Raw genomic sequence first — 72,089 nt, 5'->3', positions numbered from 1 at the left:
AATCCGGCGAGAAAGCATTGTGTGTGATTTGCAACGAAACCGTGGCTGTGATGAAAGAATACAACCTGCGCCGTCATCATCAAAGCAAACATCAGGAGAAATATGCACAGTTGGAGGGTAAAGTCCGTGCCGAAAAATTTTCTAAATTACAAAATCAACTCACATCTCAGAGGACATTGTTCAGTAAATCCTCAAATGAAAATGAATCCTTAACTAAGGCCAGTTATAAAGTTGCCTACGTCCTGGCTAAAAGTGGCAAACCGTTTACAGATGGTGAAGTAGTGAAGGAATGTTTGTTGGAGGTGGTTGAGGAACTTTGCCCAGAAAAGTCAAAACAATTTGAAAGTGTAGCTTGGGTGCAAATAAGATTGCCCGCCGTGTTGCAGACATGGGTGAAAACACTGTGACTCAAATAGCGAAAAATGCAAGCAAGTTTCGCCATTTTTCAATTGCAATGGATGAATCGCTGGACAGCTGTTCCACCTCTCAACTGCTTGTGTTCATTAGAGGTGTAGATGAAGACATGAACATAACACAAGAGCTGGCTTCCCTACACAGCATGTATGGCACTGTTACCGGAGAGGATATATTCAATGAGTTGAAAAAAACATTTGCTGATTATAACTTGGACTAGACTAACCTCATTTGCCTAACTGTTGATGGAGGAAAGAACATGAGTGGCATAAAGAAAGGCTTGGTTGGACAAGTGAAGCAGATGTGTAATGAGAAAAACATTCTACAACCAATGTTCCTGCACTGTATTATTCACCAGCAAGCTTTGTGTGCTAAATATGTGGACATTAGCAGTGTATTGAATCCTGTGGTGAAGATGGTGAATTTAATAAGGTCACATGGGCTCAACCACAGACAGTTCAGAGACATGTTGAAAGATACAGACACAGAATCGCAAGATTTACCATATTACACAGCAGTAAGATGGCTAAGTTGTGAGAAAGTTCTGAGCAGAGTATTTAAGTTAAGAAAGGAAATAGGTGACTTCCTGGAAAGTAAAGGCAAGCCACAGCCATTACTGTCTGATGAAGAGTGGGTATGGAAATTGGCCTTTGCTGCAGACATAACTAGTCATTTAAATTTTCTGAACCTAAAACTACAAGGTGTTCATGTGTAGTGTATCAATGTGTTATTAAATAATAACTGAATAAAATAATATTAAATAAATAATTAAAAACAACATCCATGTTTTGATTCTTTTTTATTTGGACCTCGAGTGTGTAGTCGGCCCCCGAAATGCTGTTTGATAGTTAATGCGGCCCTCGGGCTGAAAAGTTTGGAGACCCCTGCTTTAAACTATTCATTTGTTCTCCATACCCAACAATATTTGTCAAGCATCTGATCTATAATTATTTCGGCCTTGCGCTTAGCAAAACAAGTGACCAAACGTAAATGTTCTGGCAATCTCCGAAACATGACTGTCTGTCTCTTGACTTTTTCTTCCGTAATTTGTATTTGTTTTTCCTTCTTCTTCTGGCTTAAAGACATCTCCACTGATTGCTCGTATTTTATATCTTTCAAAAGGCTAGAATTACTTCTCTCTAGCTGTTGATTTCAAGAGTATTGTCACTGCATACAAGATGACGTTCACCGTGTTGGCTCGAGCTTCTGCAAATCGAAGTTCCACACGAAGTTGCCCTGATTTCATAGGATGGAAATCTCCTTCGGCGCTACCTTGGTCTGGAATGAAATCAAAGGACCACAAATCATATCCTGCTGCATAATCGTCGTATGAAATACCGTGGCTAGTGTTGGTACCAAACTGTTCCATGGCTTCATGTAGGGACAAATAACATCTCAAGTAATTTTTCTGGTCAAGGTTAGGTTCAAAAGGGTCTGTTACACACGTTCTGGTCATCTCGACTGAATTTTATCTTGTACATTTTGTAGTGATTGAACTCGAAAGGATTTTGATCGTTGGCTCCGATGACGGCTGAATTTGCTGACGATGCCATTGAGGAAATGTTTGAGTTACTGTCCATGGAAAAGATGATCTTCGATCTTTGATCGGAGTCCAGCGGCAATAGTGAAACTTTCACTCGTCGTATCGGATACTTGGTTGTCTTTCTGCTTCAAGTGTGACTGATGTCGTTTCCCACCTTGGGTCAAACGTTCACAAGGGGTGCGTAGAATCGAGTTTCTTCGACGATGGTTTTGAACTTGTTAGCATTGCCCATCAAATGCAAATAGGTACTGCTTCCATTCAGTATCAGGCAGACATCCGCTCCGTTGAACAATTGCTTGTCTTGCAACCACATGTCGAAATGCAGACTTTCCACTAAATATAAACTGCACCCTTGTTTGATTTTGTTTCGACAGTCGTTAAATCCCACATTGTGAGGTTCATCAGCTTTTGTAAAGGCTGTGTCGTTGAAAACCTCCGTGGTGTCAGGTTTCACTATACCAATGAAGCTTCCAGTTGAGTGTTCTTGTCTTCTTTTTTCGTGCGTCAAAAGATTTTTTAGGTGCGCCGGTCAGGGTAAGTATCCACGCTGCTGCTGACCAGTTTGTTATTCACGTACAAATCCACCTCGCTGAAAAACGAATTCATGAAATTCTTCTCAGGAACTACTCTGTTTTCGACGCTTGTTTTGCTGTTGTCCAAGTTGAGAACTTTGATTTTGAAATACAGTTAACTGTTATTCAGATCGATGTAATCTTCGGTCTGTCCTTTGATTTCAAATTCTTTAGGGGATCAGGTAGTCAAAGAAGACCCTGGATGAAATTCTACCCATTGTGATTCTTCCATCTTCATCATGGTCGGTGTCATGGCAGACAGATCCACTTCTGATATGTAACATTCGGAAGAATCCCGATGCTTTGTTTTCTATAGTACTCAAACACGTCTAATTCTCTGTCTGTTCTGCTTTTAGTCTTTCTCGGAAAGTGTTCATGAGCTCTGAAGGGGTGTAGACATATCATTATGCCTTGTCTTTGCTGTGTCGGGGAAGAGGAAGCAAAGCCTTGACCAGTAACGTGCAGTGCACTTATCGAGACTTTTCGGCAAGCCAAACGATCTTTTCCTGTTGGATGCAACACCTTTTTGCCTGCTCTATTGATGGTTTCTTTGGAGTTTTGTTTGTGGATGATGACATTTTGGATAAATGCTTTTCTCTGCATCAAAACGATATCTTGCAATGAGTACAGTCCTCGTGTCATAATCGGGTTTAAGACTGGTTCCACCGTACGAAAAGCAGATGAGAGCATATCTCCTAAACCATGTATTCGTTTTCGAGCGACTCCTTGGTACACAGGATACATGGGTTACAATTCCATGGACACACGTTTTCCAAAATGTGGTTTCACGGCGACTTGTCCTTTCGTCAATGTAGTATTTTGTCCCAGATCACCTTTTATACCAATGGTGACTCTGTCGAAATACGACTTACCGACGATTAAGTAGCGAGGATATGCAAATTCACGCTGAACGTGACAACGTGTTTCTGCCCACGTCTTAATCAGCCATGGCAGAATTAACTTTGAAAAGAATGACTCTCCGTAAACAAGCTGCTGTGTTTACCACAACGTTGTACTCCACCACATTGGAGTACACAAATATCAAATTCAACCCATCGTTCAATTCCACAGGTCCCGAAATTGCTTGCAAAATCGGTCGTTGTTAGTTGACTATTTTGGTGTGCCCATCCAGAATACAGGGAGAAACAGCGATATAATACGTTTGGGCATCCGACAAAGTTATCTCGAGGGTGACATGTCTTTCTTTCAGGATCAAAAACACTGAAGCGAATTGCCTGCCACGCTTAATTTTTTATACTGACATTCGTCTTCAGTGATTGTAAGTTCGTTGTATCAATTCATGATAGGCATCACTCGACGCTGAGGTGTTTACAGCGGATTAAATCATGACAGTTTTCTTAAAGTTTGAAACACGTCTGTTCTTTCTTAAATCTTGGCCTTGGGGAGGGCACCTTTTAGCGTCCGCAGTTGCTGTTAGAGAATAAGACGAAGTGTTCGTCGCCGAAGGAGAAGTTTCTTTAGAAATGTGTTTCCATTTTTTCATCGAATTTGTAAAGACGCGTGTTAAATCGGGTTTAGCCGGCATAATGGCCAATGACAAAGTCCAAGAGATTCTAGACACAGTCACCGAGAGACGTGGTTTGGAGGAGTACTGTTGTGTCTAATCAGAAATGACCATTGTTTTGGTAGAAAGTGTTTTCTTCTTGGAACTCTTTTTTTGGTCCTTCATTTTTCTTTGTGTGTGTCTTGGTTGTTGCAGCAAATCTCTTCGACTTAGATGTCTTTGGGGAGAGGCCTTTTTCTGGGTGTAAGTTTGGGCATTATGATCCCATTTTAAGATGGAACGAATGATGACACAACCTAGAGAGTTCCTGCCTCCGGTTTCAGAATAACTGTTTTTTGTTGTTGTTTGAGTATCGATTCTTGGATCAGCCATTTGTGACAAAGCCACTTTATGTTTGTTAAAAATAACTCTGTGTTTGATGAGGGGTCTGAATGATGCCTTGAAATAATTGACGTAGTGTGATCGAAAACCATCAAAAGACTTATATGAGACTGGTTTCAAACTCATGGGCACGCATTTGTGGATTTTATTTTCTCGAGTTATGCCGTGCAGGGTACGAATCAGTTTGGCTGGAAGATGATGCAGAAAGGAAGTCATTTTGACGACTGTTGAACAGAAAAGAAGTATCTGAGTCTTTTTATAGATCTTTTCATTTCGATGGGAAAGTGTAAATGACGTGCCCTTCTTCTTAGCAGCGGTCGTGAAACAGTTGGGTACGAAATCGCAAATAATCGGGTGTGGTGGGTTTTAAATCGACGAGTAAATAAGCATGAGATGTTTGAGTGGCATTCTCGTGCCCATAAGTCAGTTCAGGAGTTCCTAACTGTTTGGCTAACACTTGCACTTGAGATTTATCTCAGCACATTTAAACAAGACCACGTGATGGGCATTAAGATTTGTGGTAAGATGAACTTTACTTTGTTGAAACAAATTTTGGGTAATGTAAATGATACTGGAATACGTGTAAACTAAAGTTGTTTATTAGATGACCAGATGTATTTGACTCGTATCAGATACGATCCCGTCGTCAACGTGAGGAATGCCTTCAACAAAGACAATGGATTCTCCATGACTTTCTTGAAGGAAAGTGTAAGCTGACTGCCACTATGCGTAACACGACACGGTGCGCTGGGATGGATGATCCTTCAGATGGGTTTTGTGTTCGATCACGCGTTTGACAAATTCGGTTTTGCCTAAATCACTCAGTTCAGCAAGCAACGTGTTAAAGTGATGGCGAAGATACAGTGCCTCCCAACTTGAACAATCTCACTTTTCGTCAATAACTTTGATAGCAGAGGTAGCCATAGCAGATATGTTCAGAGTTCAAAAATAACATTTTCCACACAAGGGATTTTATACTTTGAGGACACGTTTTACTGAGTATTCAAAGAAAGTGACACATATTAAACTACAACAAAAAAACAAAAAACAAACCAGTAGGCAAATGACTATTTGTGTCGATAAGATACAAATCAAAATAGAAAACGCGGTATACAAATAAGTCAATGGTAAACATTTTTTCTCACAAAGTGTTCCCCAGGATTTCTAGAAACTGGCTCAAATGTTCTTTGAGTCTCTACATCATTGATAGTCTCTAATTTTTCATCCAAGAATGGTCTTTCATTCGTGTCGATGTGGACGACGGTACTATCCTGATGTTGGTTTTCCTCTGTGTAGGGTTCTTCTGCACTGTTTCCGACATGGGCATGACTGTTATGTTGACTATGGGTTTTAAGTCAATTATAAATGTCCTTGGCATAGTCAGCCACTTTTTTCGTCCAAGCATTGTAAGTCAAAACGTTTCCATTCACATACAACTTTCCGATGTTCGTATAACCAACAAGCTACATACACATTTTTGACAGCATTAAAGAGTCACGAATCTATTCTTCACATAGAGGTAGAAAAGTACCAATATGAACGAGCAACGCTTTTAACAAAATGAGTCTCTCGTGCATATTTAAAGGTGCATTGGCCATGATGTCTATCGAAACTGTTCGTAAATATTCCACAGTGAATCTGCTGGTAAACAAAATCCCAGAATCGTAGTCGCTAACATGCACACTACATGACGTCTCCAATTCAATGGAAACAATTGTTGTAAAGAAAGTTTGGTAATCCTCAAAGATATGAATACAGTCATTGACTTATTTCCACGGAATTTGTTTGAACACTACTGATAAAAATCGTCGCATGGTGGTAAGCTTTTATATTCTCTTTTATATCTGAAATAGAAAAGTGTCCTACAATAATCATTCTTCTTATACTCTGCAAGTGTCTGAATGAACTGTTTTAGTCACTAACTCATACACAGCACGTCTTAAAGAAGTTTCGTCTTGAGGCGATACTAGTTCTTGTAAAAGTTTTGTAATCCTCTAAGTCTTCCTTTGGAATTCTCAATAGAATTGTCACCTTGTTAGACAGTGTAACATAGGTTGCAATGAGAACATTTCCAAACTCGTCGGGAAGTAAAACTCCTCATCTTCGTAATTGACTGAGATCAAATCTTCTTCAGCGACTTTCACGTGTTTATTTATTTGTAATTGTCGTCCGTCCATTCAAAGTAACGATAGGGATCTGATAAGTACCCCGGCTTCGGTGAGCACAGTTATTGTGCTATTTTTTCCAACAAGCAAAATTCAGCATTACTTTGACAAACGAGTGTCTTCCTTCGTTCCTTTCTACATGGTATAAAATGATGCTTTCGATCAAACGGTACTGTTATTTGAATTCGTTGTTCTACGGGAGACTGGCACCAGTAGGGATAAATGATGGCTATTTGTTAAAGTTTTAGAAATTGGTCCACGTGGCCGGAGAAAATGTCTTTCTGGGAGTCTTCGTCTTTTGGGTTCTCTGTTTGGAAAATGGTAAAATTCACAGACTTTTAACAAGCGTTATCCAGATCCAGAGCATAAAACAATTTCACGCTGACCCACGTTCCTGTCAAGAAAGCGTTCTACCTCAGTTGACACTTCTGTTTTCGTTGATAAAGCTATGGAAAACGAGATAGTACAAATCAGTAAGAATTAAGATTTTGCATTTGATCATGCTTTCGTATTGACGAATGTGTTCCACGTCGATGTGTTCTGTTTACATTTGGGGATGTCCTTCTGGAAGGCGACAATATTTGCATGCTTAAGGATACAGCGAACACACATTGATGCTTTTTATTTCTTTTCCTTGAGAATCGTCAACGTCGTACAGCAAACGTGTAGCATTCGTTCGTCCTGCAAATAAACTGTCGCGGAGGTCTAGAGATTCCACGTCCACCACGTCGTAACTTTCCATAATGTGTCCGAAATCGTGATCAGTTTTGAAACATCGATTGTAGTCATGCTCCCACATTTCTACCACTAGGTATACTTGTTGATCTAACTTGAAGCGTCGTTAGTAGGTTTTCTGGTACAATTCTTCTTAGGTGAAGTCTGAGAATTAACTTTTCGCATGCCGATGAGGGTAACAGATAAGACATAAACATGCATGAAATTTGTAGACGATCTTGTGGTCTTCTAAATCTCAGCCATCCACCGAAAGATTTCCAATTTTCTTTTCGCCCCATCCCTTCCTGGTATGTTGGCTTCATTTGACTCCAGTGACGCACACAGTAATGTAACCAACATAGTATCAAAGGCTGATGGACGAAGTTTGAGAGCTTATGACGGCTAGTGTGTTCTCGGGCATTAATTTGTTGCAGTACAAAAGGAGCACGCTTGACGATGATAAAGGCTTCTTGCAAAGGATTGATCCCTCCGTGCTCGAGAAACAATCGTCGAAATTTTCCACAGAAATAGCGTAAAATGTCCACATAGGATCGACAATACTTTAACATTTCTTCCCGGAAATCAAAAGGGTTGGAAGCCTGAGAGTGGTACCAATCGTAAAAGGTTTCTTGTTGTTTAGTGCGTATACTGTCGGGATCGTAAATGAGTGTCGGGGAGACAAATCGTTGACTGGTTTTGGTATTGAAAAAGTGCGGAAAATGCCCATTGTCCATTTCTGTCATTCCAAACGTTTTAAGCGTTTGACTCAAAGCCATAGCCAAATAACTCAAGGAATCTGTTAAGTGTACTTTTCCCAACTGCATGTTGATGACCTTGGCTCCGTTGATCGTGGCTGAGTAGCATTTGTTACCTTGTTCTGGATAGTATTTCATAAAACCTGACACGAGATATTTTGAACCATCACCGTGGGAAAGCGACGGCAGCCTCTGTAACGCTGAATGTCCACTTGGTTCCAGGTTTCGTTGATATGGTCTACGATCCATTGGGCAATATCGGGAAGAGCGCTATATTCTCGGAAGTGCATTTAGCGTACTCCTGGAATCTTGCTACAGTGGGAACAATTATAAAGATTGGTTCTTATATGTACTTCTTGCAATCCCGATGAGCGACGAAAAATTAGGAATGAGAATACCGGTCTCTTGTATATGTTCAAAATAAAAAAGATGAAATCCACTTGCATCTTTTCTTCTTTTCATCCTCCTCATTGTTTCTTCCCTTTACAAGCTTGTGCCCTGGGGATGTTGTGCGAATGAAATATCCACAGATAGAGCTTAATCTCAGTAATTGGCAAGCACTTTTCTGCCATCTAACAAGCGTCATGCGATATTGTTCGTAGCACTAGGTTCGCTGGCAAGAGGAGCAATGAATTCGTTCTTTTCCTCCGGGAATGCAGTGTTTAGACGTTAGACATCAGCATCTTTCTCGCAATAAACGTATTGATCGAGAAATCGAGGTCGCATTACTCACAATAATAAATGTATCTGAGAAATCCATTGATACTGGTTGTGGTGTCCAAATGTTCTTGTTTGGTTCTATCCGATTTTTGAATCTTCTTCCAATTTCTTTTCAAATCTGCGGTTTTGTTCATGTCGGCATAAGTCTGAGCCATCACAATGGGTAGGGCTAAACAAAACATGTGGTCTTGGTAGTTGTTTATCTGGACGATGCTGTGTTTGGTGCGAATGTTGTCCACCAATAACAGTTTACTGCGTTAGCTCCCTTTCGGAGGGAAACGTAGGTCATCCAAAGTGGGGTCATTTCGTCGGTAATGTGAAACTCATCATTGGATTGCTGGCCATGTTGAATTTTCTATCACTTTGGACAGCGTCAGTTATGTTGGGGTTCTCAATTCGAATTTGGTAATACGTTTGGGGAACTACTGACTAACTTTAGTTAAGATTCTCTTGGTCTTGGGGAAGACGTACAGGTCTCGATTCAGTCTCGCTCACACCGTCTTCGAAATCGCTGGTATGGATTTGAGCCAACACTTCGTCTCTTATTTGAGACTCGATGTCGCGTCGTTGCCTCTTACTATCTTCTCTTTTTCTCACTGAAAAGGTGCGATTATTTTTATATTGATTGCAAAATTTCTTTTGACTAGGTTCTATGTGCAACGGGCTCCTATGCTACTGCTTTGCCCTAAAAGTATTCTTTCAGCTCTCAAACAGTCAAGATGGAAGAGTCAACACAGCTTACCCTTTTGGTCTGCGAATTGGCACAACAGAACTCCGAAAGTTAGAGAAAGTCATTCAAAGGTTTACTTCAGAGAAGACGAAGGACTACTCTTCATAAGATTAAAGTCAAGATACTTGCTATATCTGTCAGGACAAATGCCATTGGTCTCCAGAATGTCCACACCGTCAAATCAAAGTAACGATGGGAGAAAAGAGAGATATAGGTCAAGATACCTGTTATCATTGTTCAGAGAAAAGACATTGGTCTTTAGAATGTCCTAAAAAAAACGAGAACAAACAAAAGAAAAGACAGGAGGAAAAGAATAGGCCTTCATAAGATGAAAAAACCAGTCCAGTCAAGAAATCTAGATCACGAGAAGAAACAGAAGTAATCAAGCCATTGAAGGAATTCAAAAGGAGTGATAAGCAGTGAAAGAAGAAAATTAACTTTTGTGATGTGCTATGAAATGTTCATTGTGCTTAGAAAAGTAAGAGTCTTTTTGTCTTCATTTTTAAACATTGAATAAACACTCACACACTGCAACAAACACAGCAATGGACCATGGAATAAAGGGATTTTGGATAGTTTATATCGATTGTTGGATGGTATAGATGGTGTGATTAATGACGTTTTTGTTAGTCTACATGTAGTTTGTCTGAACCTTTACCTGTTTAATCTGATAGTTGGTGTGTGGAGACTGCACAAGGCGTTTGAGACAGTGTGTATAGGGTGTTGGATGATAGTGGTGCTGTGACGAAAAATATGTTTATGAGATTTCATCTCTTTCTTCTAAATTCTACGCTTAGAAAAAGGTGTTTTGGATAGTATTAATATGTTGCATTAGGAAGATACACTTCTCTTTTGAAATAAGTCACTCACCGAATTTCAAACACAAATATACTTATATAAATAGCCGATATGTCTTTAAAGATATAATTAGTTCATCACAGAATCGAGTGAACAATCGAAGTCATTGCCTTGTGCAACTTCATAACCTGCTTATTTCCGGTTCACTCCAACTTCACCGTGGCTGTTTATCTCGGTCCTTTCGTTTTTTCTTCTCTAAACTCTCTATTGTCTCGCCTCTTTCGCCCTCAGTCTTTGTGTGGGTAGGTGGATACGTAGGTACGTAGATACTTGGATAATTGGGAAGATATATATATGTCAGTGGAGCTATTCCCCCTTTCAAAGTGAACAGAGAAGCAACCTAAATCTTCTGTCAGATATTATACAGGGAATAGATCTTTACTCCCCTCTCGTTATGTCAGATATTGTCCTATCGGAATTCAAACATATGCCAAAGGCTATCTGGTTAAGCCAAAGATGGCAGACCATAAACAAGCCTAGTTTCATAAGATTAATGCACTTCCTAACGGCTATTTCATCACTGACTCATATTAACATCACACGAGACATAACATTTCTGTTATCGTCTCAATTGCACAAATGAATGAATGAAATTCATTAAATGGATTAACTAGGTTATTGTCAGCGAATACACACATTCAAGTCTTTAGCATACATGAAATCTCTTATTCATGGCTTACAACATTAATTTCAGTCAATATGCACTCAAGTCTTTATCATACGTGAAATCATCTAAGATCAGAGAATCCACACGGATTCTCGTAACTCATATCAACTAAAGTAATGCATGAAATTCTTAGAATACCCTGATTCATTACAAAAATTAAAATGACAAATGCAAACAATTCGTCAAACTTATATAAAGAAGATCATTATACCAATTCAGATAGATGAACTCAAACACAGTTATACACATATCAAGAAAACTGATCTACGGATTTAAACAAATAAATTCATGCAAATATAAGCAAATACATTCAAGCAAATCATTTTATTGGTATCAACGAATTACATGACATTGATGCAAATACATTGTGCTTTCAAACTTTGTTCGCTTCTACGGCCAGAATTGTGTCCGTCAACTTTCCAGACATCCGGTCCCTCGGATAAATGTTTTACGAGAGAATTCCTTCTAAATAAATAGAGAAGAAACCTAATTCTTCTAAATCTCTTTTTTTTTTCCTCTTGCAGGAAAATGTAGACTGGCTACACTTTTGCGATGGGGCATATTAAAACCAAAACATTCGTGTTGAAAACACGCTCCTCATATAGCTTAACCAATCAGGATTAAATATATCGACCGTCTTTTATAACTAGCTACCAAAATTGCGGTCAGTCTGACTTCTAGATTTCCAAATAACTGATTCTGGGCAATTTCAACTCTGACATGTTCGATAGAAAGATCGAATTTAACATTTTTTCTTCCAATCTGTCTGACGGTTAAATAAACGAAGGCTTAATTAGGAATCACTTCCTCTCACGACACAGACATTAAAAATCATTGCAGTATAGCGACGTAACACGCACCTGTCCCCATAAATCTAATTAATTGTTCTCTTGCCCAAATGAATGTGCTCTTTATAGATCGACAGAAACTTGCACCCTTACATTATCAAATTGCCTTTGATCAACATATGAAAACTATTTTGATACCACAATGTGATCTGATTAAACGTAATCATCCACTTCCCTATTGTCTAAGGAAACGAAAAATACATAAATTATTTTGCTTCCGCTAACTGTTTGCTAACTATCAACTTTGTGTAATTTTGTTTAGGATCTCACTGTTATTCTATTATCTGCATTGGTTCAAATGGGTTTGCTGGCCTCACTGATGCTGGCCAATGAACGCCAAACTGTCCATTTTTCGACAAATTCCCACGTTCCTTGCCTGTATAATCCAGTGCGTTTTCATAAAGTCTTTGCCAGCGGTTAGTTTTTATTCCTGAAGATAAATATATTTTAAATACTTGATTCACTCTATATTTCATCGAAATTCTACTTCTGTATTTTCCAAAATAAACAAGCCTTGTTCTATTGGATTTGCCGCTTTTAATAACTTCACTTTTTATAATATAAACCACACGTATTTTGCATTAAGTACATTAATGTTATATTGCTCCAAGCGACTGTTATTTTTTTTCTTCTTCAGCACAATAAATATTGGCAAATTCATTTAATATGTCCTCTGTTTGAATTACTGGATGATCATCATCAAAGCTTGCTGTTATGTCCTTTTTCAGATATTGTTTCAGCGTCATGCTTTTGATGTGATGTATTATCTTCTGTTTTAACATCTGTATTTTGTAGATTTAAATAAAACATAAAAGTATAAAGCTTAAAAAGGAACTTGAATTTGACTATATGTGTGTGTGATTTGGATTTTTAACGTAGGTTTAACAATTTTTCAGTCATATCGCTACGATGTCTGCATTGTGGCAGTTTATAGTGATGTCTATCACTGGGGCATCATGTCGCAGACATGTAGCATGATGTCCCACCCAGTCATATCCTGACACCAGGCAGACCAATCCTAACACTAACCTCAAACTGCGGAGCGCTAAGTCTTTGGTATGACTCGGCCGGGGATCGAACCCACGACCTCCCGCATCCGAGGCAGACGCTCTAACCACTAGGCCACCGGAGCGGTCGAATTTGGTAAAATATACAACACATAATTTGATGAACATCTGTAAAAATAAAGACAATAGTAAACAATTGTCTTATGTGCTGAGATTGGAAAAATGTAATAAATTTCTGCCAAGAACAATTGGTTGGAATTTCCGTGGGTTTGCTGGCATACCATTGGCTTTAAGCCAGTCGGTATGTGTCTTGCGCTCATTTTGTTATACAGAGTTTAGACTATCTGGTTATTTACAGATGTAAGGTATGGCGTTTTTATCCTTAAGCTGTTCTCTCTTCTTTCACTCCGTATGTTGTAGAGTTTAACGCCATTTTCAGCAGAAGATAGGCTATACATGGGGGCCATTATAACTGGTGGAGGAAGAACCCGGGAAAAAACCCGGAAAGAACCACCGACCCGCGAGAATCTACGGGCAAGCTTTCTCACAAACCCACATTGGCCGAACCCGAGACTCGAACCCACGCAGACAGAAGCGAGATGGCAGTGATCCGTAGCGGTGAATGCTTTAGACCACTCAGCCACTCGGGGCCCCTTATGTGATACTGTATAACATGTTTGAGTGTATAGTGTGTATATTTCTACCCTGTTTTTCTCATTGCACTTCCCTGTTAGGTTATAGGGACGTTATAGACAGCATAGAAGTAGGCATCACTCTGCATTTGTAAGGACAAATATTAATCCTTTCGTCACAAGCACTAAAACTCCGTGTATTACGCCAGTGGTGTCACTCGGGTTGGTGTCACCCAGTGCGGTAGCTCATGGTGTCACCCCCATGGTCCTCCTTCCGTAACAGACCATACAGAATCCTTAGTAATGTCATTTTGGTGTCACCCCCTCTGATGGTGTCACCCGGTGCAGTCCGCACCCCCCGCATCCCCCAGCGACGCCACTGCTGTGCCTGCTAGTCATGTATTTAACTATGATCGGTTATCCGCTTATGAAATCCGACTAGACCGAGCAATGTGTGCTCTGTAAAATTAGCAATTTTTCATTTTGGTGTCACCCCTCTGAGATGGTGTCACCCGGTGCGGTTCGCACCCCCCGCACCACCCTAGCGACGCCACTGTATTACGCACAACTTCAATGTAATAAACGTTTCCCGTTTTGAAACTTTAACAACAGTTAGTTAAAACTTGAACGGAAATGTCGTTACTTTGCAGTAAACCCCTAGCTTCGAGCCAAATTCAGATAGTTAGCCTGACCGTATGGCTAATTTAATTATGGTCTCAACAGGTCCAAGGTCACATTTCATTTGACATAAACAAAAAACAAAGAAACAATCCTAAACAACAACGACAACAATATTTATAATTTTAAAAAAAGTGTGTGCAGTGTTAATGTAGTACTGGTCGAATTTTTTTTACAGACTTTAGAACTTCACCATGAAGTCTGTTTGCACTCAACAATGTCAGTTTTAAAAAAGTTAACCCTCTGCAGCAATTTTGTCGAGCGGATAGGCGTATCTTCACAGTTAACTGCAAATTGAATTTAATACTGGATAAAATATACTAGCAATGAAAATTGATCGGTGCACCGTTGTACCACAACACAGCTTCTTACCGCAAACTGCAGACGACAAATTTCTTCTTGTGTGCTATTAAAATCAGATGCAGTACAGAGCCTTTATTGATGTTCCTCAGTAGTATTAATCAATTATTATTGAGCACCACGATAATTTTCAACATTCCAGAGAAGACTGTTTGCATTTCTAAGTTGGGGCCTAGTCCAACAATGTAAGAGACAGCACGTTAATTTTGTTTTAGTGCTATGTAAGACCCTGACGCCCAAAACATAAATATCAGCGTCGAGATCTTATATGTATTACTAAAGTAGGGGCCTAGTGTCTAGAGATGAAAGTGTGATTTTCCGTTCTTCACAGTTGAAAAATTACATGTCCACAACACGGGGGCTCGTATCGTTTCTTACAATCGACCTGTCATACATGTACTGTATCATAATATATAATACATGTATGACAGGTCAGTTTTAAGCAACGATACAAGCTCTGTGGCCGACAATGGACGGATGCAGAAGAGGGTTGGAAGCAATTCAACTTAATCCCCGCCCAACCCCATTTGCTTTTTCTAGCTAAAATCATCGTGTATACAGTACTCAAACACTTTATTATCTCTGGGTTTTATATTTTGGCCAGCAGGATTTTCCGATTAATTTGGGACATGCGATGTCTGCAGTTGTTTACAGATGTAAACCTGTAGCCAGTAATGACGCATTTATTTTACAGCACAACTTACTCTAAAATGTCAACATTTTTTAAAATAAGTTTATATTGAAAAAGAAGGAACATCACATTTTGGTAAAGTGCATGCAACTCTGTTGATCATCATATACAAAAATCCAGTCAAACTTGTTATACCTGCATTGGTTTTGATTACAAAATATACTTACTGTATCATCTGATATTTGATGATTATATGTCATATACCAATGGTGACTTAGATGTCCATACAAGGTTAAGCTTGGAATTTCATTCCATGGTAGCCAATACGGACAAAAATTGACAAAATATTGCTTATGATAATACTTCTTGTTCATAAATAATCATTAAATAACGGTTAAGCTTTCTTGAAATCAGTAATATTTAAATAATAATAATAAAATTAATAATATTTATTTATATATTTATATTTCTTTGCCCACATCTCATTTAAAATTCATATAAAGTTAAATAATAATTGCTTTTGTTTGATTTTTTTTTTAATGTTATTGTTAATAGATTTCCATTTTAATTTCATTTGTGTGTCTGATTGTATCATTGGATCCTTTCATTTTTTGTGTGAAAAAATTCTACCAGTGAAAGCATGGATTTCTCTTACGTAAGTTGCAATTTATGTTTATTATAATATGTGCATGCTACTATACCCAAGTTAGAGAAATACAGAGATAATATAGAGTTGTTCCTCCATGGTACGTTAATCACGGTGAGCCACCATAAACTGTTTTATTTACATTTACACGCGTTGATTGACAGATTTTTTATAGGAATAGAAAGAAGGAAAGTCATTGAAACTTCACAAATTTTAATTAAGAAGCAAGTAGCAAGACAGTTTTAATATGTACCGATAAGAACATTAAGTACCACGATAATACATATTTCTGGGCTACCATTCACAGTCACAGTTAAAAAGAAAAAATGTTTGCCTTTTGAAGTAAAATGAACTATTCCATTGAGTCATCATGAAAGATTGCAGTTTAATGTATTATTCCTCAAGAATTCACATACATTCTGTAGAATTTCAAAATTTGTTGTAGGATTCTAGGTAATAGTATTCACCCACCTACCCACCCAGCAGTTTGTACCCCTCCCCCTACAGATTTTAAAAACTAAAGGCATTGAGGTTATATAAAATATGCACAAAACTTAATTCATTAATCATTATAAAATTTATAACCTGACTATTGCCATAGGATCCATAACACTAGCATCTTGTTTGCATTCCAAACCAGGCAGGAGTTTCTATTCTGAAACATTCTGCATATTTACATGAATGAGTGAATTTTGTTCAGGCAACAGATGTAATGTAGTTTGCAATTTTCGATAACCTCTGAATAATTCTGTAAATTTGGTAAAGTTACATCCCTTTGAACACATATAAGAATTACATCGTTGTATTTTCTTCAGTTTTAGAACAAAAAATAGAAATAGTAAAAATGGACATTGCAAATATTGAATGCAGACAACACAGTTTTTGCTGAAAATACATGGACAGTTTCTATTTGGTTTGAAACTCGAACAAAATGACAATGTTAGGGGGCTCCCTAGTGACAGTTAGGTTAGAAATTATAAATTGATAAATGAAATGGTTATGATTTGTGCACTTTTTATATCTTTGTTGTTTTCAGTTTTTATTATTGCTAGTGGGGTACAAACTACTTGGAGTGGAGGTAAATCCAATAGAACCATGATGGCTGGGTGATCCAGAGGCTGCAATAGGCTGGCTAAAAATGTCCAACATGGACATGAGCTTGGGGCTAAGCCAAAGGGGAAACTTTGGACCAAATAACCCATTAGTTTCATGCACATGAGGTCATTCCATGTCCTTGCTCTTTAATATTGCAATGAGTCCTTTTGCATATAAACATATTTGGATGCTAGTTTGGTGCAGTTGGAACTCCTTATTGTTTTCAGAGTACACTGATCTGTTGATGAAGTATTCTGGGTTTTGCTGACACTTATCTTAGCCATTTGCATTCCGCTATTATCTGGAAGAATGATGGTCTGTATGGTAATAGGTATGAAACATCATAGTGCATGCATTTACTTCAAGTAGTGTTTGAGTCTCAATTTTGATTTGCTCAGCATAATCAAAATGTCAGTATGTTTTCTTATAATAATTGAAAAGTCTGTATATTTAATTATATATTTTATCTTTTTTCAACAAGGAGTCCAGCTATTGAGACACGATGATTTAAAAAAAAAAGATAAATAACTGAAATGGTGAAGTATCTTGGGATAGATTATTTGCAAACAGTGAGTATAATTATGTAAGTTTATAAATTATTTTTTGTTCAGGTGAAGTGAAAACATTTTGAATTTATTAATAAAAGTGATAGCAAAATTAAATACATATGCTAAGAAATACTGCTGCAATTATTCATCTTGGCAAATACAAATGAAAACTTTATTGCACATGCATTTATGCTTGTATGTTACAGCTCATGTTTAAAAATTGTTCTGCATCTTAAAATTGTATAAATAAATGTTACTTAGTAATTAAAGTTAGGGATCTTTAGATGGTACAGGTTTTATCAGGAACATGGAAGTGTTGTTGTTGTTGGCTTAATGACATTATTCTGCATGTAACAGGCTATACATGGCAGCAAGTATAACTGGTGATGACGAACCTGTCAAGCTTTCGCACATACAGTGTGACCTCGCTATAACAGGGTAGTTGGGAGCCATTGAACCTGACCACATTATAGACCGAACCGTGTTATAAGCAACCAGGTCAGTTAGCTGAAGAAAATGTACACAAAAAAAATTGTGGGGGGTGTAGGTAATAAATGCAGGCAGCAAAATATGTGCTTCATCGACACAGTTACCGTCTTAAATTGATGCATATTAAATGAGAAATACACCTGTAGTGAAAACACAGAAGACATATACAATAGTTTACTTTATTTAGAGAACCATGAATTGGTTCATATACGTGAATCCTGTTTATATATATAAATGTCTAATGGATGGCATGAATAGAGTATCAACACCATGTACTCACCTGCGAACCTCATCATATACGTTGAATCCACAATACAAGTGATTCCATCAAAAATATGCACACATACAGCTTTAAAATATTCAATAATTTTGTAACAGGTCATATTGGTCTGAATTCAGTGGAAAAAGATAGCACAATCATGTAACGAATGACGAAGCACATATAATTTCAGTACGTTCCAAGTCAGTAAAAGTTAGTTTGCGTTTTAAGCCGCGACGTTGGTAGCGTTCGTAAGCATTAACTGTTTCGCTACAAAAAGGAAACTTTCACAGCACAGTTAGCTTGTTCCAGTTACATTGGAAAATTAAAAAATCCATCAGATTCCATCACTTTTATTTAAGTTTGGTACTTTGAAGAAAAGTTCTTTGCTGTTATTGAAAGATTGTAGTCTGCTTTCTTTCATAAAGAGTGCATGCGCTATTGAAATCACTGCTAAAGGACAGCTTTAGAGAACCAAACAAATGCCCATTTCTTATTGTGGCGGCAACATCAAATAATTGTATTGCATGATTGAGACTGGTATTTTTTTCCATTTGCTGAGTACGTTTTCATAACAGTCGGTGCTTCAAAGGTAATCTGTTTCCTTTGAAATTTCAGCAAACTATTTTATCAGGGTACATTTTTAATAAGGAATTAGCCGTCGTTTGGACTATTCTAGTTGCTGTCCCTCCATGCCTATTGAATAAATCAATAAGTAAGATGTATTTTTTTTTTTACATTTGTGCTAGCAGCATGATGCTGCCTTCCATGCATCTGAAAATTAGGACGCATGTGTTCTCATGACAGGGATTATTAAAAGAATGTGAGTGTTCTGAAGGATTTAATTCTGAGTGAAAAGAAGAGGAATTTTACTTACCATCCACATACAAATGTCAGTCTTTGTAAATATATTAATTACTAGCGAGGGGCTGAAAATCCGATGAAAGATAGATTACAAGACAATGCCTCATCTGGTTGATATCCATTACCAGAAATTTCAACAACAAAAAAGCAGATATTTCACAACGTACGGAACTCATGCTAGATGTCAAGATAAGTGGATTACGATATAACAATGCACTGTTTAGATGGTTTGTCAATATGGACAAAGAATTTGTTTATGTAACAATAGATAAATATCAGTGCATTTTATATCCAGTTTGTGGCTTCCTTTCATGGGGCCTCTGAATTTATGCACTTCAAACCAATGGTTGTATATAAAAGTTTAAACAGCCAACAATGTTGCCAATAAATAAGAAAAGCCACATGGTATGTTTTACAGCCAGTAAGAAAAAACAATCCAAGTTTGCGACATTGGCAAAGACCTACGCGATCCCAGAATAGACTTTTTATGCAGGTTTTTTCGTACTTTTAAGAAGAAAAAATTACTTTTTCGTGTACAAGAAAAATACATTTAAAATTTCAGAAGCCAGGCCACAATCATCTTGTATTATTCGTACACAATCTCTTCCCCAAAATGATAACGAACCTTTTGCGTTTTTTTCCATACATTTTAAGAAAGAATTTTTTTGTGCACAAGAAAAATAGATGTATATGAAATTTCGGGAGCCACACCACGACCGTGTTATATCTGAATTCGTGTTATAGTGGAGCACACTATAGCGGGGTCACACTACCTACATAGGCAGAGCTCAAGACTTGAACCCAACTGTTTAGGGGTAAGATGGCAGTGATTGGTAAAGGTGAATGTTCTAGACCACGCTGCCATACAGGGCCCTCATTTTTTCTTAGTATTAAGCATATTGATATCTTATTATATAGTAGATATCCATCAAGAGTACAGGATTATCTGCAGAATTTTCTTTAAAGAAAATATCTCTATACTAATTATTTGTTTAGTGGTCCTAACAATGAAGTGAAAATGGACCCCAGTTCCACTATTATTAGGTCTGATGGCCTATACCACTGCTAAATATTTGAAATCATTTAGTTCTTTTCAGTTGAAATAGTTTTCTCATGGCATCTTATTTGATATTGATCTGTTTCTGAAGATCATGGGCAGAGTCCCAATCTAATTATGTTTCTTGTTGGATATTTTGGTAGTTATTGACTTCATCAGTATAACAATAATCAGAGTTAAATGCATGAAAAATACATTTTTATTTTTAAAAAGGTGCATCGGTAGTTTGTCAGATCTTCCATTAGAGTTTTTATATTTTTAACCAAACAGATAGGTTTTATTTGTTATTAAATTGAATAGAAAACAGTCATAAAACACTTATGATTTTATATATATTTGTATGTTTGTATGTTTCAGGCTCTCAGTAAAAGAAGGACCTTTTTGTCTCAGACTCTTCTGACCATTCCTCACCATCTGGAACATGTTTCAAACTACCCACACAATGGAACTCTTCAAGATGATACATATAGAACTCTATGGCTCCAAAGTATTTTTTTGTCAAATATAGCACATAATTGTATATAATCAAGGCATATTTTTGCCAGTTTTTTTAAAATGCTTTTGTACACATTTTCTGATTGATGAAGCTACATTAAATGAATGGTTTGATGTGTAAAAAGACAAAGAAAATGATAAAGAGTGATTGTTTCCAACACAATGCCAGATTTGAGACATTTGTTGTAAGCAAAAGTAGGCAATAATAGTAGTTATAAGTTGATTAAATCTATTAACATTTTGTAACAAAATTGGTTTTGCAGCACTTTTGGGATAATGAAAATACATTTAGTCTCAATGCTTTATTAAATGGTTAGCAGGTCATATACTGTAACCCATTATTTAACAAATGCACTATGTCATGGTGGAGATAGAGCAGTGTACTCTAGGACTTCTACTTTTACTTAAGTACTGGACAGGTAACTTACACATGCATTACATAAGTGATAACATCAAGATTGAATATTAATGTTAGAATTTTGATGCTTCATTGTTTGGAGATGATTTTGTGCATGGGAGTGACCTGTGGTTTTGCCTGGTGTCCTGATTTTTCACATTAACACATGGGTGAAGTTTAATGGCAGTTTTGCCACTTATAATTTTGTATAATGCATACCTGCCAGAACATGATGCATCATGTGAAAAATATTTTTTACTACCTGAACCCCTAACACGGTCATGTTTTGAAAAACACGATTTTCAGTCATTTTAAGAAGGAAAACAAAGAGAACCTTTCTTGACACCACAATATATGTCTGTAAACTGTATATACAGTAAACAGGGGTTGTGTTTAATACTCATGGAGAACCATTACATTTCATGCCGATATCTAAATTACTAGGTTATTATATGAACAAATAAACTAAGCACTGATTAAAATAGACAGAAAGTAGGCTTTGTTTATTATCACAAATCAACAAGAACAAAAACAAGTTGGTTCTGAAGTAGACATATAAATTGTTATTTATTAATGTAATTATCATAAAGACAAGAAGCGAATTTAAAAAAAATAAATTAGCAATTTTAAATCAATGATATAGGGTTATTTTGTTATTAAGAAGTGAAAATTAGTATCTTCTTAATTATGGCAGTACTAGGACTTACTCATTTCTTCTACTCAAAATCCAAGTGTTCATATAATTTTTTTTTTAGAAATATGAATATTATAGCATATGATAATTGTGACAAACTCAGTAAAAATAACTAATATATAACTAACTTTATTGTTTTCAGTGTCTCATCTGAACCAAGGAACACTATGCAGTGTAAAATAATTTTGAACATGTAAAACAAAGGGATAATATTATATTAGAAAAATATTAAATTGTAACTATTTACTGAGTATGCGCATGAAGGCTGATTTTTAGGAATATGTAGAATTAAAATATATTTAAATATTGCCATTTGAAATTTAGGAAACTTGAACAAATTGTTTCCTTTTAATGAAACATTTATACAGCTTGAGGTATATAAAAGATGCAGTGTAGATACTATACATATATTTAATTTTGTATCACATTGAAATACACGTACTTGCAGTTAAGATTGACTATACAGGCAACTGTGTGTTGATGGGATGAATGAACTCTGCACAGCCTTGCCTAGTTTGTCTGCAACAAAATTTAGTTAACCTTTTGTATCTAATTACAATCTGCTTTGAAAATTAATAAGCTGGTTGTTTTATTTTTTGAAATTCTGTTATCATTGATGTTGATTAAATAAATATAAGACACTGATGATTTAAACACAATAATGGTTTAAATGAAGAAAGTAGAGCACTACTAACACAGCCATCAAGAGGTAATTCAAACATTTAAATGTATTTACTGTTGATCTGAGTCAATTTTATGATTTAATTAACATTGCTACTGACCACACAACTATTTCAATCCTCCACTTTTATAATTCGTTTGCTTTTGTCCAGGTGCCTGTAAATTTTACAATTGTTCATAGGTCCAGAGACATAGACTTGTGTCACAGGCAAAAATTTGCCATGCTTTATTTTTCACGGATCTTCACTGGTACCTTCCTGCAATGGTCCAGAGAGAGAGACTGTGGTAACAAATAATATATAAAGAGACCAACCAAAGAAGAGAGAGAAACAGAGACAGAGATGTGGTCGGTTAGGGTGGCTTGCCATAATGGAATTTATTTATTGCCCATCCAAATTTTTTTATGGTTGGTCGATTAGTCTGCCACCTTACCAACCAGTAAGAGAGAAAGGTGGGAGGTGCGGCAGCTTTCAGACATTTTTATATTAAATAATTTGTTTTTAGAACCTTTTAATTGGTTTTGTAAAATAGGAAAGAAAACAAATAAAGCATTCAATAGGTTGCAATTTGTGTGTTCCTCCCTACTAAAAAATGTATTATACAGTCTCAACAGGCTATTGCAACTTAGTAACATTGGTATTGTGAATACTGTATTAAAATCTCATGTGATTGTGTACACCTAACCATTACAAAATCAAGTTTTGTAGGACATTTGGTACAAGTTTAATTTTCTTTTTTTTCTTCTCATTCCACATCGCTGTATTATCTTCCATATCCATGAGAGAGATATAGAGAAATGGGAAAACAGGATGATTTCAATAAAATTGTGTACCATGTTTATTTAGTTTGGAAAACAGGGATTGTTAATATTTTTCTCGTTAATTTCTAACATCTCTAGTGATTATACAGTGTCATTCATCACTGATTTAGAGTGTATAGATGAAACAGTATTTATATATGCATATTAAAGGCACAATATAGCATCTAAGGGTGAATTTTGTTACCAAAATGTTGGGACATTTATGTAAATCAACTGATTAATACTAATTAAAAGGTGATTCTGGGGTAATATCAAGTAGGTAGAGGTTCTCATTATGAAATATGAGCTCTCTGAAATCTTCGTACGTTGAGTAACGAATCTATCATCTCCATATTGAAATCCTGCTCAGCAGTGATCGGCAGATCCCGAACGAATAACACACATAATTCCGGTGACCGAAATTTGCATAATTATATGCCAAATTGTGAACACTGAAGTTGATGGCATAAAACACAACCATGATATGAGACCACTCAAAATGTCAACAACAGTGAGTACTATCTTCTTCTGATCTCGTTCTTTTCTCCTTATCCTTTTCCTTTCTACTTTTAATTTTGAGAGGAAACATTGAAATTTATGTAGAACTACTTTTATAGTTATATTTAAATAGTTTTTGTGGTACAAGTGATTTAAATCGATGTGCTTTTGTACAGTATTGCAAAACCCCACAGGTACTTGATTTCTTGTATAGTATTCAGACTCCCTCACATCCCCCTATGCAATTTTATAAATGAAAAGCATTTAGGATATTTAAAAATGCTTAGTAATTTCATTAATCAATTTATAAATTCTAACCAGATTGTCACCAGTGGACCCCAACACTCATCTTCCTGGCGTTTCAAACAAAGCGGAAAAGAATTTGTGTTCTGCATCTCCAAGTTAATACTTTACATACACAAGGTTTTAAATAAGAGTTTTATTAAAATCAGCAACTGGAGTAAGGAATCCAGGTCCAAAACTCAGGGCCAGATCATAAAATAGTACACACACAAATGTACAGTCACTTGTTTGACCACTGTTTTATTCTTGTTTATTGGATATTATGCACACTGAGTAAATAGACACAGACTTTGCTTTGGTGTCCGTTCGAGGAAAGTAGGGGCCCTTTTTAAATTTTGGACCACCCCCACCGAACACTTGACCTGATCCAACCGAAAAAACTTCCATCATATCACAACCTTGCATGTATTTCTGATTTGTGACTAGCGCTATATTCCTGTAAGTTTGATAAGTAATCATGAATACATTAGTTGTCAGATTATGAAATACTTTTACATATTAAATATCATTAGAGAGACAACTGGACCACAGTAGTAATTATAATGTGTAATAGAGAAGATACACAATGAATGATAAACTCAAATGTAGAAACTTTATTATTACCCAGACTGAAATCAGCTCACTTTCAAGCTTAAGTCCAGAGCGAAATTTAAGAGGAAGAGGGAGATGAAGGATGAGGTGTGGAGCAAGTTGAGGGGGAAGAGGAGGAAGACATGTTGTGCAGCCTGAAAACAGAGCTGACCAAGCTCTGCACTTAGTTCAAACAAGGCAGACAAGAATGAGGGTAACTGTTTATTTATATCTTGCAAAACAAGTATTGATACGTATTGAAAAATGTTTGGTATTTGGCAAAGACTCTAATATCTACAAGTCAGTAGTGTTTTTCACAACTTAGAAAATGCATACTTGTATTATAGAATTATTTATTTTACTAAACAATGTATGTTTAAACTGCTTTACTTTTTGTTGCTACTCACCACCATACCCCAGTATTATTTGATAAAGGAAGACCATGCACAGATACCGTAGATAATACAGAGACAACCTTATATGTATGGCCACCTTATATAATGCCAGAATGATAAAAGTAGCATGGAGACAATCTCAGTGAGTACCCCATTGCATGATGACATGCATATAATTGATATGAAACTAAATACAAAAGGTTTTAACATAGGTCACTTAAATGTACAAGGTATAGTGGGGAAAATAGACCAGATTAAGTTAACGTTGTCTTCCAATGAAAATAATATGTGTGTTTTAAAACAGAAAGAGCGCAACAGAGGGAGGTCTTGTTGTATACATAGGGAAGATGTAAATGCAGAAAGGCGACCTGACTTCAAGTCACATGAAATTGACAGTATTTGGGTATTTGGGTGGAAATTTCTCAAAATAATGCCAAATCATACCTAGTTGGTTTCATTTATAGGCCACCTTCCTTCAAAGCAATTTGGAATGATACATTTTAGAAACAAAAAGAAAATGTTTTTGCACAGGAGAAAGAAACATATATACTCAGTGATGTAAATAAGGACCTATTCATTACTCAAATAAGGAACAACTGGATGGAATTTATTAAATCATTAGGCCTAGTCCAGCTGGTAAGTGACCCCACAGTGGTAACAAAAGTATCAAGCACTCTTATTTATCACATTTATACCAACCTATCATACAGTGTGGCTTATGTTAATGTACCAAATGTTGGTCTTAGTGACCACTATCCTACTTTTTTGATAAGGTTAAATGCAAGAGAAATAGGAAAAATACATACCAAATTATCACTTATTGATTGTTCCAAAATTTTGATGACACAGATGAAGCTCTAAGGGTGTGGACTGACTTATTTATGAATGTAGTCTCTAAGCATGTACCACTGAAGGTACATTGAGTAAAGTATGAAATCCAACCTAATTGAATTACTACTGAAATGCTAGATGCTATGAAGACATGAGACCAATTGAAGGCTGTGGGAAACCATGCACAATATAAAGTCTGACCCATTAGATCTGGTCTGTTTGTCTGACCTGTTTGGTCTTTCTGTTGACTTCAGGGTGAGGCGGGGAATAGGGGTATACTTATTAAATCACTAAGTCATGTTGTAATCTACTCTTTATATCCAATATACACACTATGTTTTGTCCACTTCTCCAAATTCTACACTAACGTTTGTCTACATTGTTTTTCACTATATTTGTCCACTACATCTATCTATTACGCCTATTAGGTATCCTTTCTTTTAACTCCCATTCTTGTGTATCTCTGCTTCTTATTTCCAACTACATCTTATCTCTGCTGTCCCTTTTTCTTTCTCTGCCCTCTTTCTGCTTTTCTTCCTGCTTTCTGCCTTCCTTCTGCTTTCTTCCCCACACTGTATCTTATATCTATCTATGTACACATATCATTATCCCACACCCTTTCCCCACATGCAGAATATGATTGGCTAACCATTACTAGAAGAATGACAGCTCTCTTCGCCCCAGATCATACTATAACTAAATGGTGCTGAAACAGTAGGAATATGACCAATTTATCAGGATATGTTGTGATGCTGACCTGTTTACCCAGATTTGTCAAAGCCTTCCTGAAACCCAAAAACTTGACTTGCTAGTGATATGTTTTCACACCCAACTTACATTAGTTTCTATGATGCTGATCTAGTTACCCAGATTTAACATTGCTTCCCTCACATCTATCTTGAAAATCCCACATTCACACGCCCAACATATTACTAGTTAGAAACCTGATATTGGTACTGCTGTATATTTTACTTTTTCACCCACTAAAATCCCTCTTGTCACATATACTAAGAATCCCTTTGGACATTAAAAGTATGGAGAAATACAATAACAGGTATGATTAAAAAATCTTTAATAAACCTTACTATCAATCAATGCTTGAAAACAAAAAGAGCAACACAAACTCCATTTGGAAAGTCTTCAATGAACACATAAAGGTCAGACAAATAAAATTCACTCACCTCTGGTAAATGACACCAAAGTCACTGATAACACTGACATTACAAATGTTTTTAATGATTTATTCACCAAGTTAAAAGAACCAGTGATAGAAAACAACTTTAATGAACTGAAAAAGTTCTGCAGCAGCAAAATCCCTAAAGGAGGTATGTTTCTCTGTACTACCAATATTGATAAACTTTGTTAAAAAATGTCTCAATAAACTTGATACTAAGAAAGCTACTTGACCATACTTGTCAAAATTGATTGAAAAACATATCCATGACTCATTCATGTCATATTTAACCAAACACCTGCTGTTACACCCTAATCAGTCAGGCTTTAGACATAAACATTCATGTGAGACTGCCTTGATCTCCCTAGTTGATAAATGGCTTCAAGCACTTGACCAAAGTAGAATAATTGGATCTGTATTTGTAGATTTCAGGAAAGCTTTTGACATGGTGGATCATGAATCCCTTTTGAAGAAACTGAAAAATTTACCAATGTGATGAAAGCACAGTTAGATGGTTTACTTCATACTCAAGTGAGAGAACGCAACATGTTTATATAAATAATGTTTTATGTGAATCTGGAACAATTAGTTATGGAGTACCACAAGGCCCAATTCTAGGTCCATTACTATTTACATTATTCATAAATGACCAACCACTTTTTACTAAGGACTCAATTTCATCTACTGGTCTCTATGCAGATGACAACATTGTCAGACATCCAAAACACAAAGCATGAACTTGAAATTTCTTTACAGGATGCCCTAAACAAACTGGAAAACTGGTGCACGTGCATATTACTTTTCTCAACACAAAAAGGAACAAATCTTGGTAGTGAAGAACTATGACATGGAAGGATAACAATTTGCAAATGGTCTGGCATAATAGACTACTTGGTGTTTTGGTAGGTAATAATCTATCATGGACTGAACATATCAAACATATCAGTAAAACAGTTAATTCAAGTTTATGTCTTCTCAGTAGGGCAAGGCATTTTCTCCCTGAAAGGTGCAGAAAACTATTTTATAACAGTTACATACATCCCTATTTAGATTACTGTAATACAGTATGAGGTAATTCAAATGACAAAAAGATAGCAAAGCTAGCACATCTTCAAACAAGAGCATTCAGGCTAATATCAATCTAGAAAGAAAGCAAGGAAAATTTAGCTGGTAAGTTACAAATATTACCTATTAAAAACCAAATACGGTTGAGAAAGCGAAATTAATGTACATGATATACAATAATAGTGCTCCTGAATATTTACAATCACAGTTCCAGTATAGGCTACCTGGTAAAACTCCCCACCTGCGATCCACATCTACCAAACTGTATAAAATTCCCAAACCAAATAAGGAATTATTAAAAAAAAAGTTTCCAGTACTGTGGAAGTTTTCTTTGGAATTGTATTCTAGTTGACATTAGAAATACCAGCCCTATTTCCTTCTTCCAAATCCAGTGGCTTCAGAGATGCAGTTAAAATAAATAAATTCCTTTTTATGAGGGCCTCAAGGTAGATTAGTTCTTAGCTAATTGTGTTACCCTCTTTAAATAAAGTCATTATTATTATTATTATTATTATTATAATTATCTACTTTGTCTTCATCAGTCACTGTACTTAATGATATAGGGCTATTAGTTTAAGAGTACAAGCAACCGTGTGTAGCAAAGTACATAGAGTGATATAAATAAATGCTTGTGGTACAATTTTGAATTCCTGTGGCAATCAATATAATAATTAGCTAAATTTATTTCATATATAGGTAGAAGTGATCTACATTAGTGACATACAAATATTTAATACTGTTATGGTCGACTTGCCCTTTTCCAATTTAAGTAATAAATTTATAATTTTTTTTTTAAAAAAATACAAAATTGTAACAAAAAGTCTATTTGATCTTACTTTGGTGTTCAGCGAACAGACCTGACTATATTGCAGTTTTAAAAAAATAGACCCATACAAAATTCATATATCTGTTTAAGTCTTGTAAAATAAATACTACACTTTTATTCTTCTGTTTTAAATATGATGCATGCATTAGGGTGTATTTCTAATACCCTAAAAGCACTATCATGATAAACATCAGAACTTGAGATTCCTAAAATGTTGTATTTGTCCAGAATTTAGGTTGACATGAAGGCTTGCAAGAAACAGAATTTATTTTTCATATTTGATCTAACTTTTTGGGTAAGAATTTTGATTGCCCATTCTGCTTGGCATTCAATTTTTCCACCTCTGAACTGGTGATAACTGCAAATGATTTCTGTAATATAAATTGTACTTGATGCAGTGGCACTTTTGATTTTTTCAATAACTTTTATGTACTCCTTGAGCATGTTATTGACAAAGCTTAATTTTTATGTACAAAATATATATCACAAAAGGTAAGAATAACTTAAAAGGTATGTGGGCTACATTACAGAAAACCTCATTCTGTATACAGGATATGTGTAGCAACTGCCAATGAATGTGTAACTTGCACTTTGTACCTATAAAATCAAAATACTGCATCCATTTACACACAGAATTAAAACTTTGTTAGTTACTCTTACAATATAACATTTGCAATCACTTCTGTTTTCAAGGTCCACTTGCAAAGATTGATAATTGATGTAAATACGTGATTATTGTAAATGTTGAAATTTCCATGGTATCATGATTTAAGCTTTCAAGCTTTTTGTACCACATACATACATGGTTTCAGTATGCTTAATCTTTTAAACAAATTCCAGGAGATCCTAAGTGTGGAGCGAGACTGGCTGAGGGAACTGTTCATACAGATGTTGCAGTTCCACCCTTGCCTTGTGTTTAGTGTATTGGAGCCAGGTTCAAGACAGTGTGGTGGTTATCACCCAACCCTCGACACAGGATTACCAGCATGGTGCGCAGAAAATGTAGGGAGATGTCCACAGACCTGGAATAGGTGTTGTGAGAGACAGCTCTGCATATCACTTTTGCTGGTAATGAATATATCAACTTTTGTTTAGAATGTGTACTGCTGCTTAATGTATTATTTTTAATATGCTTAAGAGTTTATTTAACATAAGAAGTTTCAAGAATTTTAGTGAGACTGCTTAGCAAATGAGACATGCTTAGATTATTTCTTTGCAACCACTGTGAATGAATTTTAAAATTATAAGCCATCTAAAAACAGACATGCTGACATATGCAAATGATAAGGACTTATTTTTTACAATTGATCCTCACCGAGTAGATTCTTTTCATTACCTTGTTTCATTGTGGGTACCTCACTGTGCTAACAAATCTAAGCTGATGATGATACAAGGGTAAAGTTCTTGTGTAAATATTATCTGCAATCAGCCATTCCTATTTGATCCCAATGCAGGAGTCTAATTGACTTCTAGAAATGCTCTCCAAAAACTATGAGCTGTCCATCTTAACATAAACTACACTTAATAACAGTTCTAGTTGAGATGTAACTTGCAGTGCTCATGTCAATGTAAAATTGTGTGCAGTTTTGATCCATGTTCATTTTACATTGGAATTTGCTGATGGAAGTTGAATAAAAATTGAAAAAGTGCTTGTTCCTATTATTTTTTAAATATTTTTTTTACATTTTAAAAATAACTTTACAAATTGGAATAATTTTTCAGGATTTTCAAGTTCTAATCCTTGATGAGGCTGTACTTGCCTTGGTCAGGATTTACAGATGGTATGTTCTTGTCCTCAACGATGAAGCTGACTTGATCAGCGTCAGCCAACAGTGCTGCCTATAGACAGTTCATACTATGGCAGAACAGAAGGCTCGGGTCTGAACAGAGATGTGCAATTCCCTTTTGCTGTGTAACTCATGGCCCTACAGTGTACATATGATAAACATACAATAGTTGACAATATGCAGAAAATTACATCAAGCCTTGAATAAATCAATACCAATTGACTGGCCATATTGTAGGATGTTACCTTACCATAAGGAAATTCAACCTCAACAAGCAACTCAGATGTGTTTCATTGAACAATAAATAATCTAATATTGTCTTCAGTGCATCTGTATGTTATAAATGTGATATTGTAATTTTTGCATTTTGCATATATTTATACTGAATTGTGTTCATTTATATTAAAAGAAAATATTTCATTAAAAATATGTCCTGCATATATAATCACGCAAAGCATTTCCATCCCCTGGTTCATAAATATTTAAAATTTCTTCATTATCTGCAATTAAATCATCAGCTGGAATGATGTCCCCCTTGTATATGCCTATGTTATGAAGAACAACACAGGTCAATGTGAATAAGGTAGCTTTATCAGGAGAAACTCATTCCATTATGCAACATGGGAAACGCCTCTTTAGGATGCCAAATGTTTGTTCTATAACGACTCTGGCTCTACATAAAGCATCATTGTACTTCTGTGCAGTTGTGGTAGCTGCATTGTATGGTGTCATAAGGAAGTTCCGACAAGGATAGCCAGAGTCACCAAGTAGAAATCCATCATATTTACCTGAAAATATTAGTAATTATATATCAGATATATGGTATCGGTTACTTAAATGAAAATTAAATTGTAATATTGGATATTAAAAGAGATATATTAGCACAAAATTATCATATTAAAAAAAATATCATAAGTAATGTGTATTATAGGTAAAAATAATTTTTGTTTGCTCTTGATAGGATAAATTATTGTAATTTTGAATGACATCTTCTCAATAAGATTACATATTATACAACCACCATACCTGTGATCAACGATTCATATAATCCAAAATCATCTAGATATATTCTGTGTCCAGGAGATACATATCCATATAGAAGGCTAGATTCAACATGACATAAAGAAATATTACTTTTGTTTGATGAACTGTGCTTTTGAACTTATACCTACATCATAACCACCAGTAATTTGGTAATAAATTACTTAAAAATAAAACAATATTATGAAATGATTTTTGTGCACAAATAATTATACATATATATATATATATATATATATATATATATATATACAATCCATGCACATTGATTACCATTTTCAGATGCAATACATAGTTTACTTTCCCGGAATATCCTTGAGTCATGAACAGAACCTGGCCACTTTGCTACAGTTTGTTATTTGGAATCTATAGTCACATGTCATCTGAAAAGTAATATATTCAGTTTAAAATTGCACATACAAGGTTATATCAATATCTATTTTAATTGTCCTTTATTTACACTTTAAATTCACAAATTTGACATGTACATAATAACTAATATTACATTTTTAATGTACCTGTAATCCAATAAATAATGTGTTTTGGATGATAACACAATCTTTATTACAGTATATAGATTATCTTTCCATGTTTTATGTGTATTTCTCAATTTCCCCTATTAGTTCAATATATTGACAATTGCAGTTTCAATTATAATGTTTGCAAATTTTGGGGCCAAGTGTCTCTCACACTATATGTTCCTCCTTTATTAATTACCTGTACATTAAGTGAATGAAATCCTTTTGTTTACATAATCCTGTTCATTCGAACTTGGGGCCTGAATCCTGATGAATGTGCCATCTATTGCCCCTATAACATTTGGAAATCCTGTAATGAAAATAAAAAATTTATTTTTAAAGTATTTGATATTATGGACATCCAGTATATGCTGAAATAAAATAAAAAATCTTCACTTTCTTGTTTATTATAAAATTTTAAAAGATTATGAATTCTGTTAATCTACATGATAAATTACAAGTTCAGAAATGGGTAAAGTGTGGCATAATGATAGCTAATTCAAATAATATAATGGATTAAATCATATTGAAAGCATTAAGTACTAAATTCTTTACCCCATGTTTATTGATAATTAGCCTACCTTTTCGCGAACATTGTATATGTGAATTTGAATTTGAATTCCTGTTGCTAAAGTGACCAATTTCATCTTGATTTTGACATTTTAGTATACATATAATCATGCCTATTCACTTCTATGAACAGCTATGATTATACGTATATAAATTATCTACTATATTCTCTTCAATGGTAAAGTTAATCATAATCTGTAAGATATCCTTTAGCAAATGAAATTGTGTTATGACACTACATTAATGAATGCCTTACATTATATTACTCAATTTTTGAAGTAAACTATAATGATTTATCTTTAATTTGTCTTTGTTATTTGTCCCAAATGTCTGCATGGAATAAAATGTGGTGTATTAAAGATTCATATTAATGTAGCTTTCAAGTTTGAAAATACTTTGAGTAAAATAAAATAAATGGAAAATACCTTACCAGAAATCCTGTAAAACCCCTGCTTGACAACTGATGCTGCCTCTTGTCTGGGAAATTGTATGAACTTCTTCGCCTGTCTCACTAATGCTCTTGCCACTTCAAATATGCATCTGCTTACACTGGCTACACTCACACCCAACGACTCTCCGATGAGCCTGAAGTGAGCGCCAGTGGCGAAAAAGCGTAAGGCCACAAGCACCTTGTGGAGGGGTGGTAACGCCATGCTCCGCTTCGTAAAAGCCGAATCAAGTTTTTCAGTAACAGTATTTAAGATGAATAAAATGGTAAGTCTGGTAAATCTATAGCAAGCGAACAAAACAGTGTCATCGACATCCATTGGGTTACCTCTGTCCCTTATAATTCTCCTTTCTAATCCAATCCTTTGATGACGTCGACGATAACGTCGTTCAAGCGCCATATTTGAGCATCTCCACTTGAGGGAGCATAACCATAACCTCAGATAAATGAGGACAGTTCTCAACTTTGAGTTTAGATTTTTCTCATTTGTGCATTGTGAGACCGGATTTGAGAAAAATCTCAAATATTGAGGAAAATCTCAAAATTTTAGTCGAAAAACACACTTAAGATGTTTAGTGATACCGGACCCAGTTCCCAAGGAGGAGTTGTCGAGGGGTTGTTTTTGTTCTTATTTGTTCTATCTACAAAGTACTATTTAAGACAGGATGCATTTTTGCCCATTCCTTCAGGAGGCAACATATTTTCATGAACAGGTATTAGCTAGTAATCATGATGACAGCATCTTCCCCAAACCTCCTTAGGAAATTCCATGAACCCCATATATCCATAATAAAGTGTCAGTCCACTGGGAAAGTGCTATACATATCATTGGATCTAATTATTAGACTTGCATTGCTCAAATGAAAATAAATATCCACTAGAATGATAAAAATACTAATTGCAAGATCTGTATGCATGAAAATAATAAAATGTGCCAATTGTTGCAAAATGACTTAAGTTTTCATGACTTGTAGTGAATAATATTCCATTGGCTTGATGTCCAAGCAGGAATCATAATGTACTGTCAATATTTAAAATTATTTCTAATTTCCTATAGTGAAACAAACTTGCACTATCTTCCCTTCTTCATTTCTCATTACACCTCTGCCACTATGGATATTGTGATCCAAAGCAGCTAGCTCATTCCTAATCCTGTACACAGGAGGGGTGTATGAAAATCTCTTGGCACAGTACATCAGGATGTGCTGATGAAAAACTTCAAGCTCGGCAGTGCTTCTGCATTTATCAAAAACATCTTGTAATGTGTCATTTGTAATCTGCTAACAGATTAATACAGTTATTAAATAATCATTACTGTTGGTAGTTTTTGCATACATAAAATCTTTACTGAAGTGTTTATTGATAGAATGTCATGGAATATTTTATACCTGATGTGCATGTATTATACCTGAACTTACCAAAGACTTGAGAAGGAGAGTCACTGTACAAGTATCATGTACACACATCTTATGAATGCTAACTTATTCAGATCTTCAGATGGTAAATATATACAGGATTTTATTCTTAAGTTGAGAATAAAAACATTTAAAGTGGTCTTAACAGTTTTCTTTTAAATACCATGCAGTTGCTGCAATCCTGAAATGGCATACCTGAAATTTAAGTAATACTCCACTCTGTTTAGGAACCTTTGGTCCAAGAGCACCTGTGCCAAGGATTTTGGCACTTTGGCAACCTTCTTGGGATCAAACCAAGGTTTTGTCCGTTCTTCATTCTTCAACAAAGGTTCATGTAGGCATTTAATAATGCATTGGCCATGTGAGGATCTGTTCATGTGTATTGATGATGTGATGTAGGACATTCCTCCAGATACTCTGAAAGAATGCCACAATCAATACCTATAGCACCTAAAGCTGGTCTTTTTTATCATGGTGACCCCATATTGATAGATTATAAGACAGCTTGATTTATATCATAAAGGGAAAGCTACATTGTAGATTTGGCTAGTTAATGTAGCAGGATTGCAGTTTTTCTCGGATCAATGTTCCTTCAATATTCCACATTACTCTGACATTTCAAATAAATTACTTTTAATAGACTACATATCTACAAGATTTGGTGATGTGTATATATATGGATAAAATATATATTAAAAGAAATCAGAAGATAAGGATTATGCACTGTAACTTTGATTTCTTCAAAAAAATATCATACAGTAGCAAACGTTTACACATATCTGTTTCAAATACAAGGACAGATTCATCTCACCAAAAATTGTTCATAGCTGCTAGCAGTCTGCACAAAAACCAAAACTGGTTCATGATGTCTTTGGACTATTGCAATAAAGTCATATATTCCTTTTGTTTGGCAACCTAGAAAAGTAGTCAGATAAAATAAAGTTAAAAGTGCTTGAAGAGCAATCATCAGAACAGAAACAGCATTCCAATTCCAAAAGTTTTATAACAGGAAGGAGTGAAAACCCACCACAAGTTTTGTAAAATTCAACAAATCATTTAATAACCTAGAATACAAAATGAAAATTTAAAAAGAACTTACAGAATTGGAATTAAATCCCAGATAAGTTCTATCACCAGTACTAATGAATAAAGTTATAATTATATTCCAGTGGTGTCCAAAAAAAACATTAACTCTGTAATCTTAATATTTCGTTTTTAAATTAAATATGTCATATGTGCATTCATCATGAGCTAAGGGGATAGGAAGAGGATGTTAGCAAGAACTGCATGTGGGACATAGCAGTAAATGGAAAACTGCATAAAGAAAGCATATGGGGTATGTTGACACAATTTCAGAATATACAATCACTGGTCCTTTAAGTATTGATCTTCCAGTAGGCTACCTGGAAACCCCAAAATGTCTGATTCCCGATGTGGTTCATTCCGTTTTGATTCAGCAGATATTGGCTGATGATAGTGATGATGACGATGATTTTTAAAGTCAACTATATTGGATTATTGGAGTTTGGAAAGTGTTAATGGAGATACCAATGAGTGATTCTGAGCCCAAATCAGATCTACATGTTAATGGATGGACCAAAAAAGATGGCATGGTCAATATCCCTTTCAGCACTATTTCAAAATTTAATGTAGAAATGGCAGAATACTAAACATAATTAAAATACAGACAATTTAAAAGTAGAATGCAAGTGTTACCGCACTTGCCTTCTACTCATTGGTGAGAAAATACAAGTCCAGTGTTTTGTTCAGTATTGGATTTATTGTGCATTATTGGGTTGATAGGTGGAGATTGAGACATTTCTCCTTGCTTTGTACATACACCATACAAATACAATAAAAAATACATTTACTACAATAATAAATAATATTGTCATCAGTGCATTATTGTTCTGCATGTTTACATTGATTCTCTTTACAATACATTCAATACGAATAACTTACAATTCCATATATTTATTAATTATCCATCTAGAGAGATAGTGGATCAACTAAACCTAAACAACAGTCAGTGTTTAGAGCAAAAGTAGGGAACAGACAGATAGACAGACAAAGGTATGGACAGAACAATATGATAATAATTAAATGCAGGTTGATAACCTATTAAAATGTATTAAAATACATCAACATGCATTCCCGAGAAATATGCAGAGTACATATAAAATAAACTATTACACTAACCATATTATAAATCTATTTACCTTATCATATGGGACAAAGGCCAGTTTACATCTTGCAAGCACAAGAATCATCAGGCACTATAATGCAATGCCATGACCAGCACCCTTCAGAAACTCTAATGGACTGACCACTAATATGCTGTTCAATAGAACAACCCAGCATGACCAGCAATCAGGGTAGTTGCATTGCTCAGTGAACAAAACTCTTAACAGGTAATCCTGGTTCAAGGTTACCTAAATGGCTAAATATGTGTAAAATGAGAATAACACAATAATTGCAACTGATGACTGTATTTCACTCAATAATAAACATTAACTACATAAAATAATAAAATACCTATTTCTGCCTAATTAAAACATGAATATAAAATTATAAAACATATGCTCCTGCTACACAAGTTTAATTTTGTTGTCAGTCAGTTTAGCCCTTCAGATCATATAGTACAAAACCTTGTGTCCATATCAGGGTTAAGACAAAGTAAATAAATAAGGATGAAAGAAATTAAATCAAGAAGTAAAAATATTTATTTAAATACCTGTGCACAAGCAGATTATGGCATGGATGGACTAAAAACTGTAATACAGCATTATGGAGCAGAAATGAAGCACATCATTAGTAGTTTGTTAACTACTGATTCAAGAAAGCAAGTTTATGTTGGTGAAAAATCCTATTTTGGAGCAGATGTGTCCGAAAGATAATATCTGTGAGCTGTGAAAAATTGACTTTGTTGGTACTCGTCCTCATTCACATGCCTAGATGTGTTTTAGATGAGATTTTCTTGAAAGAGGAAATGACATTATTTCTTCTGTTTTGAAGATAACATTGTAATGTCTTCCAGGTTTAAGTGAGACATGAAATTGGTAATAAGATATTTTCAGAGCATTCATGTAGAGCAAAACAAAGGGTGTGGTGGCTAAAATGAATTAAATGGAGTCACCATTAAATGGTCTAGAAAGTTGAATAAAATTTACTGACAGCCAGCAGGTAGTTTGTTTGAAAGTATATTTGTTATCTTGTCCCAGATGAGAATTGCATATAAATATATAATACATATATATCTATCTCTAATCTTCATACTGGAAATAGAGCCAGTATGTCAACGTGCATAAAAGGGAACCACCTACCTTCCAAAGATGGAGAGACCATCAAGTTCATATCTGTATCAATATGTATCCTATTGTAGGCTGTGTATCTTGAATTGTATCGATATGCAGCACAGGTGTATCGTTTTACCCATAGTAGACACATCATAACACATCATAACAAGGCCATTTAGAACACTGCAAATTAATCATATTTGCTTTGCTTGAAGTGTTTCACTGGCTGATCATTCAGTCATGTAGTCCAGTTAAGTGGTAACAGAACACATGCACATGTGACAGTCATCAATGATCACTTGCGCTAGGTGTGATATTTCATAAGATGTGAATGAATAAATGGGGAGAGGTAGATTCAAGCATTCAGTATACTCCTGGGAATGAATGGTCAGAAAAATATAGAGAAAGTGATTAAGGCATGAAAATTAGTGCATGCCCAACTTGTTTTAAAATAGGAAAAGCACTTGTCCTGGACTAGCACATTGGAAAACTTTACTTGTCCAACTTTAAAATGAATAGTCCAGGATGTCAGACTATATACATGTGACAGAACCAGACACTTAAATCAGTAGATCTCAAGTGATCAGTTGCTTGGCTTCTAAACCAGTTGATTTTTTATGGACATATAAAGTTTATGTTTTAAGGGGATTGGAAACAAAACATGCATATTTGACCATAATATGTATTTTCAATCAGGACACTGGACTTCTGACTTGTGCACATATTCTCAACTTTCCTGTTCCTATGGGAGGGCTAGGACCTGAGTGACAATGTGTGTTGTCTTTGTATGCTGGTATGAAAATGTCTGTGAAGTCTTAGTCTGGAATTATCAGTTCAACTAGATTAGAAATATGGTCTGCAATGAGGAATTGTGCTCTGCCACAAAATTTGCAAAGTCTCTGCATGTACCACATTATCTGCTTTTGATACAGTTGCAAACAAGGCCTTCATTGTGTGGTGTGTTTGTTAAAGAAGTCAGTTAATTAATATGAAATTACATTTCTTAGAAATGAATATAGTTAATCACAATGTTCTCAGATATTCATTTCATTAAAGAAAATTTACCAAAAGTTAACTGTCTTGAGCATTCCTTGGCAACCATCTTTCTTGAGCCAACTGAAATTGGGCCTTCAGGATTTGTTAAACTCGTCCATTAATTGTGCATGAATATACTTAAGTAGGAAATAGGCATTACAGTGTGTATAGTACAACATAAGCAGTTAGACATTGATATGTGCCCCCATTGTCAAATGTGGGCTCTCATATATGTGAAGTATTCTTGAAAATGTTGCCTAAAGATCTGGGGTTGACTGACCATGGAACAATTGTAATGGCACTGCTTACTCAAGCAGTGAGTAATTGACCCAACTTTATCATACGTTATATCAGGGTTTGCTTTTTACATTGTAGGACTAGGCAGTATGTTGACTTTCAGTTCCTTGTTATGCTTCCATTAGGACAAGTGTGTACTGGATATGTTTATGGAGATTCTATATTTCAAGTGTACTTTCTTGTAACAGTAAAGTGCAGACTTTCAGTGTTATTTCAGAGCTAAAGGATGGACATAACAATATTGTTCAGTATGGGCAAAATGCAGCCTGGTTATGTTATCTTTTTGAAAATTAAAAAAAAAACAGCTTTAAAACATGTACTAATGCAAGACAATACAGATTTTTCATTTTCATACTTTGACTTTAATGAAAAAGAGATAATTATAGCACTTGCTCATGTTCTGCTTGCATGTTTTAGTTGCTTTTCTAATGCTCAGATGAGAGACCCCAGCTCTGACCAGATTGGTTACCATTTTTTAAACTGGGATGGGGGAAACCAGTGTCCAAATTTGCTAAATCCTAGTTGCAATTATGCATGTATTTTGGAAATTATTAAATTCTAGTTCACAATTATATAGTAATTTTTGTCCTTTATGGAGCCATGTGTATAAGTACAACTGTTGGTGAAGGGCCTTCCATTAGATTTAAAGTTGGGGGATGAGTTGCCTAAGTTGATGGGGGATTTAGGGACCTCCCCCAATAGAGATATAGTTTTTTTTAAGTAGCCAGGTTAGTGTAAAGTAAAGCCAGGTAAATCACATGGCTCCCAGCTGACAAAATCCTGTAAAGTATTATAATTTTATTAAGTACCTTAAGTTATCAGGGTTTGCATTTTACATTGTAGGACTAGGCAGTATGTTGACTTTCAATTCCTTGTTATGCTTCAGTTAGGACATGTGTGTAATGGATATGTTTCTGGAGATTCTATATTTCAAGTATACTTTCTCGTAACAGCAAAATGCAGACATTCAGTGTTATTTCAAAACTAAAGGATGGGCATAACAATATTCAGTATGGGCAAAATGCAGCCTGGTTATGTTATCTTTTTGAAAATTAAAAAAAAAAAGCTTTGAAACATATACTAATGCAAGACAATACAGATTTTTCATTTTCATACTTTGACATTAATGAAAAAGAGATAATTATAGCACTTGCTCATGTTCTGCTTGCATGTTTTAGTTGCTTTTCTAATGCTCAGACAAGAGGCCGCAGCTCTGACCAGATCGGTTACCATTTTTAAAACGGGGATGGGGGAACGAATGCCAAATTTGCTAACTCCTAGTTGCAATCATGCATGTATTTTGGAAATTATTAAATTCTAGTTGACAATTACATGTATATAGTAATTTTTGTCCTTTATGGAGCCTTGTGTATAAATGTACGACTGTTGGTGAAGGGCCTTCCATTAGATATAAAGTTGGGGGATGAGTTGCCAAAGTTGATGGGGGATTTAGGGACCTCCCTCAATAGAGATATAGTTTTTTTTAAGTAGCCAGGTCAGTGTAAAGTAAAGCCAGGTAAATCACATGGCTTTCAGCTGACAAAATCCTGTAAAGGTATTAATTATAATTTTATTAAGTACCTTAAGTTTGCATATTTTTAATAGGAAAAGTGTTCTCTGTGTAAAGAAATAGAGCTAAAATATAATTATGATTAGGTACTCTGATACTTTATGACGAATTAGAGTGTTGAAAAATTACAGACGTCCATATTTTGTTAAATTTGGATTGTATTTCAATTCATTTGCAGTTAATCATAAGATTTGTCCATTTTTTTCAGAGTCTTTTGATAGGAATTTTCTCACACATCAAATGGAAAAGGTTTCTGTGGATATGCATGAATTGGTGAAATCTGTTGCAGAAGTGAAAATTGAGAAATATGAACAGTAAGAAGCTGAATATTAATGAATTATTGGTATCCTGAAAATATACTAATGCTGAGGAAACAAAATGTGTCGTCTAAAATATCAATGTAAAAAGATGTGTAGTATTAGGAAAGAACAGTCTTTAACTTAGTCACAATTTGTTTGACTGCTTCCCAACTTGAAAATGGTCATGATTATATCAATTCTTTCCATCTGTCCAACTGTTTGTTCTTTCATTTCTGTATGCATCACAGGATTGATTATTATCTTGGTGCTATGTTTTTGACCTCCAGATGTACTGCATATTATTCACTTAAAGTCTGAAGAGCTTTTTTCTGCAGATTTATGCCTTTATTAAGTAATATTACTGTGTTAAGGAATTTCTTGCAGTAAAGTTTAAGTAGCCATTATGACATTTGAAGTGCCACCCCAGGCTTAATTGAGGACAAGTATCAGATGTTCTGGAATTCTAAATATGGAAATTGTTCTAGGTTCTAGTATTTGCACACCCTCCTGTTTGTTTGTAAACCACCACCCCACAGATTTAAAAAAGAAAAGGCATCAATTTTTTTTTTTTTAAATGTACAAAACTTAGTCATTTTATTCATCAATTTATAATTTTTAACCTGGATGTCATCAAGGGGTCACAAACACTGGCACCTTGTTGGCATTTCAGACCAAATGGGAGTTTCTCTAATAACATGGTCACCGTATTTGCACGGGCAAGTCTGTTATCAAGCAACAGGTGTAATGTTGTTCACCATTTCTGATAATCTCAGTAATTTCTGTACATTTTGGAATTTGAACATGTGTATCCAAGACTTCCTCCTTTTTGTTTGTTCAATTTGTTTTTGAAAAATTTAAATTAGATATTCCAAATATTGGACATAGTTGACACAGATTTGACTGAAATGGACCGTTCTAGAAACCAGAAAATGTCAGTGATCAGTCAAGCTGTTTGCTCGTTTACATTGAGACCTTCCATTTGGTTTGAAATGCCAATATGTTGACAGTGTTAAGTATGATGTAGTTCATAAACTTTCATGGATAAGAGTAGTAAAATCAAGAATTCTGATTGGTTGAAGAAAAAAAGGATTGTGTTTGTGAGGAGATCAGTGCATTATGAACACATTTGTAATATGTTTAGATATTGAGTTCAGATTTAGAAATTCACTCATTGGAGTAGCAGGTACCCAGAGTATTATGACTTGTTCAGTGCTGAAATAAATTTGATTTTCATGTGACCATCAGGACTGGTACATAAAGCTTATATCTTATATTTTTCTTTGCTTTCTTTTAAAAGGGAAACTTTGTTCCAGGGAATCAGTTTTGATCTCTATGACATAATACCAAGTTCAAGTTCTGAGTCCCCTGATATATCATATAATAGTATTGGGTTGGAACTTTCTGGTACTGCCAATTTCCAGGAAGTGTTTGAAACCTATTTATTTAAAGGTAAGTAGTTATAGGTGCATTTTACAAGTGCTTTAAAGGATGCTGTGAATTTAATATTTTTTGGGAAATACGACTTTTTCTGGATGTTGTGGTTGCTTTAAATCATGAATTTAAAAACCGAATTTGAAAAATGATACCCTAGTGGGGACCAAAGTGACTCCTTCCTTGAGGTTCAAATTTAGTACCAAGGAAAGTGTCATTCTTTGCCCGACCGCTCCGGTGGCCTAGTGGTTAGAAGTCTGCCTCGGATGCGGGAGGTTATGGGCTTGATCCCCAGCCAAGTCATACCAAAGACTTACAAAAATGGTACTAACAGCTGCCTCGCTTGGCACTCAGCATTAAGAGGCTAATGTTAGGACTGGTTGGCCTGGTATCAGGATAATGTCTGCAACATGACGCCCCAGTACTAGGCATCAGTATAAACTGCCACACTACAGACATCGTAGTGATATGACTGAATTTTTTTAAAGCTATGTTAAAAATACAAATCACACACACACACACATCATTCTTTGTTAGACCATAAATATTTATATACTCTGATCTTTTTGAAGAAAGTAATCAGCTGAAATATGAAGATACTTCTGAAAATAGTTACATTTTATGTAGATAATTATTTCTTAGAAATCTGCTACATGCTACCAAGGAGTATTGAATCCCATCACTCATGATCTGTTTCTTGTCTATTATTTTTCATATGATCAGAATGTATTGAATATTCATTGCCACCTTTGATTTTTAGGATGCAGAGCAAGAAGTGGTTTAGTTTTTACCTATTTTCTTGGGGGGGTTCCAAACATTTGACAGTGTACTTGGTTTTAATTTAATTTTTTTATTTCAAACATTGTCTTTACATTTGTTTACTTTTCATATATAATAGATCATAAGCTGGAGGAAGTGATCACAAGTGACTATTTAGCAGATACGGTGAAAAAATTACCATCTCCCACAAGCCTTCTTTCACGTTTTGTTCCAAGTCCTGTAAGCGATCCACTGTTGCTGAAAGCTCAAAAACCAACAGAATTGTGTATGTTCAGGTGAGAAACAAAATGGCAAGTAAGTCCTATTTCCTTTCTCATGGGTTCATGGATGGATTTTGTATTTTCACTGGTACATAACTTTTACTTGAGAACTAACCAGAAATCCCTGTATTTGCTAGACAGGTCCAGTAGATCAAAGGTTTTGTCTGGCAGATACTCTACCAAATGGATGTTACAGTGCAACCCCATATAGCACAATGGTAATGGGTCCACAGAGTGCCATCATGCTGTGTACCATATCATGAATAGTCAAACAAGTCATTTAACTGAGGGGAAAAATGTCGATGTATGCTTATTTTCTAGGCTCAACAAAAATGGGAGGGGGTGGAGTATACAAGTGGCACAAACTACGTGTTTCACTGGCATAGTTACAATCTTAATGCATATTAAACAGAAAATAGTGAAAACATTTATTATTTAAGTTTCTTCAGAGAACTATGCTTTTGGTACCTTCATTTCTATAGCATGAACAGTTAAGGTATCGACATATACCAGAGATTCTTTTACACCAGTTTATGCCAGTTAATACCAGACGAATTTGTTCCTGTACTGCACTGAGAGACTGTCAGTTTTCATGTACCGACAACTATAAAAAGTGTTTTAAGTCCTGAAAGTCAACTATCTCAACATCAAAGTCTTGAAGCCAATCTATTCATTTCATGTAACTGTAATCCCATATCCCTGCTGGCTTTGATCAGTGATTGCTGATAACAGTGCAGTACCAGAAGAAGAGTCAGCATATTTCTTTGATGGAATTAGGTGGCATAATTGGATACACATACATTATGCATGTAATTATGCCTCCCTGGTCGAAATAGACAACGTACATTTACGGCTGGAGTTCCCACCATTATCAAACTATTAAAACATAGTATTAGATTGATCTTGCAGCATAACAAGCAAGGAAGCCTGGAAGTCAGTTTCTGCTGTCAAAAACAAAAGCCATCAGCAAGATAAGCTTGCTCTGCTGTAGAGTGTGATTAGTTGCTAGTACATGAAGCAATCAAAATTTAAAAAAAAAATATTTCTGTTTTACAGCAGTTAATCTAAGGTTTCGTTTCTTTTTGTTCAAAACAAATTAATAACCATGTTTGTTTGCCTAGGGACCAGCTTGAATTGGATTTTGAAGCTTTCTATTTATAGATGACCATAAGTTGTATGATCATACAAGCCATATAAGTGAACTCTGAACTAAAGCTGTTAATTGTGTGTAAATTAAGTTGGTGACTGACAGTGACATTAGTGGAATGCGATTATCTATTTTCCTATGATCCTTTCCATCCCAGTTTAGATATTTTGACATTTATGTTGGGGTGTGGGATCAAAGACAATTGACTTTTGAAAAGTTAGAATTTGCAACCACCTGGAGAAAACCAGATTTATGAAGTATGTGCTGTCTATTTGATGAATCTGAATTTCTCTAGGTTGCTGCATCAGTGACAGGTTTCTAGTCATTGTTCTTGGAATAAAAATGTTGAGAATTAAGTATGCATTTGTTTTTTTTATACAAATTTTATGTGACTTTCATTTAATATTTACTAATTTTTGTGTGCAGCAACAATGAAAAGGGGTTTATTGTTGATATCATGTGACTATTGGACCTCCGATCTTGTACACGTGTAGGTTACAAAATTTGTTTAGTTATGTGACTAGCAAACAAATGGCTAGTACCAGGTCAAATTTCATCATCACTGTCATAGTTTCATCTTTTCTGGCCTTGGATTAAAGACACAACAAGTATTATAATTACAATTTCTGAGAAAATAAATCATCTTCATATTGATTTAATGCAGGTATTTCTTGATGTAAGTTTGTTTAAATTTGCTAGGCTTGCTGTTTAGCAATGTCTCTATGCTGCCAGCATACCATGGCAGTGAATTCTAATTTTTTGATAGGCAATTAACTCTGACTCCACACCCCAACGTAATTTTCAAAATATTTAGAAAAGGATGGGATGGATCAGAGGAAAGTTGGACTGGTGTTGACACTAATTTTATTGTGTTAATTTATGATGTTGTCTATATATTTTCAATGCAGCTCCTGTTGACATATATATATATATATATATATATATATATATATATATATATATATATATATATATATGCTAAATTTTTTACAAGGTGAGGTGTCTTTAGACAACAAAATCTGTTAAAAACTTGACAGTTGATCGACTGCTTTAATAAAATATGTACAAGGTTGAGTACATATAGGATTATTTCAAAAGTAGTAGCAAACGTGTAACACATTATAGGTGAGTACATGATAACAATGTTGAAAAAAGTAGTAGCACTGAATTAAACAAAATCAGACAAATTTGTTTCTGCAAGCTAAACAAACTGTCAGCTGCTTTACAAATGTCCACATTTAAGTGTTTTGATACAATGTTTTGGATGTAGGTTATTGATAGATGACACGCAAGTCATGTACATTGGTTCCCTCCAGTTGAGAGCATGCAACTGACAGTGCATAAACATACATCTTCTTTAGCTGGTAATAAGAATGGCAATAAATGTAGTTAAATTTTTGCATATTGAATTTCCTCCAAATGTACTTTTTTAGTTCAGAAACTCCAAAATACACATGATGGGTTCAAAAACTTGATACACAAAACAAATTGTACTGTAATTTCAACTACATTTCCATCAGAAATCAGATTCTCCTTACTGCACTCAAAACAAAATGAATGTAATATTTAACAGTGTCTTTTTGATAATTTTAATTAAAAGAATTAATTTATTTCCTACATCATGATTCCAAACAATCAATGACAGAGGTGCATTTGATTCGAGGCTGTTACAGCACTGGTCAAATGACATGTACATCATATCTAATTTACTCCTCTAACAAATTCAGCCTATCACAAGCAGAAAAGCAAAGTTGAGTTGGATCAACAAAAAGAAAATCCATCCACTACAGACCAACTGAAAAAGTTTTTTCAATGTACATTGCCATTCATTCACAATATGACTCTAAATTTCAATTTTAAGTAGACCAAAACGAGAATTTTTTAAAACTAATGTCGATTGCACAGTGAAGTTCAAGGTCACTAGGCTCAGCGCTATGTGCAAATTAAAATTGTTACTATGTATTGATGTATTACAGTTGTGTATTTATTTTGAAGTACAGCATAAATTCAGTATTTTGTTTCTTGTAGTGTATTCTTTTTATAATTAAGCCTTAAGTTGAAAAACAAAGTGAGTATATGACAAAAGGTTACTGCATTTGTCTGGGAAAATATGAACTTGTTCTTTCAGACTAATACTTCACTCCCAAAGTTGTGCAGCATTACTGAGAAACTCATCAATATTTATAGGTTACTGCATTTGTATGGGAAAATAGGAACGAGTTTTTCGGAATGAATACTGCACGAACTTGTGCGTACAGTATATCCTTCCGACAAAACAAGTTCATATTTTCCCATACAAATGCAGTAACCTTTTTATTATATGCTCATTTTTTTATTCAACCTAAGGTTTAATTATGTAAACAAAATACACTACAAGAAACAACGTAAATGAATGAATGCCGTATTCCAAACTAAATACACAAGCGCAGATTTGACATTACAAAATGACGTCATTATTAATGCGCACATAGCTCCGCCCAGATAAATTTGAACTTAGTCGCGCGGTCGACATAACTTTCGAAAGAAAATTGCCTGTCTAGTTAAAATTGAAATTTGCAGTCATATTGTGAATGACTGGGCATTGCAACGACTTTTCCATTTGATCTGGAGTGAATATATTTTGGTGTTTTGTTTCGATTCGACGAAAGTTTGTGATTTTGGACTGGATTCATCTGTGCAAATTATACATGAAATACATTGGATTGAAGTGGCGTGGGAGAAGCGTGTTTATGTCTGCAAATGTGTTTTTGTTTCTGTCATTGAATGCTTGAAATCATAACATGGGGAAAATATGAAGTCTTTCAATTGCAATTTTCAAAAAGACGCTATGGAATTTAATGTGTATTTCATTTTGAGTGCAGTAAGGAGGATGCAATTGCACTTATCATCGAAATTACAGCACACTTTCGAAATGTGTTATCCAGATTGAAAACCTATGACATGACTCATGTAATTCGGATTTGCAGAATTAAGAAAAAACATTTTGAGGAAATTCAGGATGTAAAACTGTAAGTATATTTTATTTTGCCATTCTTATCACCAGCTAAAGAAAACAGTATATGCCTTGTTATTTGTAAGGACCTAATCCGTCATTTAATTAGCCTAAATCTGTAACATTATATCAACGCAAAATGTCAAGACAGCTGGGGTTTTTTGCAGTCCATGAAACATGTTTAAGTTCATTCAGAAACAACTAAACAACCACAACATAAAGAGCCTCTTACGCGAGTGTACATGATTTGTTTACAAATCAAAAGTGCTGGCGTCTGAGTCCGTTGTTTATTTACAAAACAAAGTAGTTCCTTTATTCACGTGAATGCTATATGTGTATTGTCGCACGCATTCAGTATCGGGGAATATGGAACGATTCTGTCAATGTAAAGTTAACAGGGAAAAAAATGAGCATATAATAATATCCCATAGAAGGTAGTAACCTGTAAATTTTTAAAAATCCCCAAAGATCCTCTAGAATTAAAAAAACATGCATATCTGAAATTTACTGCACTATACAGTTCACTCAAGTGTTAAGTTGCCCTTCTCTACTCTCATTTAACCAGCCAACTGTGAGCAATATAGACTTTTGGCAGTTGAGCTATAACAAACTTAGTCAGTGACACTTTAACTGGTTGCCTGGTTAAGAAACAGTGGGTAAACTAGACCTAGGTACCTTTGAATTATCTTTTGTCATTGCCACTTTTATTGATTGTTGTTCAAAGAAACAGCATATAAACTAGACATAGTGACCTTTGAATTTTATTTCATTAAGGTGTTTATTTGATGTTTGATGGATAAAACAGTTCAAAGGTAATTTGATATAATGATATTTGGGATATCTTATGACTGATGTCCTGTTGTTCAAAGTATGTGCAGATCAAAATGTTCAAACAGGTGGTCATATCCAGCAAATACAGGGATGTGAGGATGCATGTATTTATATAGTTTTGTGTGTGATTGGGATGTATGTACCCTAAAGATATGAGTATGGATTTATGTCTTCAGTAGTCATAAGCACAGTCTTACATTGGCATTCTCTCTGTCTCTCCTGCAAAAGAATTTGATGATTGGATCCACTATTTTTACATTTGATATTTAGCTGATAATGAAATTGCTATTTCAAGATATTCTGTTTTTTTTGTGATGTTGAGACAGTACAGACATTTAATTCTAATGGTTTGATTTTTTTTCTTCTAATTTGGTGGTTAATTTGAAATAATTAACATAAACTTTTAGTCATAATTTAGTGTCCTTTATGTACATATTTTGGTTACCATTCACAACTTACGTTCCCGGTTGTCTCTTCTCTCTTTTATGCAATTAATACATTATTGATTACCAAAATACTTATTATGTATATTAACTTTATTATATGCTCATTTTTTTCTCTGTTAACTTTACTTTGTCAGAATCATTGAGTATTTGATGATATTGCACACCTTCCTATTGCATTCACATGCATAAAGAAACTACTTTCTATTGTAAACAAATAATGGATGCAGATGCCAGCACTTTTGATTTGTAAACAAATCATGTATGCTCGCATAGTAGGCGCTTTACGTTTTGGTTGATGAAATTTGTTTCTGAATGAACTAAAGCAGATGTTTCGTGGACTGCCACATACCAGCTGCTTTGGCACATTCCGTGTTAACATTTTTTATACAGTGTTTCGGATTTAGGCTAGCTATACAGTAGATGGTAGATGCCAGACATGGTCCTTATAAATAACATGCAAGTGACAAGGCATAAACTTGTCTTCTTTAGCTGGTAAGAAGAATGGAAGAAATATACTTACAGTTTTACATTCTGAATTTCCTCAAAATGTACTTAGTTCTGCAAATCCGAATTACATGAGCCATGTCATGAGTTCTCAAGCTTGATTACACATTTCGAAAATGTACTGTAATTTTGACTATATTCCAAGTGCAATTACATCCTCCTTACTGCACTCAAAATGAAAATAAAAATTAAATTCAATAGCATCTTTTTGATAATTGCAGTTGAAAGACTTCATATTTTTCCCACGTTATGATTTCAAATAGTCAATGACGGAACAAACACACTTGCAGATGTCAACACGCTTCTCCTGTGCAGCTTCAGTCTGATGTATTTCATATACAATTTGCACAGATGAATCCAGTCCATAATCACAAAATTTTGTAGAATCAACAAAAATACCAAAATCTATTCATTCCAGATCAGATGGAAAACTTGTTGCAGTGCGCATTCATTCACAATATGACTCCAAATTTCAATTTTAAGTAGACAAAAATGCCATTTTCTTTCAAAAATTATGTCTAGCACGCAACAAGTTCAAATTTAGCTGGTTAGAGTTATGTGCCCATTAATAATATTGTTGTGTAATGATGAATCTGCGCTTGTGTATTTAGTTTGGAATACAGCATTCGTTCATTTACTTTGTTTATTGTAGTATATTTTGTTTATATAATTGAGCCGTAGGTAGAATAAAAAAATGAGCATATAATGAAAAGGTTACTGCAGTTGTATGAGAAAATATGAACTTGTTTTGTCGGCTGGATATACTGCACTCCCAAGGTCATGCAGTATTCCATCCAAAAAACTTTCATATTTTCCCATACAAATGCAGTGACTATAAATACTTTAATTAAACTTAATTTGTTCTGTATTCAGGTTTTTCCTATGACTAGCAAGCATGGGATTTACCAATTCCTTCACATGCAAAGATTATAACTAAATTGAATACCAAGCTTTCCTGTTTGTATGGTAATAGAATTTGAATATTCACTGATATTATCCATCCTCTTTTCTTTTTCTATGTTAGTATTTATTGACATTGACCATAACGCCAAACTGCATTCAAAAACTCTGTGAATAGAGTCATCTAAACCAAGTTTAATGACATTGTAAGGGCCATGGGTAAAGTTTTTAGAATTCAGACAAAAAATGAAACGAACATAGTTGTTGTTATTCTCCTTTATTTTTAAACTCAGTACAAGCATAACATTCCCTTTGGTGCTGAAGACAGGCAATAAAGGGCAGATAGTGGATTACATGTACCTGTTGAGTTACTGCTCCAGTGGCCTAGTGGTTAGAGTGTCTGCCTTGGATGCAGGAGGTCATGGGTTTGAACGACTGAGAAGTCATACCAAAGACTTATAAAAATGGTACTAACAGCTACCTTGCTAGGCACTCAGTATTAAGAGGTTAGTGTTAGGACTGGTTGGTCTGGTGTCAGGATAATGTGACTGGGTGGGACATCATGCTACATGTCTGCGGCATTATGCCCCAGTGCTAGACATCACTATAAACTGCCTCACTGCAGACATTGTAGCAAGATGACTGAAAAATTGTTAAAGCTATGTTAAAAGTCCAAATCACACAGTACCTGTTGAGTTAAATGAGGGAACTCCCTCAAATATTTCTTAAGCAAGTGATTGATTCACAATCATAATCACACATAGATATGTGTTAGGAATTATTTAATATAATTTCACTACATTGATTGTAGGTTTTGATAAATTTTCCACCATCAAATATGACTGTAATAACTAAAATTAGGCAAATTGTTAAATAACTACTTCTTTAAAACCGGGGCCCCGAGTGGCCGAATGGTCTAAAGCGCTCACCATTCTGGATCACTGCCATCTCACCTCTGTCTGTGTGGGTTCAAGTCCAAGGCTCGGCTAGCGCGGGTACATGGGAAAGCCTGCCAGTAGCTTCTCGTGGGTCGGTGGTTCTTCCCTGGGTTTTCCAGGGTTCTTCCTCCACCAGTTATACTGGCCGCCATGTATAGCCTATCTTGTGCTGAAAAATGGCGTTAAACCCTAGAACAACAACAACAACTTCTTTAAAACCACTTGACAATATTGTTCAGATTTTACAGAAAGTATGCTGGCATTCAGGTCTTTAAAATCTGTTGCAATTAAGCTGATCCACCATCAAATGTGGCCACTATTGCTAAAAATAGGGAAATAATGACTCTAAGTGACTTTTTAGAAGACACTGAACAGAATTTTCTTTCAAATTTGTACAGAATCATGCTGATGCAACATTAGATATAACTGCCAACATTAAAAAAGAAAAATAACGAAATAACTATTTTGAGAAACAAATACACTCCACAGAATTTTAGTGAATTTCATATAGACCAATCTGGCATAAATGGCTTTGAAATTTCTATCTGCGATGCCAATCCATAATCAAAAATGGCCACCATTACTCAAAATAGATTTATCTTGAAATAACAACTTTTCATAAATATGTTTCTGAAGTTGATCAAATTTTACATGAAGCATCATGGTCTTAAGGGCTTTGAAATTTGTACAAGTGTTGCTAATCCACCTGTAAATATGACCACAGTTACTAAAAATATATATTTAGACAGTTTCTGAAAAAAATTTCAACAATTTTAACAGAAAGAGCCTATGCTTTATGAACCTTCCGTTTTTAAAAATAATATTTCTGATCCACCATTTGATATGACCACCATTACTAAAAATAGAAAAATTGTTTCTCAAAAACTGCTCAACAGAACTTTGCCAAATTTGACAGAACACATCCTGTCCTAAACAGTTTTCAGATTTGTACCAATGATTCCAATCTACCATCAGCAGTTATTACTAATAAAAGGTTTGGTTTGGGGTTTTTGGTGCTTTACAGGACACCAACACTTTAAAGGTCATATGCTGTGGCAAGTAGAGTAAAGTGCCTTTCCAAAAACACATGGTAGCCAGTCTAGGCTGATCTGATGTTGAGAATTGTACCAGGACTCATCTGGTTAGTAGTCCAGCACTTTAACAGCTGTGCCACTGGATTTTACTAAATATAGATAATTAGAAAACTTTTAAATGTTATCCTTGGAAGACAAACTTAGCAGAATAGTACCAGATTTGATTTTTAAAAATGCATCCTGGCACCCTGTCAGTTTGATACCAGTGATGTTAATTTGCCATCAAAATATAGCCATTGTTGCTAATAGCACTAAAACCTTGAAACAATTCTTTCTCAAAAATAACACAGATGAATGCATGAAAGATTTTAAAACTTCTACATGTGATGCCAGTCAGCCACCAAATACTGGTGCCAATACTAAAATTTAAAAAGTATTTAAGCAACTTAATATCAAAATACATGTAGCCTCTTTGCAGAATTTGACCAACTTTGACACAAGTCATCTGAGTATAAAGACCTTTCAATATTAGACAGTAGATTCTGACTTGCCATCAAATATGGATGAAGATACAAAAAAACAGAAACCTTGAAGCAGTTTTTGTCTGAGCAAATTGATCTACAGTTTAGAAATAATTTTTCACATGATGCATCTTATTCACTCAGACTTCTTTACTTACTGCATTTGTTTATGGTTATTTAAGGTGTATGTCAGCCTTCTGAGCAGATTCTTGTTCTTACCTAACATACATTAAGATGGTCTTGGTGCATCTGAATTTTTAAATGATGCACTTCATATCATAAGTACGGGAAAATCAAGGAAATATATAAGGAATTTAATTGGTAAAGTGATACCTTAAACATTGTAAAGCTTCATGGTCAATACATGTACTAAATTTTGACAGTTATAATGTGTTTTGAGACATTTCTACATAGTATTATGTGTAAGGTATACTAATTTGTGAACATTTTCTTCAGAGATGTTGATGAGCGTCATTTGGAGGTAACCATGGGAACCAGTAGCAGTACTTTTCAAGAGGAATTTGAGAAATTAAAGTATATTGAAAATGAATACAGAGATATGGTAATAATCTTTTATCAGCATTTGCAATTAGTTTTATATCTAATTTTATGATTTTGTAATTTTATATTGTAATCAGCATGGCTCTGCAACTGTTGAAAATGACTTTATACTGTTGCTATGTAATCTTATCCAGATAAATGAATTTGAGGGACTGTTTTTGTTTCTTTGTTTCTTGGGTTTTTTTTACAAGTCTGACAGAGATGTTGACTTTGATTTTGAACAGACATGCATTCTTTCTTGTAGACACCATATTGAACCATGTGTACATATTTAGGTACAATTTCTCATGCTTATTATTAACAGATTTAAATCAATGATTTTGATGCATGCTAACTTTTTTTGTTTTTTTATAATGTACAAAGCATGATAAAATATACATTGCAAACCACAACCATGGGTACAGAGTTAGCCATTTCGTTTGAAACTGTTGTGTAGGTATTTTATGTTCGTTGCCCTCATGCTCATCCCAGATTGGTCATCTTCTGTTCCACCACATATTTCTTGTTGTTGTGGGGTTTAATGCCATTTTTCAGCACACGATAGGCTATGCATGGCGGCCAGTATTAATGGTGGAGACATATTTCTTGTGAAAATAATAACTGTGAAAAAAAGGAAAAGGAATTCATTTTTTTGACCTGCTGAAATGCCTTACTTGGTGTTTTTTTTTTCAGTTTGTGACCTCTGCCATAAATTGGCATGGTTTCTTGCCGTTGTTGTTTGTCAGTATCAAAAATGATAGGGAAACAAATCAACTTGAAAATAATAGGAGCACTGTTGATTGGTCAAAACTAAAAATATCAGTGTCTTACAGTTACCGCTATTCGTTTAAAATGGGCAGGAGTAACATTCAAGGCAAGGGATCAGATGAAAAGTTGTAGGTCATTTTGAACAGCCATATATAAACTAACAATATCAGTATTTGCTTGCTAGATGGCACAGTATTTGGATTTTAGTGATTTTCTTAACTCCACAGGTCATAGACCAGAGAAGCTTGTGGGATGGTCTGTTGTCTATCACCTATTACCTGACATCAATCCATCCTTTTGTTTATTTGCACAAGTTTGTTATTACTACTCCTAAACTGCTTGGAGGATTGCCATAATAATAAGGTTGGTAATAAATATACTTATACACATGCATTCATCTGTCTGACTAGTTGGTTCTAAAATGAAAATGGTTTTGCTGGGATATCCAGCATGGCAGCCATGGTGACCATCTTCAGCATCCTGTTTTTGCTTCTCCTCCTGAATGGAAAGTCATGTCAACATTAGGTTTTTGCCAGAAGAATTCTTTTGATATCCAGTTGGACCTAAATAAAAAATGGTGCTACTTTGACTTCCAATATGGCCAACAGAATAAGCATTATGCAAATCTTGTTTTTTCTGATCAACCTATTAAATAATATCAACATGGGAATATACTAAAAGACCTTTTAAGATGTTTAGTTGGTCCTAAAATGAAATGCTGGCAATCTAACATCTAATATGGGCACCATATCAGCCTTCTTGAAAACCTTGTTATTGCTACTCCTTCTGAACAGAAAACCATAGCAGCATGGGGTTTTCACCATTACATTTATGATTTCATGATGGCATTGAATACAAATGGTGCCAATCTGGCCACCATGTTCAATATGGCCAACACAGCAGCCGTCTTGAAAATCTTATTGCTACTCTTCCCAACTGGAAAGTCATTTCAATGTTGTGTTATCACCAGAAGAATTTGTATGATGTCTAGTTCATACTAAATGAAAATGGTGCTGATTTGATATCCAGTATGATCGCTATGGCATCCATCTTGAAAATCTTGTTATTGCTGTTTCTCCTAAATGGAAAGTCATATAATAATAATATTAATATTGTCTTTATTTATAGCGGGTAACTCAGTTCAGTACAACTAATCTCCCTTGAAGCCCTCAAATTATGATCAGTTATCTTGTGCACCAAATAAGGGTTGCACTATGGAATTTACCATTCCAGATCTGGCAACTAATAAACTTTAGTCTTTACCAATTATTACTATTATTAACTAATATTTCCTTCATAATTGTCTTCTCTGAAATTTTCCTTTTCAAATTAATCAGAGTTGTTAATTTATGCATTCATCATTCATACAACCTCAAGATATGTTGCACAAGTGGACTTGTATGATTTTAAAACAAAAATCTGTTGTCACCAGCACAAGTCATTAAATTTTCAATCAACAGTTATGTTTTTTTCTGTGAAATAAATCCCCATCTGAAATATGTTTGATTTTGGTGATTATTAATATCTACATTAACATTTTAATATTGGGAAAAGCCATATATAGAAATATGTCATCCTTTCCAGTTTTGCTATTGACTGTATACATTGTTCCTATGCATATTTTGTATTGTATACATGGTATTATTATTTGTGACAAAATTATATTTATTTACAACATAATAAATTTTAAAGGAGCTGGAAGAAATTTTGTCACCATTTATAAGGAATAGCCATCTGCAAGATGTCACAAAGGAAGCAGGAAAACAGGTTCTTCAGCATGCAGCTACCTATACAGAAGTCGAAAAATTAGGTAGTATAAACCAGTCTGTCATTCCTGGAGTTCAGTTCACAAATGGGAGGAGCAGGGCTGTAATCTGAATCCACTCCACATGTTACCACCATGCAAGAAGGTTATCTCCCCCTAAAGGAATTTTCAGAAAAATTGAGCCCAAAAGCAAAGACCAGAAACACAGAGAGCCTTGATGAATGTCCCATCCCTCTTGCTGGCCCTGGTTTGCAATGTTTGAAACTCCATTATGCCATATTTGGTTTAGTTGGGCTACAAAAGTTTTTAATGAGTAACTGTAGGGTTTTGGTTCACAGGAGCTGGTTTTAGTTGACAGGAACTAGTGTGCTGCAGATTTTATTTGTGTCTGAGACTTTCTCAACTTTTATATCAATTCTGTTTAGGACTAGCTCATGGATGCTCAGGTCAGACTTATTATATTGATAATAATAATAATAATAATGTCTTTATTTAAAGATTGTAACTCAGTAAAATATTATCTAATCTCCCTTGCCCTCAGAAAAGGTATATATACAAGTATCTTCATGTAAATGTTTCTCATGAAAATAAGTACATTTACAAATACATACTAAAATACATTCTGAAAACAGGAGAATTTAGCTTCATATATAAATTTTTGTTTCATCTATCCATTAACTATATTTTGAAAATGACTTTAAGTAACATCTTCATGTCTTATGGCAGTTAATGATCACTTCTTCTTAAATATAACTTTAGGCTATTCTGCATACATGTGGCATACATTTAAGTTTGAATAAATATTCTACTTTTTCATAAAACAACATTAAGTACAAAAGTAGCGAGATGTTAATACACTGTATTAATAATACATGACCTTTTTTTTACATACTTTATAAATATGCTAATATAAAGGATGCAAAACCAAACAAGTGATAAATTTGAAGAGTAACACTGTAATAAATCCAGAAGTCAAACTTGAACTTGTATTTTCTAGTTTGTTTGTTAATATATAGGTTTGAAATACTGCATGTACATTTTTTTCAGAGATTTAACTGAATCAGTAGATTCAGTGTGAGCGGGAAGTGAGTTCCATATTTTTACCCCTGAATACTGCAGACTTCTCTTGAATTGTTCAGTGCAAGGTTTTGGTACTTCTAAATTGTTAAAACTCAATCTTCGATCATAGGGAGGAGATGTTTTGTAAACAGGGTTCCTAGGCTAATGGGAACAAATTGGGAGAAATTATTTTTTCCCAACCATGAAAAGTCCTTGAATTTTGCAGATATTAATGAAAGTCAGGAAAAACCTGGGAATTTTGTGCCACCGCTTGATGCCTGAAACAATCACGAAATTGAGACGTAACTAAACTGATCATGAGTTAGATTTATCTATTTCTAACCAGAATATTTGGAGGTTGCAGTATGGATCATTTGGGTGCTTGCAGTAAACATATATGCTGAGTCAATCCAAATGCCCAGGGGATTAGATTTGCCTAGTAGACTTTTATTTTCAAAGTCAACTCGATATCTGTATCTTTCCTTACATGGAAGGTATGAAAACCGGTCTAGCATCACAAGAGGCCAACATGATGGTGGCAAAGCGTATAAGCGTATCCCCTTTCCAGATGGCCTAGCAAACTTTAAGTGTTGTTAGATCAAGCGATATATGCATGAAACTCTGAGTATTAAAATCCTTATGTCGTTAATCTGCTGAAAGACAAGATAAAACTGTGCTGTTTGTGAAATGTGACCTGCTACTCGTGATTTGCATTGCTAGTCACAGGAGTACACAAATCTACCAACCCACAATTTCAGATGTAGAGAAAAAGATAATATTAAATGAAAGTCATATACTGGTTGTAATAAAAATACAAAAACGAAAGAACACAAAAGTTTCCATATTTATATGTTCAGAGAACAACTTCTAGAGTTTTGTTGTATCATGTGACTACCATGATGACATGCTCTCTGCTTGATAAATCAGACTGGCTAGATTGCTGGTTTTACAAAAAGTATCTGACTTTCACTTAATATAATTGAATTTCTGTATAACAACATTAAAAAGGAGTTTGTTGTTGATATCATATGACTATTAGATTTCTGATGTTGTCTGAAATTTGTGAAGTCATGTGACTAGTAATGCAAATGATGACTAGTAACAGATCAGGTTTCATCTATGCCGTAGTTTCGCCTAGTCTGTCAGTGAATAAAAGACATAATGATTATAATACTTGCCATTACTGAGAAAATAAATCATTTTCCTATCGATTTCATACAGGTGTAAGTTGATATAACATAAGTTAAAATTTTCTATGAACACTGGCAAGCGATTACTTTAGGTCACTATGGCACAGTGGCAGCAAATTCCAATTTTTTTTATGCAATTGCAATGACCCCCATCCCAACCTAAATGCCTAAATATGAAAAATGGGGCAGAATTAATTTGGAGCTGATATGAGAAATTGCCGTCCCTTGTATTATATATTAAAAAACAATACGAGCCCCTGTATCAATACAAGTTTGGGGACTGGTCTAACTAATTACAAGAAGACAAGTTGATTCAGTCCTTGTTTATACAACAGTATATAATTTTGAAAGTCTCTGGTCAAAATTTAAATCAACCCTTTTGAAAATGTTTTTTAAATGATGGGTTTTTAACCAGATCGTCTTAAGGAGAGGTTGTTTGAAAAAATCTTGTTTGGGATTTTATTGGCACAGATAAATTCAGGGTTAAACTCTTTTCGTTACAAGACAAGATTCTAATTATTTGTGTTTATTGTTTTTTTGTGATATACTGTAATAGGAAATGTTTACTTTCTATAAGATGCATGCTTCTTTAGAATTAAAGGTTTGAAAGGAAACAATATATATATATATATATATATATATATATATATATATATATATATATATATATATATATATATATATATATATATATATATATAGACTTATTTAGAATTAAAGGTTTGAAAGGAAACAATATATATATATATATATATATATATATATATATATATATATATATATATATATATAGACTTATTTAGAATTAAAGGTTTGAAAGGAAACAAAACTAATTTATGTTCATCATGTTGTTCCCACTTAGCAACATAATGCAGGTCAGCAAATTAATGTTTATAATGTTTTATTCTGTACATTGAAATGACTTTCCTTGCCAATTTATATGAATATAATCAAACTTGTTTCGTTTGATACATTTTGTGGTTTTGTACATGATCATCTTTTCTGACTTTTGATGTTTTTTGGAGAGTCTTGAAAGAGAAACATCTTTAGATTTAGAATATGCATGGTTTTTAATCTAAACTGTTCTTTAATTCCATTCAGTAATCGTCATATGTGAACCTTGAAAAATTTAATTTTATCCTGGAAAAACCCTGGAAATGACCTGGAAATTTATTTTTAGAAAAGCATTGGAACCATGTGTAAAATAAATTAGTTATGTACTCTGGAACATCTCTTTGATACATTTAAAAACATGAACTGCTTTCAGAAATTTTCTCAGTTATTTTTAGGACACATGGTACTGATTGTATGGAAAAATTGGAGCCAGTCTGGAAATGGGTGAAGGTTAAATAGAGTATATATGGGTTTGGCTGGCCATGATTGGTTGATAATGAAAGTTAGATTTTAGTAAAAAGAATCTTTTGAGAGTTTATCCTTGTTGTAACTGAAAACATTAGAGACATTGTTTTATTGATGTAATTTCAGTCCTTTAACAGTCTTGAGTTTGGAAAACTCATCACTAAAGTTAGCACCTGAATCTTTGGTGTGGAATTGAAAACACATTTCAAAGACATGTAAGTTCCGAAAATTCCGTGGCTCATATCTTTTTCTTTACACAGAAGCTGCCATCAGGGATGCATCTATACTGTACTGATAAATATAAGTTTGATCATGAGAACTCAGAAATAAGTTTGATCATGAGAACTCAGAAATTTAAAGTTATTGAATTTTTAATATCATGGTGTTTGCATAGGTTTACTATGAGAACTGAATTAGTACCATTAGTCCATTAACCATTTTAATTCGCTGAACATGTCTGCTGATGATGCATAAATGGGGACATCAAGAATCAGCAGAGCTGCTTATTTATGGAAATTTGTGAATTCTATCTAGATGGTAACTAGTAAAATTTCCCCATATCATTGAGCAGTAGTCAGTTGTTGAAAGTATATATGCATTATGGTAGAGACTAATGGAGTAATTTGACAGGTACTTTTTTTATTCTACTAAGCAATGAAATCTGAGTGACCTACTCATATTGTCTACTTGCTTTTCCCATTTAAGACTTATGTCAAAAATTACTTCCAACAGCTTTACATGGTTTATTTTCGACTGCCTTCTTATTATTGTACAATGATATGTCTTTCTTCTTTTGCTTTTTAAGTTTGTTAGATGTTCCCATAAGCGTGCATTTTGTCTTAGATTCACTTATTACCATCTTATTTTGTTATGACCACTCCTCAGTTGATGTAAGGTCTGATCACAGTTTGCAGTTCAGGGTATACATATTGCTACAAGTTGTTGAATCGTCTGCAAACTGTTCAGTATTTGTGGATTACAGAGTGGAATGTTATTGCTAACTAAAGAAAGAGAATGGGACCCAGTAGAGAGCCTTGCGGAAGGCAGTGCCTTATATATCAGGGAGTAGAGTGATTATTTCCAATAGAAACTAGTTGATTCCTATCACAATTGAACCAGTTTTTTGTATGGTCATGAAATCTATAAACAGTTTTACTTACTTTGGAGAATGTCATTTGAAACTATGTCAGCAGCTTTCTTAAAATATATTATGCCAGCAGTTACGTTACCATTATTCATTTCTTCCAGTCATTGGTCAGTTGTTTTGTATGAGCTGTTTCAGATGAATGATCTTTTCAGAAGCCCAACTTGTTCTTGTGGAAAAGGGAAAAAGTACTTAAAGTGGTTATAAACCTGTTTTGCCATATATTGTTTAAAAAAATCTTTGATAAAACTGGTAGTATAGAAATGGGTCTGTAATTTTCAGGATCACTTCTGCACCCTTGTTTAAAAATAGGAGTAATTTTAGGAGACTTTAGTTTATTTGGGAAGGCTCCTGAAGTAATAATGAGGTTATTCTAATATATAACAGATTGTATTATAACTTGTGCTGATGAATGTAGGACTTCAAGTCCCACCTCATCTGTACCACACAATGTTTTTGTGTTGATTTTGCTAAGAGTGTAAAGAACATTACTTTCACTCACAATATCAAGGGCAAATTATAGATCATCAGGAACTCTAGCCTTTACAAAAGTTATTATGGGGTTTCAAGATTACAACCATTTTGTTCCCTTTCAGAATACAGTATATACTTTTCTACATTGTTAAAGAACTGATTAAACAAAATAGCTATATCCTGTATTGAAGAAGCGTTGCTGTCATTATAACTTACTTGGAATGGAGTGCTTTTTTAATGAATTGTGCTCATTCGGATACTGCTACATGGAGCTAGAATGGTTTTTATTTTAAAAAAATATACAATATGCATAGTAACTTTTCTTAGATTCATTTATTAAAAAGTTACTTTATTTTGCCATTTTCTTTAGCTCTCTCAGTCATTAGTTTTATGAAACTTGTCCTTTTTATATCTAGTTTCCTTTATTTCAGAAGTTATCCATCTAGGTTGATTTGTATTTTTTTATGTTGGGTAAACTAATTTTAATTATGCAGTGCTTGTCACTATTGCTTAGTTAATCTATTTTCATGTTAAAAATCATTTGAGATGAGCCAGGTGTGAAGGTGGAGAAAGTCTGGGCTGTTGTGGAGAAGGTATACCTGGTGTTGCGACAAGGGGTCTTACCTGTTTGGTATAGACCTGGGTTGATTGATTGAGAGGTCTAGGAGATCATTGAACAATGATCACTGGGGTCACAGTGGGGTGATGAGGACAATCCAAGCAGTGGATTTTCTGACTCTTTGAAGAACTTGTGGTAGCAGCCAAAGGGGTGGGAAGGCATACACGAATAGGCAATTCCACTGGAAGCTGCATGTATTGACTGCCCAGACTCCCTAATCTGGATCAAGAGACACGTAACAGGTGGAGTTTGTTGTTGAGCTTGGTTACAAACAGGACCACTAGAGGTCTTCCCCATAGGGAAAATAGGGACTCTTACAGAGTGGTGAAGAGACTATTTCTGTGAGGATGTCTTGGTCTGTTTTGGATAGGCTTTCTGCTAGTGCATTCATCTTGCCTGGAATATGGCAAACTCGGATTGTGAAATTCTCTGAGGCTGCCCAGATGAAGAGATTCCAGGCCTCCACACAGATTGAAAGGGCATATGTGCCTCCTTGATGTGATACGTAAGCTACGATGGACATGTTGCCTGAGGAGACCATGACACAACAGCCCCTTATTATGTTGATCCACACTTGCAACGCTAGAAATACTGCTTTAATTTCTAGGTTGTGAAAGTGGGTCCAAGAGCTGTAGAAAAAAATTGCTCTCGCTCTAAATGAGCCCCCTAACTGGAGCTGATGCATGACAATTGGGCAGCAGAAATGGTTGAGAGCAGGCATACATGAAAGGTTCCTATATCAACATTGGCTGTTATAAGGGCATTGTCAACACTATCAGTGGCATTGAAATACTATTGGTACTTTTTGTAGAGAGCAACTCTTACCTCATTCTTGCTCAAGCCTGTGCTAGAGCTACATGATTTTTGCTGGAGTCTGAAGCTCCCATCAGTTTTCTTGACAGTGGGTAGCTTTAGATAAAAATCTGTCTTTGGACTTCCCTTGGTAGAATCTAACTGCTTGATTTTGTTTAAATCATGGCATGTCTTTCTGTTTTGCATCTGCATCTTACCATGAAGAGAAGTCAGTTGTTAATAAGATATTGTCCATCAGTGACCCAGATCTTTAATTGTTCAAGAGACTCTTCAGTTACGATATTGGATGGTCATGGCAAAGTCAAACTTGGGACAGGAAGTAGAACAGTTACTAGTAGTGTGAAGGGAGTGACTTCAAAACATTGTCATGGAAAGCTTATCTGGGTTGATGAAGAGAGCCTTTTGTAAAGTAAAGTCAAATGGCCTTTTCCTAGTATAATGGCCAGCACTGAGCCATCTCGCATTACCATGTCCTAGGAGGGGTTGCAAGCCAGGGCTAATCCGCTTGTCATTATTGACTAGAATGACCACTGATATCAGTACATTGGTCTTGGAAACCTCCAGAAACAAATGTAAAAGGGTCCCATTTATCTGTTTTGCAGTCATATAAAATCTGTATAGGCCTATCTTGATGATTAACATACTTGCCAAACTGGCAGTCATTCGCCACTGAAAGGACTTGCTGGCCTTGACATCATGCAAGCCAACCCAGTAGTTGATAAATCAATGGAGATTGCCTCACCATTTCTAACTCAGGTTTGTTTAACAAACATGAATCAAGGTGATACAAAAATCCTTTAAAGTGGATGCCCGGTACCAGTCTGGAGTGCTGTACAAGATAGTGCTGGTTGGATTGGAGCTCATGGCCATGCACAGTATAAATTAACACAACAAACATCTTTATGGCTACCATTCCTGACATCTTATGCAATGCAAGATACCATATGCTTTGTTGAGCCTGTTTAGATAAGGATTGGTATCCTGAGGTTAGTTTAATGCAGTTCTAGCAAAATCAAGTAACATTTGCCATATGGTGTGTGACAACCAGTTAGGGATAACAGCGCAGGATGATCCTTCACAGTGGCCATTATGAAAATCTGCCCTTGAATGGGCATAGCATGGCATATTCTTATAGTGGCTGATGCTGCTTGGTAAGCCAATGCTCCTAGTAATGGCATCTTCTGTTTTACTTGATTGCTTCAACTTGTGATTGTGCACCAAGGATGGCTAATATGTATGTCAGATAGACTCAGTGCTGACCTCCGTAAAGCCTTACAACTTTGCAATACAATCCACATGCAAGATGTCATTTGTGGTTATCTGCATGAACGACAGTTTTAAGATCACAAGTACCAACTGGATGGTATACCATATTTGCCCAGTGGTTCTAAACAATGCCTCTTTTCTTTTTCTTTTTTTGCTTTTAGTCATTTGAAGGACAAAGCCCAAATTCTTCACAAATACACTCACAGGCACACTAGTTATGCATGTTATCAAAGGTGTTCCAGGTCTTTTGCTGTGGAAGGGGACACTGGTGCTCCAAAACAATTTTTTTGGCCTGAAAGCAGACATGAAGCCTCCAAAGGCTTTGTGCCAATGGGTCAGTCACTCTTGCTTGTGTCAGGAGCCTGTAGACATACTTCACCCAACTCATCGTCAAGCATTATTAGACCCATCTCTTTTTTGCAGCAGTCTCTGTTGTTAAAGTGCCGTAATTCATCCATCTCAAGATCAAATCCTCCTCCTACATCTTATTAATGTGTATTGTACATACAACCATTTGAAACACATTAACAAGATGGCATTCTTGATGCCTTCTACCATGTATGGGAAACCTTTATTGTGAAAAGCATCTGCCAGTTGGTTGTCATCACCAAAACCCAATTACGATTGGCCAGGACCAGCAGTTCCCCGTATACTTTTCCATCCTGGGTCCTTGGGTGTCAAGAATCCAGGACTACATCTAGCCTTCACAGTTAGCCAAAAATCATCTGATGCCAACCAGAATTTCTAGAACTGCAAGATCATGCAAAAAAAACAATGATTAAAATCTCTGGCAATGAGGTGTTTTTCATTGACAGCTTGGATGTATATGACCTTTTGGTAACCAGAATAGGGTCTGCTAGGGTATAGACAAGTCTGCAATATAGAAAATATTTTCCCAGAGGCTGGGCACTGAAAATGATGATGACATTGTGGAGGAATTTGACATCTCTAACACCTATGGGAACATATTTGTTGTGCCCCTTTGACTTAAAAAACCTTGATTCTTTCATGTCACACTACCAGTCAGTTTTGTGTGACAGGCTGGATTATGAGCTCACCTTTTTGACAACTTCTTCTGATTCATCTGCTTGGTCTTATGGGAAACACTTAATGACTTTTTGAATATTTTAATTCTGAACTACATCATTGTTTTTATGACATTTTATTTCATGCTTTTTAATACATATATTTAAAATGGAATATCTTGTTTGCCAGCTTGTGTCTGCTTAGTAAATATGCTGCAAAGATTTATATCCTTAAAAACATGTAAGTTTAATTTCATTCCAAAATATTGGTACCATATGATCATTAAGGACTTTACTTCAGTAGCTCCTGTAAGTATCTTGACAAACAGAATTATTATAATGAAGCCTTACTTTATATTATGTTGAGATTTACTTCTACTACAGCTACTATTTAAAAAAGCAACTTTTCTACCAACAAGAACAGAATTATATAAGTACCATTAAATTTTGGTTTATAATAATTTTTGTGATATAAAGGGACATCTCAAGATTGCAAGAAAAATTGTGTTAAAAATTCCACAAAATACTTGTTTCACAGTGAAACATTGATAATTTTCAGATTAGGGCCCAAAAATTGTAAAGTTGGCATTGTTCCTGCTTGATGTCCCTGCAAAAAGTATAAATGGCATCATGATGCTATTTGGAAATTTTGCTGCTGCCTTTGCCAGGAACACCAGAAAGTTCTACAGCATGAAGTTATAGATGGTTGAAGTTACTGTCAAAGGCATTTATGATGGGTAATTCAGCTAAGTGCTTCGACTCTATCAACAGTGGGATGGGGTTGGGACACACTTTGCCATGTGGCAGGCTTCAGCACACTGAGGTTGCTGTGGGGGCAAAACACCTGCATCTGGCTAATGTTACAGTTGGAAAGTACCTCACAGATAAGTATGCCATATGGCTGCATGTATTCACCAAAGGATGATTCCTTAATGGCAGTGGAAGAAGAGTTGAGAATGCAAGCAAGATTGTATCCAGATTACTAAAAAGGCCATGCAGCAGGCCTGATGTACATATACCTCTATGTCATCTTTGACGCACATCAAATTGAAGTTCTACCCTTGGAGAGAATACTGTGGGCTGATCTCGCTATCGGCACATAGGGATTTTTCTGCCAGTCCAATTGCAGCATTTCCTGGCCATCATTCCTGAGAACAAGCAAAGCTGTTGCAGTTCTCGAACCAGTTGAGCTTGTCCATTGCTGTGAAGAGTTCAGTAATGCTCTCATTGCCAGAAGAGATCGGTACAACATGAAAACATTCTGCATCCATATCTGTGAGGATCATGTCGATCTTTCAAAAGGACTATATCCAGGTTCCTTAGTGAAATCTTGAGTTTAGCAGCATAGAAGACAGTTCACAGAACCTCATCATCTTCTGTAATCTTGTCTAAGCACTGTGTTCAGGCCATCTTTTTTCTTGGTTTCATCTAAGTACTTGTCCAGGGGTCTTCTAGCACTGAGCTGAAACAGAATTTGATAGTTTTTGAAACCGGTGTCTAGAAATGGGTTTGGTCATTGAAGTAGGCTGGCTTTTTAGGCTGCTGACAAAGGTTTGGTAAGGGCCTCTGAAATGTATTCTGCTTAGGCTGTGGCCCTAGAACACTTTTTAATGTCATATATACCATATACAGTGGAGCCTCGTTAATCCGGACTCTGTTTATCCGGAAACCTCGCTATCCGGACATAATTCAATGGGAACGGAATTCCTAAACGTTAATTTGCTCTGTTAATCAAGAAATCCACATTCTGGATCCGGAAATCAAAATCGGGGACCAAAGTGTAAAATTACATTAAAACTTGTCTCGATAATCCGGAAATAATCTGTCCAAAAATAAGAAAATTCGAAAAATCGTATGTGAAAATACAATCAGAAGAATAATACATTAAACACAGTAGTGAAGCCCATGAGAATCTATGGCCACTATCAATAACTAAGTAGCGTGACCATATTGTAACCAGCGATTGTATAAACAATGTCTGTTTTAGCTAGTCGCCGACGGGGGTGTTAATAATTAAATAAACACACTGGGATCAAATCGTCCACACTTTTTGACATAACATATGGTAAATAAATTAAAAGTGTCATTAAGCCTCTTTGTTGTTTACCAATTGTATGTAACAATCACAGTTTATTATTTGCTGTGCAAATACAGTTGACATTTTTAAGCTGTGGACAGTATAGGGCTTCAAAGAATCCAGGCAAACAAAGGTTACAGACTTCTTCAGGAAATTGACATAATAAATGTATGTACAGTACGTACATGTACATGAACATAGTGTGATGTGTTCGATGTGTTAATTGTCTAAACTTCTATTTACTTGTATATGTATGTACAAGCACATGTTATAATAATGTGCAATAAACACAAATTAATAGATGTATTCATTAATTTATTTCAACCATTATTGAATATACAGTACATTACATTTAAAGCTAGCATATACATGTACATATATACGGTGTGATGATATCGTAAAATAAAAAATGTGCATGATTCAATTATCCGGAAAACTCGTTAATCCAGACACATTCACTGGGAACGAATGTGTCCGGATTAATGAGGCTCCACTGTATACTGGCTTATAAGTCCACTCGGCTATAAGTCGACCCTCCTGCCCTTTTAGGGCTATAAAGCCAATGTCTCTTTGACCCTCTTATAAGTCAGGGTGTATTTTACAAGTGTGATCCATCTGAAGGGGTGACTTATCATCAGTGAGTCAGAGCTGCACTTTGGAAAATTAAGCAAGCCAAACTGAATAGATAGGCAATGACAGAATCATTGTAAAATACAGCTGTAAATAAAAACAACCTCTTCTACTTGGCACTGAACAAGTATCTAACTCATGGCTTGATCAAATGGTTGTCATATGGGAAAACAGGGTGCTGCCTTTACAAGATGGGGGAAACAAGTACATGTATTAAATAAATTTATGGCTCGATCAAACGGAATGTCAACTTGAAAACAAAGTGAATGCTTCCTTTACAAGCCAAGGACTTATTGAGCCATGTGCATTGAATGAAAACTTGAAAAATAACACCTGGGAATTATTTCTCAAAATTTTATTGCATCAGACAGTGTTTATACAGCAAAACACAAATATTAATTCAAATATAGGTTGTTAGGTCTTGCACACAAATGGAAGCAATATACTTGCTAATAAACACCCACAGTAAACAACATTGATGGACACTTTACTTTGTGGTGAGTTGTTTTTAATGTACCGGTACAATTTTCAAATTATTACAAATCCAAATAAATGTAGATAGTCAAGTATTGTATAATGAATACCATCATGAAATGAATTAACACAGTGCATACAACACAACACACAGCCTTGTTTTGGAAATTCTGCTTTTTCCACACAATTGATAGGGGCATAGGTGGAGAGCTCTGATTGTGTGGAGACTTTGCACAATTTGTCCAGACAACATTTTCCACAACAACTTCAATCATCCACCATTAGCTATGGCAAGTGTTATGGTCCTACAACATATCTTTGGGTATATACTGTGTCGGGTGGTATTATTTAAATGAGAATTTGTACATGTGAGAGTGCTGAGGGCCACAGAAAGGGTAGGCTGTCCCTCAGGACATATTACTTTGCAGTCTTTAGGTTTAAGTTCTTGAAAGTTCCTGGAGTGGGGAGAGAGGCACCCTTATAATAGTTGAAACATGCAGGGTGGTTTCAGATAACAGTGCTGCATGCATCAATTTTACCCTGAATGAAATTGAATGCCAGCCAAAGGGATGACACCGGTCTAATGTCACTAATATAAATAGATACTGTAGAATTTTTCACCCTGTTCTTTACTCTCTTGTTTAGTTTGCAAGCAAGCCGAACTCTCGAGGCACATTTTTGTTCAGAGATAAAACATGTATAGATAACCCATTGTAGCATGTCATAGAAAGCAGATCATTATAATTGCAGCCTTAGGTATAACCAGTTCATAAATGTATATGATATGAGGCTAGGACAGATAAATTTGCTCAAAATTATAATTTCTGAAGATGGAAGATTTTTAAGACCATATATATATATTTTTTTAAAGTCAGGTTGAAAAGAACCGATAAACATGGGATGATGTTGTGAAAGAAGAATGACATTTTGAAGAAAGTATCTTGAAGGATGCAGAGTTTCTCCACAGAACATTGCATAGTCATTGCTTATCCAGGAGTGTTTCATTTTATTTTATATTGTAAATCATGAATCCAAATTAACAGTTTATTTTTAATATTTTCAGGCCCGTGTCTGCATGATCTCATGAAGACAGAGATAAATTCCAGTGTCAGAATGCTGCTGATTGAAAAAACAGACTCTGATAGCTCCAATGAAATCTTAATTGAGAAATCCTTTTTAGAACTTAATGAAATGGGTAATAAATTTCATTCATTCAAGAAATCCCCCATCTTTAGGTTTTGCTTTTATTGGTGGGGTGGGGTTTGGGCACATACAGTCTTCTGCTTTTTTCGTCCCATGCTTAATCATATTTCTAGGTAACATTTTGTAGCACTTTGAACTTTACATCACTATGACCTTCATAAATTCTTTCGTGGAAGAGGAATGAAAACTTATAGTAGATGTGTCTGATAGATTGTGATACATTGATTATTATCTTTAAATTGATTTGGGGTGGGGTGGGATTAAGAGCATTTTTGACACATTGGCTGTATCATCCAGAGGATATGGGAACAAAATGCCTTTCCTAATAACACACAGTGGCAGCTGACCAAGGCTGGCAAGGGCAGGTATCAAACCTATGACCCTTGGATTATGATTTCATTGCTCCACCAACTGAGCCGCTGTGGCTTCCTGAGTGGGCACTTTATTGGATTTTTAAATTGTGCAGACATCAGTTTGTTCAGCTGTCTCTGCATTTGTGTGTATCTGCATTTCTATGAACTTAACAGCCTGTCTCTGTACAACTTCTATGTTTCATTTTACTTATTGCCATCAAACACACAGTTGGCCACAGTATGCAGTACATGTGTTAGTTAAATAGCAACATTTTGATTGTAAACTGTGATACCTTTCTCCTTGTTCACACCTTGATTATTTTGTCCATGCAAATATTTTGTATTCCATTTTTATCCCCCCGATGTGTATATTCTTTTTGTTGGAAAATGTTGAAGTAAATGCTAGCAGATTTTGTAGACACCCTATCAATCATTTTTGGCCTTTCTCTAGGATATTCTATCATGCATTGGTAACACCTTGATTATTAGTATTTCATTCTAAACATTATTTATATGCTAATGAAGAATGAGTTTGAATGTCCTTTCTTGGAGTCAGAAATGTTTTTCATTTGTAGCAGATGTATTCCCCCAAACTATGTTACATTAGCCATGGTTGGGTTGAGTGTCACTTTTTTGTAAAAATAAATCTGTTAATATTGGAATGAATGCGTTGATTTTCTTTAGGAGCCAGAGAAAAGAATTTATTTTCTTTGAAATATAATTTATATCATGAGAAAATTGGCTATTGTCTACAAATATACCAAGAATTTTATCAAGTTGTTTTCTGTCAGTGTTATCACAGAGATCATGCAGCATATCAGTTTGCAGTCTCATTATTTTCTGCTTTGTAGTCATCAGCAAAACTTTTGTTTGGTTTGAGGATTATACTATTTTCATTGCACCATATCTGAAGACTTACTTTTCTTTTTCCTGGAGTATAACTCTCTACCATTGTCTGTCAACAAAAATGGTACACATTTCAAGCAAGCTATGATGAGGTGTCTTTTGATACTTAGAATTTTCCATCTTCAGCATTTCTTATTTTACCATGAAAACAAAGAGGAGCAATATGAAACACTTTTAAAATTGAGTGTGCTGGATGATAGAGTACAATGAAAACTAAGCTTCAGAAGAATCGTTAAATTAATAGGAAACTACATATTGACTCTTGTTTTTAATACCTGCCATAAGGCAAAGCATATCTTACTGTGACATCTAGCTGTCAGTCTGATCATCAATTCATTTTGGTTTCTGCACAGCAATATTAGTTTTAGATTCCAGACTGTGACCAAACTCAATCAGTGGCTTGCACTTAAGGTAAGAACAAAGCTTGTTGATTTTGGAGTCAAAAGGTCAAAGGTTGTGGTCAATCTGACTGAGAGAAGAACAAATTCCATTTAATTATTTAAGTTTTAAACCATGTATCTTTACCAATCATTTTGAGTAGCATGCACAAGGAGACAATAAGTTTAGGGGTAAAAAGATCAAAGGTGAACATCGCTTTAACTGAAATAAGAAAATAGCTTCTGTACAATAACTTTCATCATAGACATTGTACTCTGACCAGACCCTGTGAATGGCTTATAGTTGGGGTAAGGAAAAAATCATATTGACTTTGGAATAAAAAGTTCCGAAGTCAAGCTCACGCCATCTTAAAGAAAAAAATGTTTCCAGCTAATGACCTAAATTCTAGACCATATATCCTGATCAGACTTAATGTATAACTTGTACTTAGGGTGCAAAAGGTGTATAAATATAGGGTGCAAAAGGTCAGTAATCAAGGTCACAGTAAGAAAGCAATGGTATCAGCACATACTCAGTTCCAGGCTTCATGCTTTGACCAAATTTTGTACATTGGCTTGCATATGTGGTAAGAAAGAAATCTATTAAATTTGGGTCAAACAGTAGAGGGTCAAGATCACTGTAAGGCTGTCAAGGGAGAATGTTGCAGTTTAATAACTTAATTTAAATAACAAATAAATGTGCAAAAGTTTGCAAATTTCTTGTTGATATGGAAAGGAAATTGGCAACAGATATTGGATTATGCAGCTTAGGGGTCAAGGGCACAGGATTCCAAATAAAGATAGTTTGGATTTCAGTATTATCTTTCTCCAAAATTCACAATTGGTTTGCCTTTTTATGGAATAAATCTATTACTTGTAGAGTAAAATGTCATGGTTTAGGACACTGAGACCATTTGGTCAGTGCTGTCCAGAGTCTGCCAGGTCATACATGTGCCTGCATGCAGGACTATTAAAAATGGGGCAGGAGTATGGCCAAGGGTGATTGTATATTTGCACATAAAAGGTAGATATGACATGATTTTCAGGTGTTAGTGCCTATAAATCATGTTCTAAAGTTTAGATACCTTTTACCTATAGCAA

The 72,089-nt window shown here is 35.1% G+C and overlaps 4 protein-coding genes across 5 annotated transcripts in view; all 4 read left to right on the top strand.

Moving 5' to 3' along the window:
* The first annotated feature begins 673 nt into the window (after positions 1-673).
* LOC149806867 (general transcription factor II-I repeat domain-containing protein 2B-like) lies at positions 674-1,129 on the top strand. Its single transcript, XM_089979124.1, has one exon. It carries the CDS (start codon positions 674-676, stop codon positions 1,127-1,129), a length of 456 nt encoding a protein of 151 aa, XP_089835250.1.
* Positions 1,130-14,603: 13,474 nt separating this feature from the next.
* LOC149806865 (uncharacterized) lies at positions 14,604-62,361 on the top strand. The gene is made up of 10 exons (XM_089978038.1): positions 14,604-14,754; positions 17,423-17,510; positions 20,516-20,645; positions 41,072-41,177; positions 42,460-42,611; positions 43,492-43,648; positions 53,403-53,508; positions 55,947-56,064; positions 61,792-61,876; positions 62,235-62,361. Exons 2-10 carry the CDS (start codon positions 17,475-17,477, stop codon positions 62,359-62,361), a joined length of 1,017 nt encoding a protein of 338 aa, XP_089834164.1. The 5' UTR covers positions 14,604-14,754; positions 17,423-17,474.
* LOC149806866 (uncharacterized) lies at positions 23,175-30,747 on the top strand. Its single transcript, XM_089958879.1, has 3 exons — positions 23,175-24,809; positions 29,727-29,954; positions 30,609-30,747. Exons 1-3 carry the CDS (start codon positions 24,804-24,806, stop codon positions 30,729-30,731), a joined length of 357 nt encoding a protein of 118 aa, XP_089815005.1. The 5' UTR covers positions 23,175-24,803; the 3' UTR covers positions 30,732-30,747.
* Positions 62,362-69,223: 6,862 nt separating the features above from the next.
* Positions 69,224-72,089, top strand: part of LOC149806864 (uncharacterized) — a 153,153-nt gene continuing 150,287 nt past the window's right edge. For both annotated transcript variants that reach the window (XM_089958856.1, XM_089958848.1), the window contains exon 1: positions 69,224-69,344. In XM_089958856.1, the coding sequence (XP_089814982.1) occupies positions 69,233-69,344 (112 nt within the window). In that variant the 5' untranslated portion in view covers positions 69,224-69,232. The remainder of the gene's footprint in view (positions 69,345-72,089) is intronic.

This window comes from Sinohyriopsis cumingii, chromosome 1 (genome assembly GCF_028554795.1).
Source record: "Sinohyriopsis cumingii isolate HCF-2022 chromosome 1, ASM2855479v2, whole genome shotgun sequence".
In the NCBI taxonomy this organism is placed as follows: domain Eukaryota; kingdom Metazoa; phylum Mollusca; class Bivalvia; order Unionida; family Unionidae; genus Sinohyriopsis; species Sinohyriopsis cumingii.
This window is presented reverse-complemented; position numbering and strand designations above follow the sequence as displayed.

Coding starts and splice junctions, on each gene's coding strand:
- LOC149806867 (XM_089979124.1), top strand. CDS start 674: ATGAGTGGCATAAAGAAAGGCTTGGTTGGACAAGTGAAGCAGATGTGT.
- LOC149806865 (XM_089978038.1), top strand. CDS start 17,475: ATGGTGAAGTATCTTGGGATAGATTATTTGCAAACA. Junction 17,511..20,515: donor GGATAGATTATTTGCAAACA/GTGAGTATAATT, acceptor TGTATGTTTCAG/GCTCTCAGTAAAAGAAGGAC. Junction 53,509..55,946: donor AAAATGAATACAGAGATATG/GTAATAATCTTT, acceptor TAAATTTTAAAG/GAGCTGGAAGAAATTTTGTC.
- LOC149806866 (XM_089958879.1), top strand. Junction 29,955..30,608: donor TCTGCATATCACTTTTGCTG/GTAATGAATATA, acceptor ATAATTTTTCAG/GATTTTCAAGTTCTAATCCT.